General features: G+C 44.3%; 2 protein-coding genes across 3 annotated transcripts; both read right to left on the bottom strand.

Moving 5' to 3' along the window:
• Nucleotides 1–6,560: 6,560 nt before the first annotated feature.
• VAMP4 (vesicle associated membrane protein 4) lies at nt 6,561–28,569 on the bottom strand. Its single transcript, XM_059412460.1, has 7 exons — nt 28,480–28,569; nt 23,535–23,581; nt 20,358–20,408; nt 13,489–13,589; nt 11,942–12,021; nt 9,313–9,364; nt 6,561–6,904 (listed from the first exon to the last, which is right to left on the bottom strand). The coding sequence occupies exons 1-7, from the start codon at nt 28,543–28,545 to the stop codon at nt 6,876–6,878; spliced, it is 426 nt and encodes a 141-aa protein (XP_059268443.1). The 5' UTR covers nt 28,546–28,569; the 3' UTR covers nt 6,561–6,875.
• LOC132025351 (eEF1A lysine and N-terminal methyltransferase) lies at nt 28,514–59,202 on the bottom strand. Of its 2 annotated transcripts, none has more exons than XM_059412457.1 (8): nt 59,047–59,202; nt 56,900–57,659; nt 55,414–55,613; nt 53,478–53,673; nt 52,507–52,674; nt 50,816–51,031; nt 48,317–48,448; nt 28,514–28,599 (listed from the first exon to the last, which is right to left on the bottom strand). In XM_059412457.1, exons 1-8 carry the CDS (start codon nt 59,197–59,199, stop codon nt 28,514–28,516), a joined length of 1,911 nt encoding a protein of 636 aa, XP_059268440.1. In that variant the 5' UTR covers nt 59,200–59,202. The 2 variants fall into 2 exon arrangements, with proteins under 2 accessions (XP_059268440.1, XP_059268441.1); XM_059412458.1 differs by lacking the exon at nt 28,514–28,599 and adding an exon at nt 42,817–43,380.
• Between the last annotated feature and the right edge of the window lie 12,395 nt (nt 59,203–71,597).

Raw genomic sequence — 71,597 nt, forward strand, 5'->3', positions numbered from 1 at the left:
GACTCATCTATTCAACAACTATGTGAACACTCCGTGTGATGCGTGCTGTCCTAGTGAGTCGTGTGGGATCAACTGGAGAACAGCCGAGACCAAAACGTCTCTCCTCACGAAGCTTATGTTTGGAAAGATTGAGGAAGACCATAAACTATGGAGTGTTAGAAGGGTTAATTGTTCCGGAGGAACAGAGGGGGATTGGATGGTGACTCAAGGAGACTTCACTGAGATGTTGGAGCGAGCAAGGACTTGGAACCTGGGAATCAGCCACGCAGCTGTCTGAGGGGGTACAATTCAGGCAGGGACATGGCAGGCACAAGACCCTGCGGCAGGACCATGCTTGGTGTGTTTAAGGAATGGTGGAGTCTGGTGAGGCTGCAGCAAAGGGAATAAGGGGACAGACGAAGAGCTCAGAAAGGAACTTGGGATAAATTGTGAGAGAACTTGTAGGCTCCCAAAAGGATTTTGGCTTTTATTCTGAAGGAGATGGAAAGTCATTGGAGAGTTTTGAGCAAAGACATGGTCTGATGACACTTTGAAAGAATCCTGTCCACATTCTGTTGAGAACAAGCTATGGGGAGGGGCAATGGAGCGTGGAAACCAGTTGCAAAGCAGTGGCGGTATGAGAGAGGCTTTAAGCTAAGGACCAGGTGGTCACAGCAGACGCATGAGAACTGGCCAGTCTTGCTATATATAAATATACTTTTTAAGATTTATTTATATTTATTTTACGGAGAGCAAATGAGCAGGAGGGCCGGAGGGAAAGAGAATCCCAAGCAGACTCCCTGCTGAGTTTGAAGGTAGACCCAGAAGGATTTCCTGACTAATTCGATGTGGGTTGTGAGAGAAATGGAGTCCAAGTGACTCTATGGTTTTTGGCATAGGCAAGTGGAAGGGTTCAGTTGTCATCAACTAAGATGGGAAGGAATGAATGCTTGTGGGTGGGTCTGGGGGAGCAGACTGGAATTTTGATTTGCACTTGTTAAATCTGAAATGAGTAATCATGAAGATGTCAAATAGAGGGGTGCCTCAGTGGTTCAGTTGTTAAGCATCTGTCTTCCGCTCAGGTGGTGATCCCAAGGTCTTGGGATCGAGCCCCGCATTGGGCTTCCTGTTCAGTTGAGACCCTTCTTCTCCCTCTCCCTCTCCCTCTGCTGCTCCCTCTTATGCTCTCTTTTGCTGTCTCTGGTTGTGCTCTCTTGCTGTCTCTGTCAAATAAAATCTTTAAAAAAAAAAAAAAAGATGTCAAATAGAGTATTAGAGAAGTCTAAATTCAGAAGTCAAATGGGAGACATACGTTTGGGGTGTCAGCACATAAATGCCATTTTGAAGTCTAAGATGAGGTAAGGTTTCCAGGGAGTGCGGTGCGTGTGGAGAGTGGACCCAGAGCGGCCTCCTGGAATAGTGCATGGTTAAGACTTGGGGAGAAGAAGAGCAACAAGGGAAGCAGGAAGACATGGAGCCCAGGAAGCTGTATTAGGAGAAGAGCACCATTAATCACATCAAAGGTTGCTGTGGTGGGACGAGGAGGGCTGAGAGTGGACTCCTGGATCTCACAATGCAGAGGTCATGGCCACTCTGACAAGAGTAAGTTTGATGCAGCGTATGAGCAAAGGCTCAGCTGACCTGTTTAAGGGAATGGGTGAGAAAGAACCTGAAACAGCAGAGATAGACAATGTCTTCCGAAGACCATTGCAGAGATGATGTGGAAGCTGAGGTCTGAGTGGGGAGAAGAGCTGGTTGAGTTATCAGGAAGGAAGAAACAGTGTAATTGCATGCCGCTGGGGATGATCCAGGAGGGCAGTCTCTTTCCCTTGGTACACAGGCCCCACTTGTGTCATCCTAGAAGATTCCTCGGAGGAGAGGGTGTCATTACTCAAGATGTAGAGTAAGTACTCGGCCCTTGGCCCTGCTCAGTGGGGACTAGTTAGAACCCTTCCTATGCCTGCAGCCGAAAAGCAGATTGATGCTCACACGCCAGACAGTAGTTCCTAGTGTTGAGTAGGCATTCACCAAGTGCGACTCTGGGGGACTCAGGGACCATCCTCACTGGTTCTCTCAAGCACCAAATGACTGGATTATATTCAACACTGTTGTTTTCAGAACGCAGTTGCCATGGTGCTTCCCATGTCCATTCCTAGCTACAGCACTTGACTTGTGGAGACTCTACATCTCAGGGCACAGTCTATCCCCAATATCCTCTCCTGGCCATACCTTCATGGGGTATTAAGATTAAATTTAGTGTGTAGGTAGGTGGAGGGAGGTTGATGCCATGACCATCACTCTGGGTGTCTCCAAGGGCAGCGCCCAGCAGCCAAGGGCTCCACCAGATTTTCTCACTGGGACATCTAAGAGAATGTGTCTTCCTTCCTCTCTTCAGGCAGACATGACTGAGGGAAAGCCATAGTATCCCACCAGTTTTTCCACAGTTGAGACTCAATGATTTTACAGGGAAATTCCACCTTGATTCCATCAAAAGGCTGTGCAATGGTCATGGTTTTTGGTGACAGTATTTTATCTCTCTTCTTCCCCCCGCCATGTACTCTGTTGGAAAGCTGGGATGGGTTAAATCAGCGCAATCAGCCAGATGTTGTGAGCTACGCTTTGAAGGTAAGACAACAAGTAACATATTGAATAAGCCAAAGTGCTTAATTTTGTTTTCTATGAAAGTTTATTTTACTGTTTAGTATGGAGGGGCTACAGACACATAGCTGACACGAACACAAGGTTCTAAACTTTGCAACACTGGTAGGGGTGGTTATGAAGAGTGGAGAAGCTGGAGACCAGGGCACAGGACCATCGCATTTGCTCATCTCCACCATACATCTTATAACAGCAAAGGCACTTTTCAAAAGATTAAATAGAAGAGCATGGAATTTCAAAAAACATATACCCAAAGCATAAAAAAAAGTGGTTGAATTTTCTTATACTTTTTTAACATTTTACTAAAATCTCTGAAATATGCAATGTGCTTTTTAGCCTTGAAATCAAATCATTGAGACTTCCTCAAATGAAAAGAACCTGATGGAATACTATAAAATCAGGATTTCTCTATACCCACTTATTGTTAAAGAGCCCTACTATCACCTGGCAAAGTCCAAAGGCCACTATCATGTGCTTACCTCTGCAGGCAGGACTTGGAAGCGGACTCTCACATACTAGCACACTGGTGTCTTTGTGGTTTCCTAGGTACTTATCTAGAAAGTACCGGGTCCACAGCATTATGCTGGGTGCTGTGGAGACACACAAATATGGTATCATCTGTGCCTTCACAAGCTTACACTTACCCACTCTAACTAGGTTAGTCATGCTTTCCTTTCAATTCCTACTGACCTGTTCCAAGCAGTTTTTCCACCCCCACGTGCCCCCCCCAACCCTGTGCTGCCCAAGCAGTTTTATAAAACAGGAGCCAGATTAAAAGTTTGTGTCCCCTTCCCTTATTTCTACTTGATTTTCAGAAAAAGAGTAAGACCAAATCAAACTTACAAAGACAGCCCGAGTCCCACGTCCTTCTGACCCATGGTTCTGTTTGTCTACATCATGGACAGAGCAGGGGGTGGACTGAGAAGGGCAACTCTCGGCTCCTTTGGACTCAGCACCTTTACAATGCTCTGTGAAAATTTCCTGCACACATGTAAGCACTACCACGCATTCTCAAACAAATGTAGAAATGCCTTCGGACTGATGCATGCCCTTACTCCACACTCGGAAAGATAAAATTGACTTCAGTCACATTCCCATTGTGAAAACACAAGGTCAGACTCATGAAACAGAACAGTTAGCTATCCTGGACTTGGTAAGACTCGCTACAATTAAGGACCTTCCGTAGCAGCATCCCGTCCCCCTAGCATGAACACACAGTATCTTGCATGTGTTCTCGTCCGTGTACAGACACACAGGTGTAGACAGGAGTAGGTGTGGGCGACAGAGCACACAGGGCAGCAAGCATGTTGAAGACTGGATTGACCATGGGAGATTTCAATTTCTTTTTATTCTTGCTACACAGAATGGAGCGACGTCTAATTTTGCTGTAGAAGTGCCGGACGTTCTCTTCTAACGCGGAGCGCTCGGATGGTAAGTGATCTGCAGGGCATTAACCCGTGTATTTCTCTCTCTGCTGTGAACTAATTAGTCCTCCTCCATTTTAGATGTTCCATTTTCAATACTGAGCTTTCTTTGAATCAAGAAACCCCCAAGTTCATAAAACCGGAGTGCAATTTTCAGTGAGCTTTATCAGGATGGAGAAGCCAAAAGACCACTAGTGACACTGGGTTCTAGTCAGAAGGAGTCAGTCAGTCAGTTTTATAATCATGAAACTACTACAGGGCATAGGCTTCAGTAATTAAACACAAATCATAAGGGTATGTTTCAAGCATTATAAAAATAGTGACCTGCTTTCACTGGATACCAACTAGTATTTACAAAGCTACTTGAATTTTTCTGTTGATCTTCGTTGCTGTTAAATAATGATAGTTTTGATAGTGGTAAAACTTCATTTTTCAAGTGCAGGATGATCTGAGCTGAATGAGAAAAAGAATGATTAAGGGAAGGAAGGTAGGTAGGCCTGACATCAATTTGAACATTTTTTGATTGTAAGAAGCTCGTGTCTCTAAGATTACCATGGTAAAGTCATAAGCATGCCATCCGTTTTAAGAATGTCAGGGCTCGTGAAGACCAAGAAACACAAAAGGGTAAACTGTGTACCAAGCCACCACTAGAACACAGAGTGACATGCTTGCCACCAGTATTTCTGGCAGTCACATATTTAAATACAAGGAAAATAACATATATATGGTATTGTAATTTTTTATGGTTAAAACAAATAATTTTAATACTTTATTAAAAGAAACATTGGAAACATGGATTCTTTTTGAGAAATAATCTTCTTCACTGCTATCATGGAAAAACCAGATTTCTCCCCTAACTAATGGAAAATTAGCCACTGATAAGTCTAGTGCCAATCCCGAATAAAAGATATACATACATAGGTTAGGACTGATTCTGTCCATCCCGTTAAAATATTTCCATTCCTGAACTGTATTAGGTACTAAGATTCTAAAAATGCTCATTTTCCTGGGCATCCTATTTAGTCAAAGGATTTAATATTTCTTTCGTTATTTACATTGATATTTATGAAGAGTAGAGAGACCAGTGACCACACCCCCTGGGATGTAAAACATTTATCTTCTTCAAAGTGTATCAGACTATCAAACTTAGCGTAACCTGTAGATGTCTTGAGTAGCTACTGATGTGCTTTTTCCCTTCATATTTCTTTCCATTTAAACAGAACATTTTTGCCTCTTAGTACTTAAAAATTGACCTTCTAGCACACAAATTTGCTGGACTCTTCATAGCTATAGCACTTATTTGTGGACTCTTTAAGGTTTTCTACATTCTTTGCTTGTTATTTATTTTCCATTATGGATAGCTTTTATTTCTGTCTCTTGCTTAATTCTTTTGGCTAAAAACTCCAGTACAATTTTGAATAAAAGTGGCAAGCATGGAAAAAAAAAATTCCTGTAGTACTTAGTACTTAAAAATTCCTGTAGAATTTTTAAAAAAACAAAAACAGATTCTATGTTTCATACATTCTGAATTAAAATGACCAAAGAAATAAACCTATACAGGATCATTTGTCTTTCCCATTTCAATACTGTGTCTTCTATTAACCGCATTTCAAATTTAGTTACATACGCATATATAGTCACCATATCTATGTGCAAAAGTTCCTGCAGGACCTCCAATTTTATTATAAAGCCTCCTCCTCGAACACATTTGAGGACTATGTCTTTTCACTTTGACTTGTTTAAACAACACAAGGAGGTTGGCACATTTTAACGTTAACATTACATTTTATTGCTGTAAAAACAAATTTAAATTAATGGTGACTCTAGCTATTTGGTTACTGATGATGATTACCTCCTGACTTTCTAGACGCATCACTATTGGCTAATTTGACATCTGACTATACAACATGCATCTCTTGGGGGATGATTAGGAAATGCAAAAGTAACAAATTCTAAGCAGATGATTTTGCTACTTTGAGCACTTCTGGCAGAGGGACTAGTTGAAGTTAAAGAGGGAAGCTATCAAAATAAGATTAGAGAATAAGTTACCTGTGGATTTCATTTACTCACATTAGGTGTGGTTCCTCCTTATTGGAGGCTAACTGGAAACAGACCGGACCATGCTGTTCACTTTCAAACACTCCAATGATGTTCTCCAATAATTTTATCTCCAGTTTTATGGTGCCATACTACGCTTTTTGTATTTAAGTTTTCCATTTCCATAATCCATATGCCAAAAAATTACTACACATTCCCTTTTACAGTCAAAAATAGGTTTACTGGAATGTTTTAGTTATAGCTGAAGGCAGCAACATTTACATTTAGCTTTTGTTACACCCATAAACATGTGGAAATTGCTTGCAAAGCAATCATAATGTGAGAAGAATCTTGCAAATATTGATGGAATGGCTATGCATGTTTTAGTACTCTACATAGGCTTCTGGACTCCCAGTCTGACCCCATGTCAATGCAATAATGCAAGTCCTTATAGTAACAGTATGAAATATTATGATCACTGTTTAATTCCATGTACAAATAATGAACTGGCAAGTATCTAGTTTCAAATTAGATCCTTGGAATATGGCAAAAGAGAGGCTGGTTATCTCTGCCTTAAACATAATTTTTAAAAACACATTTTGCTCGCAGGGAAGAAGAAAACTGGACATTCTCAATGCTCCAATTTGAAGTGATACTTGCCTCTTAGTTTCTTGAAAAAGAAGTTTTGAAAGTTATATACATAAGTTTCATTTAAATTATGCAGCAATCTTTTATTATTGTCCCAGATTTTGTGTAATGAAGATCTTTGTCACCAAATCAAGCACGGTATTTCAAGACTGTAAGAACTGCAAGAGAAAAAAGTGAAAAAGGAACACATCAAAATCAGATTCAGATGGTACGTTAAAAACAGTCTTCCTAAATGTAGCAGTCTACTTTTGGAAATAGGTAATGAGGAAGGAGCTTTTTATTTATTCGTTTGAGAGAGAGAATGTGTGTACATGGGGCAGGCAGGCAGGAAGGGGAAGAGGGAGAATCTCAAGCAGACCCCCTGCTGAGCACTGAGCTCGGAGCCCACTGCAAGGCTCCATCTCACAACTGAGATCATGACCTGAGCTGAAATCAGGAGTCAGACACTTAACTGACTGAGCCACCCAGGAGCCGCAGGAAGGAGCTTTTATCTGAGATGAAAGATGACAAATGGGAATGAAAAGCAAAAAGATCATAAAACAAACTAAATGTCTAACATTAGCATTTTTTTCTTTAAAGATTTTTTTTTTTTTAAAGATTTTATTTATTTAGTTGGCAGGCAGAGAGAGAGAGGGAAGCAGGCTCCCCGCTGAGCAGAGAGCCCGATGTGGGACTCCATCCCAGGACCCTGAGATCATGACCTGAGCCGAAGGCAGCGGCTTAACCCACTGAGCCACCCAGGCATCCCTATCTTTAAAGATTTTAAATGATTTCCACACCCAACATGGGTTGCAGCCCCAAGACCAAGAATCACATGCTCTACAGCTGAGCCAGCCAGGGGCCACTAAATTGGCATTTTGATCAAACAGATTATGGTATTACCATAGCATACAGTTGCTACAATATTTTTAAAATGTTAAAGATTTTAAACACATTTTCACAGGTTATTAAATAATATTAAAGTATATTAGTTTTTGAAAAACATGCTGAATATCTTAATAGGAAAAAACTTGATGTATACATGATACTTATATTAACAGTGGCTATCTCTGTATGGTAGAATTACAGCTGAATTTTATTTTTCTTTATGCTTTATTCCACATTTTCCAAATTATCTATCATAAATATATGGTTGATTCTAGGTATGTATAGTAGTTATAAAGTCACCACAAATACTCAATTAGTGAATAATAAACCCCGTTCCTACAGAAAATACAGGGTTAAATTCCTGCAAGCCTCTGGTTACATTTTTGTCAACCAAGTCCATATATAACCTTGTGTTTCTGTTCAAAGATAACCTTTATATATGTTGATTCATGAACATTGAACTTCTGGCCAACAGCACTATAACTTGTGCCCAAATGAAGCTTATCGAACACGGGTGTTTTCTGGAAGGCCCATTGCTGCTGCCTTGAGCTTAGCAATGCTAGCCATCACTTTAACACGAGCTTGGGGACCACTTTCAACAGAGAACTCATACAATAAAATGCACAAAAATGTGAGAAATGGGGCACTAAATAGACTTAGAAAGACATGTTTATGAGAGCCAAAACAGAAAGGCAGAGCACGGCCTGCTTAGACATCAGCTGGGAACATACACTGCAGGAGGCTGGTTTTTCACTGCTCTGAACACAGCTGTCAACAATCGGGGAAGGACCTCCAGGACTGATTTCTGACTTACACATCAGTGTTTTAGGTGAAGCCACAAACACAGTATCCACGAACAAACTCTTCCTGTTTAAAAGGAGTCTCAGGCTCAGTCGGTTAAGTGTCTGCCTTCGGCTCAGGTCATGATCCCAGAAGTCTGGGATGGAGCCCCACACTGGGTTTCCTGCTCAGCAGGAAGCCTGCTTCTCCCTCTCCTGCTTCCCCTGCTTGTGCTCTCTCTGTCAAATAAATAAAATCTTTAAAAAAGAAAGAAGTATCAACATGGAGTTTTTCAAATGGTTATTTTGAGACACTTTATATTAATCTTTATAAAATCCCTATAAGCACAGGTGAAGAGGCAAAAGGAGGTAATAAAAATGATCTAACTTTAATAATATTATGGGGGAAAAAGAGAAGACAAGAGTCAAGTTTTAATGACTGAAATCAATTCAAATCTAAAACCAAACCAAAACAACACAACAAAAAACCCTCATATAGAAAAACTCTATTTGGACTTGTCCTCCAAACACAGTATTATGAAATTAAAAACTTCCATACCTTAAGTTAATAGAAGATGGATGTAACAGTTGCCACCTTTGGCCTAGAACAAAGAGCTCAGCCCTGTATTTGTGGGTGTGTGTGCTAGGGGAGTAGGCAAAATTCTCTGAGAATCCGGTAAAAGACACAGACTCTCTCCATAAAAATGTGCATATCCATATTCACGGTACAATTTTTCATACAATTTAAGGACATTTTCAGAGATCCACAGACCCTAGTAGGTTAAGAGGTCCTGATCTGGGTCAAAAGTCTTTACTCAGTCCTGACATAATCAAACTAGGTCAACTGAAAATAAGAGAAATTAGAATGAACTCTAAAACAAATGATACTGCCCCCAATTACTAATATAGTAAATACTTACTGATAATCACTAGCAAAAGGATAACAGCAACCAAAGCCATGATGGCTTTTATCTACAAGACACAAAAAGAAATTAAGATAGGTATTAATGTTTGACTTGTTAATAAAGTCAAAAATATTTGTTCTTTATTATACTAACTCATCAATGAATAGGCTTATCCCCTGAAAGCTTGTCCAATTTCTTCTCATGTGAACTGGCTGACTTATTTGCATCTTTTTATAAATAATCAGAGTTCCCAGATTCAGGAGTTTTTGCCTGGATTTTATATTCAAGGCTGTACTGCACAGTAAACAGTAAGAATCAAAGCTTTCATTGGCTTGAACACTGTCTATGATTTCTCATGGTTATTTCTAATATGAGGCCAAGAAAAGTATGAAATTTTAGCAACTCTGTTCACAAGTGTCAGGATACGAGGAGTAACACAGGCATCTAATGTAACTCATTCTCTCCACATAAGGCGGCATTTTAAATAGCACTTCGTCTCAAAGTATATGAGAATTCTATTAGTTTTTGTGCCCCTTACTCTCTTTCTTGGCATTTTTGTCTCCATTTTGAGGATATAATCCTCATTTAATAACCTGATTTAATAAATAACTTGCCTAAGAGCACTCTTGGCCAGTTTCACAGTTGAGAGGAGAAACCTTAAGATAGTACTTAGCTGCTTAATATTTTCAGCTCACAGCTCTCTGTAAAATTGTTACATTCCTCATTTAATCCTAAAATGCATAAACTATAAATTGGTTTGGTTTTCCTGATGAATTCAAATGCAAGTCTGATTTTATCAAACATTTCACAATTGATTAAAGACAGTTCATTAATTAAAAAAAAGATACCCACTACTATAAACACATGAGCATCAGAAACAGCAACTAGGAGCAGCTTTAATGCTTCTAAACTAGAGCTACTGGTAACATTTTAGTGGCATCACATTTATGACAAGAACAAAGTGCCTAAGAGAGAACACATGGAAGCTTTGCAATTTGGACACCAGGTGCCTATTAAAATTATTAATTATGATAACAAAACAATGTTGAAATTCTCCCACCTCACCTATTGGATAATTTTGTTCACTTACTTTAAAAGTCAGGTTTATTGAAATATACCTTATCTAGAGTAAAATCCACGCTTTTAAAGTTCACTTTGGTGGGTTTTGACAAATGTATAGACCTCAAACACCACCATTAGTCAAACATAAGGCATTTCCATCACTCCCAAAAAGTTCCCTCATGACCTGTTCTAGTCAGTATCCACCTCCCTACTCTTAGCCATTGGCAGCCTCTGACCTGATTTCTGTCCTTATATCCCGGTCCTTATCCTCTCCTAACTCCTCTAAGTCAATCCAGAAAACGGCAGTGATATAAGGACTATTCAGAAATATAATTCAAATGTAATTTAAAAATATAATTCAATTTTTCTCCTTAAAAACACAGTTTAAAAAAAAAGCATACTGTTCCTCTGATTTAGATATGGCTAAGAAAAGCGAGGCAAAATGCACATTATGGTCATCTTTTTGTGACTACATGAATGGGTCACATGTGTGTACGGGGAAAGGAAGTGAGAGGCTTGGACCCTTTGGTCTTCTAAATCAGACTACAGAGTACAGAACATCTATAAAAATGGAAAACTTAGGGGAAATTTATTTTTTAAAGAATAAAAATTTAAGCCAAAATTAAAATTCCTACAAGGGGAACAAGGAAACCGGATTCTTTCCTCTGTTCTACTTCTGAAAGTAAGCTGATTCAACAGGTCAACAAAAACAAGTAAATCCAAGGAAATTCTCGGAAGAAATCCTTAGCATAAGGCAATATCAAGTTTATAAAGTTATCACTAAGCTTGAAAATGAGAGATTAAAAACAATGAGTTTATGTCTAAGGTTTTCAACAAACTCAAAAATTGGGAGGAAAAAAATTGCTCACGTGACACAAAATTCACAATAAAAATCTTAAGACATTTGCTGTTTCCCATCCAAGTACTAACCAGGCCCAACCCTGCTTAGCTTCCGAGATCAGACGAGATCAGACGCATTCAGGGTGGTATGGCCATAGACAAAACATTTGCTGTTTAATGCTTAGACGTATTTAAGAGGCAAATTCATTTCTATAAAATGTTTTTGCAAAAATGTATTAATGTATATATTGATTCTCATGTATTTCCTAGTTAAACATTTCTCTTATTTCTCCGGAATAATAAAGGACAGTGAAACTTTCTTAAAGCTTCATTTGTCATAATGGATTCTGACATATAAACTGGTTTTATTTTTTTCCCTTCCAACAGAAAACTATTTTTCTCTAGCTTCCATTACATCTTTTTAATATCTCTGTAACACTTTAAGTTGCTCCAAAAAGGTACTAATAATAACATGAAAAATTTGTATTTCTTACAAAGTAGTAAGAGTATAAGTAGCTAAATTATTTAAAAAGGTGGGACTGCTTGATTCTTTTAGTTATTCGTGTGCCCAAAACTATTAATTCAACAAATATTTGCTGAGTCCCAGCATGCCCCAAGTTCGGCAGCTATTATAAACAAGGCAATGGTAGTCCCCGTCCTCACAGAGCTTCAGATCCAGAGGCCCTCTGGCCTTTGAAGAGCCCCTGAGACGCTGGGCAACTTACCCAGTGTTCTGACTTACTTTGCATCCACGCCACCACATTTGCCTTCGAAGTTGTTTGGATCTGTTGCTAAACGCAGTTGCGTTATCCGATAAGCTTTCTATATCACATAGAGGATGGAGAGAAGGATTAAACGACATAACAGGATTCGTTTATCTAGTCACACAAAGACAAGAAAATATTAATTTCTACTCCTGCAAATGTAGTCCCTTCTAAGCATGAAAACAACATCCTCCCTTTCCTCCACCCACAGACTCTGGCATCTGTACTGGGGCGTGGGGCATGGAGGCAAAAAATGACTGTAGGTTATTTTTCCCAGGGTCTCCATGCTTTCACATAAACTTTTGAATTCTGGTAAGAAAATACTCTTTAAAACTTAAAATACTTGACACACCTATGAAAAAAATTGGCATGTAGAAAAGGTCAGATTCTTAGAAGATATAAAAAGTGACTGATTTTGAAGTAAAATAATGAAATTTATTTATTTTTGCTGGGACAGTATCAGTTGTATTGAGGATGTGGAACAGTAGAAACTCTCACATACAGCAAGTAAGGATAAAAGCCGGCAGAGATCTGAGGACTTCGAATAATCTGACAGTATCTAGTGAGGCTGAAAATATCTGTCCCCTACTAAACAGCAATTTAGGGGAGCCTGGGTGGCTCAGTGGGTTAAGCCGCTGCCTTCGGCTCAGGTCATGATCCCAGGGTCCTGGGATGAGTACCGCATCGGACTCCTTGCTTGGTGGGGAGCCTGCTTCTCTCTGCCTGCCTCTCTGCCTGCTTGTACGCTAGCTCGCTCGCTCTCTCTGACAAATAAATAAACAAATAAAATCTTTAAAAATAAATAAACAAACAGCCATGTATTACTAGTTACATACCCTAGAGAAAACTTTCATACACGCATACAAGGAGACATGTGCAAGCATGCCCACTACAAACCTGTCTCATAGCGAAAAAGATCTGAACAACCCATTTACCAGGACAATTTAACAGGATAAATAAACTGTGAAACAGCCTGAAGTAAAACAATGAATTTTAAAAGTGGTTAAATAAGTTTTGTGGTTCGGTAAGCCTTTCAAGGAGGAGTGAGGTATTTAGTCCTTCATCACTGAAACAATATTTGAGAAGCAAACATGTGCCAGTAACATTAAAAGTACGGAGACTAACATTTGTCAGTAAAGAAATGTTACTAAGTCATCAGCAAAAGCCCAAGATAAAAATATCAGATTAAGTCTGACAAAAGTGTTGAGAAGAAGTGATCAGACTTTTCCTTCTTGAGATCATAAGAAATACAGTGCTCATGAACATAATAAGGCAAAAAAAAAAAATTTCTACTCTAACTGTTCAACAATAAATTTTAAAATTTTCCATTCTCAACCCAACAATTAATGCAATAAGGTGATTCAAGTAAAGGGAGCTAAAGTTAAAATACTAAAATCACAAACTTAAGAACCAAGTATCATTTTCCTAAAGCACGATTCCTAAACTCTGGCTAGAGAAATGGAAGGAGAAATAAACTATCACAACACAGATTAATAATATCAAGAAATATATGAAGTATCTGTACCTGATTTGTCCTGTAGTTCATCTAGTCTCTCCCCTCTTTCAATTACCTTTGTAATATTTTCTTGCATGACATCAATAACTTCATCCACCTGATTCTGAACACTAGTTTAAAAGAAAGATTTAAAAATTATTTTGTCTTTTGAGCATTTTATAATTTTTGAAATGTTCATCAGAAAAATTCCATGGTAGAAAATAGCAAGTTTTCAGAAAAACACTCAACTGTAAAATGTTTAAGTGAAGGCTGGGTAGCACGGCCCTTCCATTTGTGGCCTTGAGTACTCAAGAAATTAAAGATACCATAAGTGAAAGTCATATTTAACTTGAAGATAGGTTAGTCCTGTCCCTACAAATTCCCAGTGTTCAGTTACTGCAGATCTTAGTCAAATAGCTTAACTCTAAGTAATGACTTTCATCTTCTTTTCCTCAGGCTACCGAGCCGTCCCACAGATGCAGCAATAAACTACTTCTGCTGCAGTTTACACACTAAGGCTAACAAAGGGTTTGCCCTGGTGTGCGATTAGCTTATGACAGTCCTCACTTTCCAGGCTGGAAACGTACGCTGAGGGTCCAGGTATTAACTCTTCTCTGCTCATCAGTTTTCTCTTAAACAGGTTTAAGACGGGCACAGCCGGGAAGGTTCTGAAGCACCCAAGAGGGAGGAGAGAGGAAACATTTTTTGCTCTTTTTCAAAAAGAAAATATAATTTCCTCCTTTATGTTAGGTGATGAGGACCTGTTCTAACCGAATTTCGGACGGTTTACTAAAGACTTAATCTTCATTCATTCATTCATCTAATTGGTTCTGAGCTGCCTTCTTTCGCTCAGGACTTACCTTGAGTACACAAACACGGAAATGTTTAATAATTTACTATTTAGTTTTCCTCTGTTCTCTTAGACAAAAATTATTTTAAATTACCTCATAAAATGGCCATGCCAGTGAAATATTTAAAAGGAGAAATAAAGTGAACTCATGGTTCTTACTACTCAAATAATATTTAAAATGTACTGGATTGCAGGCTAGCAACTATATAAAATATACTTTACATAAACACACACATATATAAGGATATGCAATTGTTTCTAATTGGGGAAAGAGAATTGCATCAATTACCACCTACACGTTTTAGATAAAACTTCACAATATACACCTGGTCTCTGCCCTCTATTCCCCAGTGAGTCAGGGGTGAGGTATGGATGCATAATTTTATGAGTTTTTCCTCTTCCCTTTGGAGACGTGTATCTTCAAAGTTTGCTTTAAAATCAAAATGAAGATCCGTTTAGACACAGGCGGGTCCAGAGCAGTGGCAGATTCAAGTAGCAGTGACTATGTTTGATGACAGCCCCTTCTTAAGTGAAAAGTACTATGTGAACCCTCTGATTATCCAACATGGACTTCAGGGCTCATCACAGCTCCCCAGAATTGTGTTTCCCACATAGATCTACAGAAGGACATAGGACTGAAGTACAACCAAGCTACAACACGCAGAACTCTCTTTTCTGCCCAAAAAGATCTGAAAAAGCCTCTAAATCCCTAAGATGGCTTGTTGCAATTTCTAATCACCTAAACAAAGAGCTAAAGATGTTCATCCTATGTAAGAATAACGGCACAAACACTTAAGCAATTCATGTGTTCAGTAACAACGAGAGCCCACTATGTGTTGTTTTACGGCAGGAATGAACAAAGCAGACAATCCCAGCTCTCATGGAACTTACGTTCAAAAGTGGAGTGAGTGCATTGAATGAACCTTGAGAGCTGTGACAGCCTGTCTCTCTGTCCCACTTCTCTAATGAATGCATCTAACACTAAGTGAGAGTACGTACCTGTTTCTTGCCTTTCCCCCACCAGAAGCTAAGCTTGATGAACACTCAAGCCTTGCCCACTATGTTCACTTTCACAGCCCCCAAATCAGCAACAGTGCCTGGGGCAGAGCACCTGTTTGATAGACATTTGTTGAATAAGCCAGCAATTTGGGTGTAAGTCCTGCAAAGCATACCCAGTTACTTGAGAAGATAAAAGGCAGGGAACGTAGAGGCCTCCACTGAACTCTGAGAATTGTAACAGAGATACATCTATGGAATTCCCAAGGTGGTTACTTTTTGTCATTTACAAGAGATGACAAGAGCCTACAGTTAAGGCAGTACCGGGGTGGGTGTGGGCAACACAGACCACACCCCTCCACGTGATCAGATCATGGCTATTTGGATACTGATGCCCTATACATTTTAAAACAAAAACAAAAATAACTGAAGAAGTAACTATGGTCCTAGAATCCCCATAAGCAAAAGACCTCATGGATAAGGGCAGATTAACTGGGACAGAACCCATAGAATTCCAGATTAATTTTTACTAGATTATCAGAAACCTAAGGGTATTACCTCAACAACATGGCACGCATGTAATAAATCTCTCACTAAGAGAAATCAACATTTTATTTTTTCTGCTAAGGATTAACTAACAAATTGCTACTTTCTCTTTCACATATTACTGTCTGCTGGTATAACACTCTTAAGCCCTCTATTGTAAAACCTATATTGAATGGGAAATCTCATAATTGTGTTTCTGTATTTCAAGATGTTCTCATGCCCAGAATGTAACTTCTATAAAAAATTATCTACTTATTTTAATATAAAGAATAATTCTTTAAAAACAAATGGTAACACATATCCCATGATATTACACATTTTCATAGCAGTTACAATACTGATCTCCACTTGTATTTTATGCTGATCTTATCCTTATTACACTTTAAATGCCTTAAAAGCAGAGACTGTCCCACTCATCCTTTTATTTCCTAGGTCATGTGAAATATGCCTGGTAGAAATAGGCATTCATTCATTCAAAAAAACATTTACTGGGGCACCTGGGTGGCTCAGTGGGTTAAGCCTCTGCCTTCGGCTCCGGTCATGATCTCAGGGTCCTGGGATCGAGTCCCGCATCGGGCTCTCTGCTCGGCGGGGAGCCTGCTTCCCCCTCTCTCTCTGCCTGCCTCTCTGCCTACTTGTGACCTCTGTCAAATAAATAAATAAAATCTTTAAAAAAAAATTTACTAAGGAGTTATTATTATACTATTTATTGAGGACTCCAATGTGAAGGGTTTAAGTCCGATCTTCGGGAAGATTAGAGTCTCCCGGGGAAAACCAGGATCCGTGATTCTACCGCCGCGCAGTGCGTAATGGAAGGAAACTGTAGCATCAGCTGTGCAGCCTGGACTAGAAAGAGATGGCAGCAAGGTCCTGGCAAGGAGTTTTAAGGGGTAAGTGTGAACTGGGCAGAGTAACAAAGGAGGCGGACAGTGGGGAAGTTCTGGGCTAAGGGATCATATATAAGAGGAGGAGATATTTTTGGGGCCAGGTGATGAACTGGACACTAGTGAAGAAGTTGGGGCAAGAAAGGGTAAAAGCAGGAAAAGGGTAGAAGCAGGAAAAGGGTAGAGAGATTTGTAATTTGAGCAACTGAGTGTCAGGAGATGATGCTATAAACTAGAACAGACAATTAAGAACTCAAAGGAAAAACAAGTCTGTAAAGGAGGGTGTAGAGAATTATATCATTTCCGGTTAAAGGAGAGTCACATGGTAGAAGGGCACAAGAGAGAACATAACCAGGAAAAGATAAAGATACACAGAAAGGAAAAGATACTCCCATGTTGATTTATATCATCCTTAGGGCCTGATAGCACCTGCATTCCTGAAATGCCTCTATTCCAATTATCAACAAGGAAACTGCATGGGGTAGTAGTGTCCATGGCAAGCCTCCTTGAGTCATACTTTCTCACCTTTCGATGAAAATGATCATCTCTAACTTGTGAGAATTAGATTTAACAATGTTTTTTAAAAACGTAGCACCAACACCTAACACTTAGCAATGTGCTTAATGTCAGTGATCTTCTATCAGGAAAGGAAAAATTATGCTCTGCAAAAAATACTCTAAAGAAAAAACAACTTATTTTCATAGTTAACACCCCCATCTTGTGGCTTTTTAAGGTATTGTTGACTAAAGAAGGTTTTAAAGTTATGTGGTATTTTTGCAACTATATATGTATTTCTGTTGCATCATGGAATGTTCCTTGGGGACCTTTTTTTTTTTTTTTTTTTTTTTTAAAGATTTTATTTATTTATTTGACAGAGAGAGATCACAAGTAGGCAGAGAGGAAGGCAGAGAGAGAGGAGGAAGCAGGCTCCCAGCTGAGCAGAGAGCCTGATGTGGGGCTCGATCCCAGGACCCTGGGATCATGACCTGAGCCGAAGGCTTTAACCCACTGAGCCACCCAGGCGCCCCCCTTGGGGACCTTTTTTATAAAGTTAAACTGACTGGACCAAAACTATAGTTTGGAAATTCCCTACCCCAACAGAGGATGCCTATAATTCACTAGAAGTGCATTTATAAAGCTATAATTTAACTGAAAAGCAAAGAAAACGTTCCAAAGAGAATCTTACATTTTATATAGGCATGTGAATATTTTAAATCCTTCACCAAAAATTCTTCCATAAAAAGTGATGTTGAGTACTTTTGTGGGAATCTGGTGTCAACATGCCAATCAGGCTCAAATAAAGCCACAATGTTGCTGACCCCGCAGCAGGACATACCCTGTATTAAATGTCACAAACTAAGTAGTGACAGCGCAATTTAAGAAACTCACCGGTGCTAACAATTTTGGTTACTCAACTAATACCAAGTATTCGTCCAGGGGCAAGCTGTGTGGCAGGCTGTGCTCGGCCATCTTAGGCCATTTAGGGCGCACACACTGAGTCATGCCCTGATGAAATCCGCATTCATGAGTTTGGGCCCACGAGGCTGAATACGTATGTTCTGGAGACTGATCACCTTCTCAGTCTGGCAAACCTTTGGCTCTAGAGTGAAAACCGTTATACTTACTCAATAATCCCTACTGTTCTAAAATTTTGTGATCACCAAAGATATTGTGCTCCTTAGTTTGTACATAAACACTCATGGGTGTATTTGCTCGGCACGTGCTAACACACTTTGTTTCGATGCCCAGGAGTGGTTTGGGTTCATCTGGAAAACCATTTTCAAAAGACTCAATAAGCCACACTAGGTCCTAGGCTCACTCTGCAGGAGGATATCAGACAGGAACGAAGGACACTGACAGGACAAAAACCAAGTGTGTCATCAGTGGAATCCTCTTCGCCGGGCAGTTTAGGTACATGAACTACGTGGGTGGGTACGGAAGTCACTCCGCCTCAGTGCAGAGAACAGCTTCTGCCATGGCATCCCCATGGCCCTGAAAGCTTCACAATCCTCTCAGAACACAAGATGAATGGCCTATTAGGCCATCTCCCACTCATTTCCCTAGAAAACTGTCACAAGACAATTTCTTACCACCTCCCAGGTTCTGATGATGTACGGAAGCTTCTTCCGCAGGCCCTATGTGTGGACCACAAAGCACGGAGCTACAGGGCCAAACTGGCTCCTTTGTCACAGGGCATCCTACAACTCCCATCACAGCCGTGTAGCCCTTTTTGTTTTGGAGTGATCATTTTTGGTGTGTAGGACAAGACCCCAGAGAGTCTGGTTACTCTACATACATAATGAACTGCCTGAATGTAAGTAGCTCATTGTATCTTTACTGGCCAGATCAGAGCCTTGGAGCAGCTGGGACTTTCTTCTGCTGGCCTTGAAGAAGCAAGTACCACGAGTTCTACTTCTGCAAGAAGAGTAATTCTGGCAACAACTACCTGAACTTGGTCAGGAGCTTTGAGGGAGATCCCAGCCCTAGCAACACCTTGATTTCTGGCTTGTGAGACCCCGTGCAGAGGGCCCACCTAAGCAGTGACTGAACTCCTAGACCCATGGAAAATGTGAGATGATAATGTGTGCTGTTTTAGGCTGCTAAGTTCAGGGCAATCTGTTACATAGCAAAAGAAAATGAAAATATCCTGTCTAGCAGTCAAATCAGTTTTCTGGAACCTTGGTTCTGTATTACAGAATCCATTAGCTAGGATTAGATCAAGTGTGGACTTTTTTTTTCCCACACCAACAGCTACCTGACTAAAGCCTGAGTATCTGACCAATAGCTTGATTCCTTGTTACAGCACCCTTACCACTGGGTGCCAGCCGTATCCTTAACGACAGCAGGGACTATCCCTCCTCGGATCCAAATCCAGGCCATTTAGTTTATTGTCCGTGACTAGTCCTCAAAACTCAGTCAGTTTCCAGGGCTATTTCACTGTTCCCTCTAACATCAGGTACATTTACGATAGTATTACCCACCAACCTACCACCACCAACATACACAGAAAAAACTTTACACTGAAAACTACTTAGCTATCTATAAATCTTAGATCAACATTGGAATTAGGATAAGAAGCAGATATGAAAAAATTCTGAAGGAATATAAAAAATATTGTGCTTTGAAAAACTAAATCTATTACACTACTTCTATTAATTTTGAAAACGGGAATCAAGCAATAGATTTAAAACCAAAAAGGACATTGAGATTATGCTAAATAAATGGATCTGACAGAAAATAATCGAGTTAGGAAAACCAACACAGGAATTGGATTTCATTAGCCATTATTCAGAGGTAATTTTGCAAAAATAAAAAGAATTATTGGGTTTTTACAATCCAGTAGTTATAGTTAGTCTATCTTAGGGCTCAGCAAATCTTTTCTGTAAAGGGCCAGATAGATAACAGATATTCAGATTTTGTGGGCCGGAAGGTCTCTGTCACAAGTACTCAAATCTGCCACTATAGTTTGCTTTCAAACAAACAGGCATGGCTGTGTTCCAATAAAACGTTATTCACAAAAATAGGCAGCAACCAGGTTTGGCTCACAGGCTGTAGACTGCCAACCTTCGGTCCACACAGAAATAGGATAATCACTTAAGCCAATGAGTATCTCAGAAACTTACTGCTTAATTTTATCATTTCTAGGTCCAAATCTTGGTCCAGATGGTCCCCTTCTGAAAACAAAATACCAAGTACATATTTAAAATGAGAGCATTAAAAAATATATAGAGAGAAAACACACACACACACACACACACACACACATACACACACAAAATCAAGCTCAACTCTAAACATGGATCAGTCATTTATGATAAGAAACCACATCTTACTGGTATTGCTGCAACTGAATGATATTTAATCACATCTGTACTTTACTGGTATTTGGTACTGGCAACAACTAATCTAATTCTTCTGAATGTTAAAATTTTCAGAGAAAATAGGGTTTATATAACTTTTGTTTATACATGGGTTGTTCTAATCACTAACCTCTGAAACATCCTAACAGCTCCAGTGCCAGTGACTATGAATAACTTTATGGTCAATTATAGAACACTAAAAGTAAATTCACCTTCAAATTAGGTTATCATAAAATGCTGATTATCAGGAACAGATATAAAGAGAAATCCATTCAAAACACTAGTATTTTTCTTCTCATCCCTCATTTTAAATTTATCAACAAAGCTAAAGGAAAATCCAAGAGTCTACGAAAATACCAACATTTCTCAAATCAGTTCTTAGTCAAGTGTTGTATCATTTCAACCATTTTAATATTCTGGAAATAAGACTTGGATGTTTTAAGTAATTATTATTTCTATGAGATAGAGAATAAGGTATAAACCACAAAAATCTTAAGAAGTAGATCTGGTGCCTGGCTCAGCTGGTAGAGCATGTCACTCCTGCTCTCAGGGTGTGAATTTGAGCCCCATGGTGGGTGCAGCGCTTACTTTAAAAAAAAAAAATTAGAAAAGAAAAAAAAAGTATCTGTATCAATTAAACACTAACTCCCCATTCCTCCTCGTCCTAGCCCCGCAACCTCCACTCTACCTCTGTGTCTCCGTAAATGCATCTCCTCTACATATTTCACGTGAGTGGAATCATGTAAAAATTTATCCTTTCATGACCAGCTTCTTCCACTCAGCATAACGTCTTTGAGGTTCATCCATGTTGTAACATGTGTGAGAATTTCCTTCCTGAGACCGAGTAATAAAGGCCAAGTCGTAGTCTACTGCGGCGATACACCCTCTGTCTATCCATCACCTGCTGATGGACAGTTAGGTTCCATCTTTTGACTATCGTGAATAATGCTGCTATAAACTTGGGTGTTGATTAATTTTTAAAAAAACGTATTTGTTTCGTCTTCCTTTCAACACCCACACAGCAGCACAGGGTATGGAAGCTACATTCTGAGCAAGTGTGCCCACCGGCTGTCAGGCCCCCTGAAAGATGCACGTTATTCGGGAGTGGACTTTCAGCAGTCCGCTGCCGGCCTGAAGACTGAGTGTTTCTCACAAGGGTATCCAGCTTCCAAGGAGGGAATCAATTATTTAACCTTCTGCCCTTCTGTTCGACCCTAAGTTCCATTCTGACAGGCAGCTACTGCTCTAGTTCTAAGGCTTTTCACCATAACTGGCACCGTGCAATTAGGTTTGTGACTCTTTGGAAATCTTGTCACATGTAGGAAATTATCTTCCCGCTTCCTCTGACCTTGTCAAAGCGATACAATTTCCTGTTCATGGATCTGCTTCCTGTCCTGCAGGCTCCTTTTGCTCACTGCTCCACAGCTGTCAATGACTTTTTATAAAATGTTTTTATTTGGGGAGGGGGGAGCCTCTGCAAAAATTCTGCAACATTTTAACAAAGAGAGAGGCAAATGTTTCTCCTAAGGCACACTCTACATCAATCTCCAGAGAAAACTCCCCACAACAATATCCCGCCTTCCTGACTCTGCAAATACAAAATCTAGGTCTGTACGGACACAGCCCTTTCTAATCGTAACTGTGAAGAACTGATCACATCATTAACTGACATAGTATCACGGCAATTCAATGGGAAAAGGATAATCTTTTCCTCAGGTGGTGGGGGAACAAGTGGATAGCCAAATGCCAGAAAGAAAAAAAAAATTCACTCTTCACCGTTACCTCAACCATATATAAAAATTTACTTCAAATAGATTATAGACCTAAATGTAAAAGCCAAAACTATAAAACTCCTAGAAAAAAATATAGGAAAGGATCTTATTGAACTTGGGTTTTACACATATTTTGAAATAAGTAAAAACAAGAAAAAAATGTAATAAATGGATTTCCTCAAAGTCAACAGTTTGATCTTCAAAAGATACTGCTATGAAGAGGAAAAGATTAAGCTACAGACTGAAAGTACATATCTGTGAAACGTATCTGACAAAAAGCCTCATCTTAAATACATAAACAACTGAATAAGAAGACACATTTAGAATTGGGCAAAAGATTTTAACATGTACTTTATCAAAGAAGATTCAAACAACAAAATAAATACACACAAAATACACACAAAAAAAGATGTCCAACATGATTTGTCATTAGGGAAATCCAAATTAAAACTATAGTAAGATACCGCTACATACCTGTAAGAATGGCTAAAATTAAAACACTGACCACATATACTATTAATGAGGATTTAGAGCAACTACAACTCTTGTACAATGCTGGTGGGAATATAAAATGGTACACCACTTTGGAAAATAGCCAGCCATAAAAATACTCTAGCCATTCAACTAACTCCTAAGTATTTTCCCAAGAGAAATGAAAGCTTAAGTTGACACAAAACTTGTATGTAGTTGTTTATAGTAGCTTTACTCATGATAGCAAGAACTATAAACGCTCCAAACGTCTATGGATAAGTGAATGGATGAATGAGCTGTAGTACATTCATATAAGGGAATACATCTCAGAAATAAAAAGGAACCACTGGTACGTGTGACAGCATGGATGAATCTCAAAATAATTACGGAAGTGAATGAAGCCAGTACCAAAAAAATAAAGGCCTACTGCATGATAACATTGATTTTACAAATTCTAGAAAATATAAACTATAGTGCTAGGAAGGAAGCAGATCAGTGGGTGCCTTAAGATTAGGGGAGTGACAGATTCCCAAGTGGTATAAGGAAACTTCTGAGGTGATGGTTATGTTTATTACTTGATTTTGGTGATGATTTTACAGGTGTACAGTACATGTATCAAAACTGATATACTCTTTATGCATTTTAGCAGATGTTAGTTATACCCCAATAAAGCTGTTAAACAAACAAAAAAACTTACAGAAAAAAGTCTTCTTCTTCATCCGAATCATCTTCCAGAAGATTTCTCTGTCAAAAAAAAAAGAAAAGAAAAGAAAAGAAAAAGAAAAAGACTTGAGTTTTCGGATTCAGAAGGCTTGCAAACTGTCAGGGAGGAGTAATGAAAGGAGTTCTATCCTAGTGAAATTTCTTTTTTTTTTATTTTTTTTTTAAAGATTTTATTTATTTATTTGACAGACAGAGATCACAAGTAGGCAGAGAGGCAGGCAGAGAGAGAGAGAAGGAAGCAGGCTCCCCGCTGAGCAGAGAGCCCGACGTGGGACTCGATCCCAGGACCCTGAGATCATGACCTGAGCCGAAGGCAGCGGCCCAACCCACTGAGCCACCCAGGCGCCCCTTAAAGATTTTATTTATTTATTTGATGGACAGAGATCACAAGTAGGCAGAGAGGCAGGCAGAGAGAGAGAGAGAGAGAGGGAAGCAGGTTTCCTACGGAGCAGAGAGCCCGATGCGGGGCTTGATCCCAGGACCCTGAGATCATGACCTGAGCCGAAGGCAGCAGCCCAAACCACTAAGCCACCCAGGCACCCCTAGTGAAATTTCTTAACTCCAAGGTTCCAGTCAGAGGCAAGAGTGATTTACCTGTGCTTTACTGAAAGCTAAAAGACAGAACCAAATAAGCCAACCCTCCAACAAAAATGCTTCTAATAGCGAGATCCTATGATGGACTACAAGGCAGAAAGGTCGCTGGAGCCAGGGTGGGAATAAGGAACTGGCAGCGAGCAGGAAGAGGTTAAGTTCCTTGTTCTCCTCTCTCTTGCTTTCCAGTCTCTCCACAGGCAGAACCTAACAGGGAGCCAGAGGGCAGAGGAGAAATGTAGTTGCAAAGCCAATTCCAGCATCAGAGAGGAGTACAGAAGACAGGTTCAGAACCGGGAAACAAGGGTTTGATGGCTGGCACAGTCCCTCTACTACCTTCACAGCTCACAAATAACCCTCCAGACATATCAGACCTGCCAAACAACAACTTCATACCTTTCTTTTGTAAGATGGAACTATTTTCCTCAAGATGAAGATGATCACACCCTCTCGCAACAACCAGACCTTTTCAGAATATAAGAATTTAGACAGTATATAACTTGTAGGTAGAATAATAACTCCCCAAGATATCCCCATCCTAATCCTTGAAACCTGTAAAACTGTTTCCTTGCGTGCTAAAAGGGACTCCACAGATGTGATTAAGTTAAAAATCTTGAGATGGGAAGATCAATAGGGATTATTCATGTGGACCCAACACAATCACAAGAGTTCTTAAAAGAGGAAGGCAGAAGTGCCCGAGAGAGAGAGAAAAAGGACAGAGAGAGAAGACAGGGAGAGAAAGAGCAGGGGGGAGGGGAGGACTTGGAAGATCTTATACTGCTGAGTTTAAAGACAGTATAAGGAGCATGGGCCAAATACCCGGGATGGCTTCTAGAACCTGGGAAAGGCAAGGAATTCTCTCCTAGAGCCTCCAGAAGAAACACATCCTGCCAGAGCCTGGGTTTTAGCCCAGGAAGACCCACTTCGGACTTCTGGTCACCAGAACTACAAGATGGTAAATCTATGTTGTTTTGAGTTTGTGGTAATTTGTTACAACATCAATAGGAAACAAACACACCAAATGTGCCTTTCCTGAGAAAATTACTCAAGGAATTTCACCAGCCAAAAAACCCAATTATATCAGAAAAAACATTCTAAGACAGAGATTGATACAACTGATGATCTAATAAAATGTATGGTCAAATCTGAATAAATGATAATATGACTGTGCACTGTATCTTACAGCTACTGAAAAAGTATAAGGAAAAACTTTAAAAGGGCCCAAAATCGTTATAATAAAACCGAGAACTGGGAGTGGAAGGGTGAAGTGCAGGAGTAAAAGTGAGAGGCACGCCTCACTGGGACAGGAGTAGGGGAGGCGGGAAGCTGGCTAGAATGAGAAAGTAAAATAATGGAGGGGGCATTGTTTTTGGTATGTTGAGAGAGAACACAGCTTTAAACATAACTATTTTGTTTTGTTTTTAAGATTTTTATTTATTTATTTGAGAGAAACAGAGAGCAAGCTAGAGAGAGCACATTCGTGAGTGGGGTAAGGGGCAGAGCTGAGCAGGGAGCCCAGTGTGCTGCTCGATCCAGAACCCTGGGATCTGACTTGAGCCGAAGGCAGACACTTAATGACTGAGTCACCCAGACACCCCGAAACATGACCGAAACATGAAATATGAAGTTAACAATAAAAAAGAGAGAAGGAGAAAGGAAGGACATTTTTTAACTAGTGATACTGGGGCTGGGGAGATGAGAAAAAACAATCTGCCAAAGTAGTCAGGGAAAGGAGGGAAAACATATGAAATATAATGAACTGTATCTATGTATAATATATAACATATCACAGAAAGTGAGGAAATGAAAACAGAATGTATTAACATTCATTTAATAAACATGTTTGCACACTTTCTATGTGCTACGCACTGTTCTAGGCAAAGACCAGCTTTGAACAAGATAGGTAACGTCTGAACTCTTATAGAAAAAAATCTGATGGTGACAAATGCTACACCAAGAACTGAAACAGTGACAGGATAGGAAGTGACAGGGTGACTAAACGAGATTAGGTTTTCATGGAAAATCACTCTGAAGACGTGAAATTCAAGCTGCAATCCAAACGATAGCAAAGGGCCAACCAAAGATGAGGGGGAAGGGCATTCACGGCCAGCAGAGGGACTGGCTAAGGCAGAAAAATCCCAAGTATATTAGTTATCATAACAAACATCAATGTTTGAACACTCCTATTAGAAGTAAAAACTACATGATTAGAGTCCAAAAATTTCAGCCAATATGTTTACAAAAAAAAAAAATCACCTAAAATGAATGTCAAATAAAGGATGAAAAAAAGAGGTGAAAAAAAATCAGCAAAAGAATGTTAGGGTTAGCAATATTAATACGAAGATGAATTTTAGGACAAAAGCACTAAACAATCAAACCGATGAGGAGAAATGAGTGATGAGGAGAAACTGGCTGGTAGGAGAAGTGGGGAGAAAGTGGAATCCGCATACACTGCTGACTGCAATGCAAAAATTGTGCAACCACTTTGGAAAACAATTTGGCAATTCTCCTAAAGGTTAGACATAATAACTAAGCCAGCAATTCCAGTCCTAGGTATTCACACAAGAAATGAAAACGTTCAGGGCGCCTGGGTGGCTCAGTGGGTTAGGGCCTCTGCCTTCGGCTCAGGTCGTGATCCCAGGGTTCTGGGATTGAGCCCTGCATAGGGCTCTCTGCTCAGCGGGGAGCCTGCTTCCCCCTCTGTCTCTGCCTGCCTCTCTGCCCACTTGTGATCTGTCAAATAAATTTAAAAAAAAAAAAAAAAGAAAACGTTCATGCAAAAATTGGTATGTAAAAATTCATAACACTGCTATTTTTTAAAGATTTGATTATAATTTTAAGTATATACATAAAGCTTATTTTAAAAAGCTTCCTAGCAAATAGTCTATTGTCTATTGGTGGATTCTACCCCCTTCAAGTAAAAAACAAACTAGAGAGAGTTAGAATAAGGAAAAGACAAATGTTTCCCGTATTGTACTAAAAGATACTTTTAAATCGTAAGTGTTGGAAAAAGTGAGTGAGGTTCAGAATTGTACAAAAAAGGAAAGCGTAAAATGAAATTAAGTAGACTATAAACTCTATGTGGGCAGAGACTGTGCCCTCCAAATTTTAGCACAATAGAGGCGGTCAATTAATGCATCAATAAATGAAGGAGTAGTAATGAGACAGGAAGTGAGTGAGGGCTTCAGGTTGCTAAATAAAAAAGAAAAACACTAATTCCTTTCCTCAATAAATATCTGAGGACTTATTCTAAAAGTAATCTATCTACAACATTGCTATCAAATGTTGTCTTCCAAAATTCTGCATAACTTCTAGATTTACACATATCTGCATAGAATGTTCTGGGATAGGGCCATGAGGGTGGCTCCGTCTGGTTAAGTGTCAGCCTTTGGCACAGGTTGTGATCCCAGGGTCCTGGGACTGAGCCCACAATGGGCTCTCCACCTGGTGTCAGCCTGCTTCTCCCTCTGCCTCTCTCCCCGCCTGCATGCTCTCTTTCTCTAAAATAAATAAATAAAATCTTAAAAAAAAAAAAAAGATTGTTCTGGAATAAAATAGAAATTGAATAGAAATTGAGTGTTATATAAAAACTACTCTGGACTCTGAGACAATTATAGAACTAATATTCTTTATCTGTAGTTCCAAAAATCTGAAAGTTCTGAAAACCAAGAGGTTTTGTAAGTTTCTTCCAAAACTTATTTGGAGGAAAACCTGACCTGAACTGATGTTAGCTAACTTATTTATATGCTTACTTATATACTTAGAGTAACCAGACACGTCTTTTCTCATTTTTATTTTAACGAGGGAGAAGGAAACAATCTTAAGCAGGCTCCATGCCCAGCAGCTGAGCCCAACTTAGGGCTCTATCTCACAACCCTGAGATCATGACCTCAGCTGAAATGAAGAGTCAGACAAGTTAAAACCAACTTGGCCACCCACGTCCCCAGTAATCAGACATTTCTCTGAGAAATATTAATATACTTGGAGGTGCCGCTCCAAAGGCCAAAAAGGCTGTTATATAATATGCACTTAACTACCTTTAAAAATCTGAAAAACTCTGAATTCCAATCATATTTGGTTCCAGAATAAGATGCTGTGTATTTGTATAAAATTCACTTTGAAAGACTAGAAAGCAGCTGTGAGTACAGTTTTATCAATAATGGAGTAGAATTCAACCGAGTCACCAATCTAAGTAACACACGCTTTAAAATATTTACTATGAAGAAGAAACAGAATTAGAATATTTAGATTTTTCTAAAACAAATTATTTACAAAAGGAATGAAAATGTATTTTGAATCTGTTTGAAAAATTAAGATTCTAAACTCACCCTTTCGCTTTTCACAGAACCAGTGACATCATCATCATTTAGGTGGCGCTTGAACTTGGGAGGCATACTTTTTACTCAAGAAGCACTCTTCTGTTTCCCAACAGAAAAAGTATTCACCACCTTGAAAAGAAAATAAATTTCATCTGACTGAGACTTTGGGGTAGAAGCTAAATCACTTCACTAATGTTCAAGGCCTTGCACAAAAGAGCCTCCTTCGTTTCTTGGACTTTACGGCCTTTCCATTTGGTTCATTCCAGGTGATCCTGTCCTCCACGCAAGGCTCCAATACATAAAAAATAGATCTAACTATGAGGAAGTGGATGTAACTTCTTAAAGAGAACATGTGGGGAAAATTAGTGCAGGTTTTTATAAAATTCAAGAGCAGATTGGTTAGGAGAGGAGTAAATTAGGAGAAAATGAGACATTAAATGCTTTAAGATTTTAACCTGGAATTAGAAGACAGCAGAACACTCCCAGTTTTCACATTTTCAGTTAGCTGATTAAATAATCCAGTTTCTTCATCTGTAAAATAGTGATTTCTAGGCTTCTGCATGGTGTTGGGATGGTCAAATCAGGTAATACATGCAAAAACATTCTGTAAGTTATAACATCATATTTTAAAGCACAGCACTAGGCTCCAAGAAAAGGGATTAAGTTTAGTAAGTAGTGGGTTCAACAGAGCCAGGTTTCTTGGTTTTGTTTTTATTTTATTGCTAGAGAAAGTCTCACAGCTTTTTACATGTTAATACGCATTGTGATTTTCCAGGAAAATGTTTGAGTATGCAGTTTACTAAATTTTGAGAAAAAGCTGACATGCAAATTTGAGTTTTCAGTATCTTGGATTAGAAGATAGATGAAAAATGAGACTAGCTAAGGTACTGTATCTTTTAGTATGTGGCAGACACTGTGCTCAGTGATTTACATGTATTTTCTGAAGGACACTCCTTCAAAGTAGGCACTAAGAAACTAAGAACTAAGGACTCATAATGAAAAGTAACGAATAGTCACTCTACTGATTAAAATAGCAGAAACATGGGATCAAATTAATCAATGGCTATGCATGATCAATTTTAACATTTATTAACAGAACCTGTTCTGTTTTAGAAAGACCACGTTGCTGTAACAACCCAGCAGCCCTCTTCCCTTTTTCCCAAGAAGAAACAACTCTAAGATCTTTAAGTATAATTAGGCAACAGTTTGCTGGCGAATATTATATACAAGCCCAGAGTCCAGTTTCATAAACTGAATAAAAAGAGTATTTTAAGTTGGCCTATCAAAATAAATTGACAGTTTTCCCTGACAAGAAATGCTTCCAAAACAGAGACTTAGCCATTTGTAACAAAAACCGAATTCTTGCTACGTAAGTAGCAACTCTAGAGTTCTTTACACAATATTTGTCATGTAAATCTGGCCCATTTTATTCCTCATACTTTGATTTAAGAATAATTCATTCATGCAAAAATGTTATAGCACGCAGGAAAAAAAAAAAAAACAGATGACAAAGGAAGCAAATGAAAAATCTGGGCTTTTCTTTTAATTATACCCACATGTTACTATTTATATTTTAAACCCAACAAAGGGGTTGCTTTAATATCCTATGGCAAAAACCAGGCAGACTCATAGCTTTACGAAATACACAGTAAAGCTACAAGTTTAATGATGAGCAAACCCCATCATCAGGTCCTGTATTCCAGGATCAGCCTCATGAAGGCAAGAAACCAGTGTCTGACAAACAGAAAAGACATCAGCAAGGTATCAAGCAAGATTAACTATGCTCGATGAACCACAGGGAAACTGATGATTTGTGCCAAACAACTAGAAAAAAATAAAGAATGCTCAGAACTGAGGCATATAGTTCTACCTAAAATTTCTCCTGCAAAAAATACACCTGAATTCGGGGATTTGGGTGTGGGTACGTATACAGATAAGAGAGCGTTCATGATGTATTTCAGCAGAGTGTCGAACGGCAATATATAGAATTCATTTAAAAAACGTCACATCACCATATGCTGCTTATGTCATCATCATACGTTTACAATTTCGTGTGTATCTTTTGAAGAGCCAGGAAGTCCGCTAAGTGCTTACATGTAACACACTTTAGCCTACTGTTTAATAATGTTGGCTTCCTTTTTGCTTTACAGAGAAAACTAAACCCCCCAAATATTTCGCTTCACAAAAAGCTCGAATCTGGGCAGAGCTTTCCGTCTTCCCGCTCCCGACTCCTCTTCCCTGTCCAGCACGTCCGGCTGGTGCGCGTCCACGGAAATACGTGACTTGCACGGACACGGCCTGGAGAGGCGGTGCACAAAAACTGTCCACCTGCAAGGACCCCTCACCTCGGGTCGCCGTCGCGCAGCGGGGCTGGCGCTCCTTCGGCCGAGACTCGACCGAGAGACGAACCCATCGCCTCCAGCACGGAGCTCGGTGCCCGCCCCGCCCGCGTCGGTCGCAGCAGGCCACGTCCCCCGCATCCTCCTAACTCCGGTCCGTCCGCCCCAGGGCCCACTCCCCATCCAGGCCGCCTCCCAGTCGCCTGCAGCCCGCCCCGCGCCCTCCACTGCTCCCTTCCCTCTGCCCCGAGCACCCCTCAATCGCCTCTCCTTGCCCTCAGCCGCCCCCTCCGGACACCCAGTCCTGGTGGCCCCCCACGGCTCCCGGCCCGAATCCGGCCTTTCCCCAGCCGGGGGTCGCTCCCCGCCCCGCCCCGCCCCCCCGAGCCCCGGGCCGGTCCCGCAGCTCCGGGCGGACGTTGGGAGGCGGCGGACCCGGGGCGTCGTCTCCGTTTCCTCCTCACAGCAGCCCCTCCCGTCCGCACGGCCGGCGCCGGTACCTGAGTCTCCCGGGGCGCTCCGGGCCGCTCTCCGGGGCGGGCAGCGCGGGCAGGGCGGGGGGCGGAGCGGGAGGCGCAGGGAGAAAGCGGGGAGGGGGAGACAGTGGGCGCGGACCCGCGTCGGCCGCTCCGCCGCAGCAGCGCCCCCGCTCATCGAGCCGATCGGCGCTCCGCGGCCGGCGCCAGGCGGAGGGGGCGGGCCCAGGCCGCGGAGATGGTCGAGGGAGTCGAGCGAGCGGCGCGTGCGGGCGCCCGGGGGAGGAGCCGGAGCTCGGGGGAGGAGCCGGAGCTCGGGGGAGGAGCCGGAGCTCGGGGGAGGAGCCGGAGCTCGGGGCCTGGTGCGCAGCCGGGGCCCCGGGGCTGAAGAGGCGGAGTGGGACACCAGGAGGGTGGCTCGCAGCTGCAGCACCGCTTCAGTCGGCTGGGGCCTTTTCGGGCGACGTGTGACCCTGGTTTACCGGTGCAGCCGGACCAGCAGGGAGACTGGGGGTGCCAACCCCGCTAACCCCGACTCCTCACTCCGGGCGCTCGGAACGCCTGCTCCGGAGGGAGACGGGCGCGAGGTTGCACAGCTGCTTGGGACAGACTTGGGACGAGGACTCGGTGTTCTTCCCCCTGCATCCTTACTTGAACCGGAAATAACTAGGTCACTAGGTCCGGACACCCTAGCCTTCAGGTCTCCGCTGGGAAGTCACCCTGTGTGGCCACTCCGGCGCTCCTTCACCGCCCAGCGCCCGGGCCAGGACAGCGACGTCTGGGCGCGGCAATCCAGAACCACGCCAGATCGGTTTTCCTTTCTCGTGTTCCACTTGTCCATGCCTCCCACACACACCGCAGCCGCACTGTTTACTCATTTCTCCCCTTTGTCGTCTGGACTACGCATCTTCCTCAATACCAGTAGGTCCCTGCTGATGGTGTATTTTTAAGTCAAAACATTGTAACTAGTTAAAAGAGGCCTTGCGAGGACAATGACTCTCAACACAGTTACCTAAAGTTGAAATCACCTGTAAAGCTTTAAAAATGACGATGCCCAGGCACTACTTTGAGATTCTCACCCAGCTGGCCGGCGAAGCTGAGAAACCTGAACCCTGGGTTCTCCAACTGAAGCTCCTGAAAGCCTGGTGTTAGACTCCGCTATCTGTGAGGACGGTCCTCAGACCCAGGCTGACTTGGACCTAGAAGGGAAGCTCCTTAAAGTTTGTTTCCTGCCGAGGCATGACGGTGAGACTACTCCAGACTCCAGAGGCCGCCAAAGTTATTTTTTTCTTCCACAATTTATTTTGTATCTGTAACTCTGCTTGTTATGAAGTGCTTCCCTGCTTTGGTGCCTTACCAATTCGAGCCTGAGGCAGTTACAGAATTAGCCCTTCTTAAACCACAATTTGACATGATTTTCAGTTGTAGGGGCACCTCATTTCATAGCTTCTACGAATAATTCCTTTTTTAAAAAAATTTTATTTTACATATATATTTCTATGTTATATATATAACATACACATATTTATAAGTATATGGAGCATTTGAGAGTGAGTCCCCGGAATGGGGGTAGAGCCAGAGGGAGAGGGAGTGAATCTCAACCGATGAGCGAGGCAGGGCTCAATCTCAGGCCTCAGAGATCAAGACCCAAGCAAAAATCAAGAGCCCCACACTTAACAGCCGGAACCACCCAGGTGTCCCTTCTTGGTTTTGTTTTAACTTGTAATTCTTCAGTTCTGCCAACCATTTTGGTATGATTGCTTAGGGGAGGGGTAACACTAGCCCCACCCCTCAGTCACCCAAACAAAGTCCCTTTGACTATCCCCAACATATCTGAAAGCTCAGAAAAATGTCATTTTACAGTTACTATGAATCAGATATATCAGTAAGTGAAAGCATATAAACAGCACGGGATATAGGGTTCCAGTCTCACCAGCCTGAAGTATTTGTTTTTATACCCTATTTTCTCTTCCTTGAGTTTCAATTACTCACATGTTGGTCCTCGGAATTTTCTTATCATTTCTCTTTCAACATGAGACCTTCCGCCTTAACTGGGCCTGGTGTCCTCTGAGCCAGAGATCTTTTGTTTTACCCTAATACTAAATCTCTAGGCTTCTACTGGATTGGAGAAGGGATTCTGAGGATTTGATTCTTGAACAACTTTTCTATCATTCCTTCTGTTTTTAGCTCACATCAGGCTCAGAGCTACCTAGCCCTTCCAATTCCTGAGCCTTGAACAGGGTTTAGCGTGTAAATCGCGTTGCTTCATGGTCAGTTTAGGGTTCCTGTATCAAGTCTGCTAAGGTAATTGTCACTGATTCACCTACTTTTCAGATTTCAGTATTTTGCTGCTATCGTCTCTGTTCCCACACGGCAGGAAAAAAATGCAAATCAATTACAAGCATGTTAACAACTGTCAACATCAGTCAAATACCATTTTTCATCTATCAGTGACTGGGAAGGAAAGAGTTAATAAGCAGCAGCTCTGCAATCTCTTCCCTCCCATTATGGAGGAATGCTTCCTAGGAAAGCAAGCAAGCACGGGATTCTTAGAATATGGTAATAACAGACTTCCTGGTAAACAAACTAGTATCTCCCAGTAGGAGAGTTTGTATCTATAGAGTTCTTTTAGCAGGACAGCCTTGGGCTGGACTGTTTATGGTAAACACAGCAGGAATCTGTGGATCTGAGGTGCATGACTGGAAAATATCACGTAAGTTGCAGAACTTAGCATGTAATGGAGCTGTGTTTCATAACTGAGTTGGTTCCTCCTGTAAGTGAGGTGACTGCATACCTTACTCAGAAACCACCTCCGTTATTTTGGGCAGAGGTGCATCCAAAGCAGGAAGAAAGGACCCAAGGAACAGCACCAAGAGTCCTGGATCTCATCCTATTTTGTCTGTGCCTCTTGGTTACTGGTGCCTTGGAAATTAGTGAAGCTTGAAATTAGGTAAGATCTGTGATTTCCGAGTTGTGAGTCTAATTTGAAATGTTGATCCTTGTGTTAGCTCAGTGGCAGAGATTAAATAGTTTGACAATATGGTGTTGAAGGTATGCACCTGTGGTATTACGGGGTAAGAGGCTAACGAGGTGGGAAGAAGGAGCTTTCTTAAAAACACTGTTGGTGGAAGTATAAATTGGTACAATTTTTTGAAGTTCAGGGTGACAATACATGTCAAAAATGTACACAAAGTTCCTTTTGACCTAACAATTCCACTTCTAAAACTTATCCCATATATAAACTTACACAAATTGTATGAAGGCATTTTCTAAGAATATTCTTTAAAGGATTTTTGGAACAAGACTGGAAAAAAAAAAAAAAAAACCACGAAAAGAAACTTAACTGTCCCACAGAAGGAAATGTTTGGTATATCCATTCTGTTGAACAGTATACAGCCATTAAAATGAAGTAGATCTACGTGTATTGACTTGGAATATCTATATGTTACTGTAAGGTGAGAAAAGCAGGTGCAGAACAACATGGAGACTCCGCTTCCATGTGGGCATCACAAACAAACAAAAACACACAAGGGCTGGGAATCTAATAGAGAAGATGTTTTGAACTGAACTGTGTCCTCCCCACCCCCTCCTAATCCATATGTTGAAGCCCTAATTCATAAAGTGACTGTATGTAGAAACCGGGCCTTTAGGTAATGAAGCTTAAATGTGGCTGGTCATAAGAGTGAGGCCCTAATCTGATAGGGCTGGTGTCCATATGGGTGGGCACAGAGATGATGCCATGTGAGGACACCTTGAGAAAGTGGCCTTCCACAAGCTAGGAAGAAAGGTTTCACCAGAAACCAATCCTGATGCCACCTTCATCTTGGACTGCTAGCCCCTACAACTGTGAGAAAATTTCTGTTGTTTAAGCCATCTGGTCTATGGTATTTTGTTATAAAAACCCCAGCAGACTAATACAGAAAGGAAACCTTTCCTAATTGTGTGGTATTTTGTACCATGAGAATATTTTGGGTGGCTCAGTCATTACTGCCTTCAGCTCGGGTCATGATTTTAGGGTCCTGGGATCGAGCCCTGTATTGGGCTCCCTGCTCAGTGGGAAGTTGGCTTCTCCCTCTCCCACTCTCCCTGCTTGTGTTCCCTCTCTCACTGTGTGTGTGTGTGTGTGTCTCTATCAAATAAACAAATAAATAAAACCTTAACAAAACAAAACAAAAACTACAGATTTTCTTTCTCATTGAAATTTGGACTAGTTGTTGACTGGTTAATTTAAGAAATTGGCTAAAGTGGTAAGGATCATTTAAAAAGGCAGATATAGGGGCACCTGGGTGGCTCAGTGGGTTAAAGCCTCTGCCTTCAGCTCAGGTCATGATCCCAGGGTTCTGGGATCGAGCCCCACGTCGGGCTCTTTGCTCAGCAGGGAGCCTGCTTCCCCCTCTCTCTCTGCCTGCCTCTCTGCCTACTTGTGATCTCTGTCAAATAAATAAATAAAATCTTTAAAAAAAAAAAAAGACAGATATACTTTAACCTTTTTATTTTGACTCAAATGTATCATTATACATTTACTCACTAATCTTTGAAACCGGGCCAAGACCTTTTATCTGAAAATGAATCTGTTGGTTGGAGCACCCCAGTGTCCTTATTATGAATTGCACTGTTTTAATTGTTCACAATTGTCAGTTTCTTTTTATTCCCAAGTATAGCAAGAATTTAAAAAAGACAAGATCGGGGCGCCTGGGTGGCTCAGTGGGTTAAGCCTCTGCCTTCGGCTCAGGTCATGATCTCAGAGTCCTGGGATCGAGCTCTGCATCGGGCTCTCTGCTCAGCAGAGAGCCTGCTTCCTCCCCTCTCTCTGCCTGCCTCTCTGCCTACTTGTGATCTCTCTCTCTGTCAAATAAATAAATAAAATATTTTTTTTAAAAAAGACAAGATCTTTTGATCTTGAGATGAACTGTGTAACTTATGGAAGGCAAGAGAATTGTGAAGCTGGGCACACTAGTGCTATATGTTTAAGGTGAGATCAATATTTTATCAAAATGGGCTGCATAATTTTGCCCTTATAATAGAAATTAGGGAGTTGATTCTTTTTAAGATTTTATTTATTTATTTGTCAGAGAGAGCGAGCGAGAGTGAGCACAGGCAGACACTGGAAGGCAGAGTCAGAGGGAGAAGCAGGCTCCCTGCGGAGCAAGGAGCCCGATGTGGGACTCCATCCCAGGATGCTGGGATCATGACCTGAGCCGAAGGCAGCTGCTTAACCAACTGAGCCACCCAGGTGTCCCTAGGGAGTTGATTCTTAAAGCATTCTATAGATGAAATCTGTCAGGTCTAATGTCTTGTGATAATCTTATCTGATTTAGGAGGCTTTCGTCTGTTGATGGTCAACTACAAATTTAATTTCTTGCTCAAGATGGTAATATTAGTCTTGGGTGCTGTATCAAGGAAGATAAATTCACCCATCAGATAAGTGACAGGCATTCTGTAAAAGTCTGGGATATAAAGATGGTGAACAGTGTTAGCTGTTCCAAGACCTTACAAACTTACATAGAAACACAAGACTAAGCAACTATTAAAAACTGAGTATATTATAGGGGCTCCTGGTTGGCTCAGTTGGTAGAACTTGTGAATCTTGATATTGGGGTTGAGTTTAAGCCCCATGTTGGGTGCAGAGATTACTTAAAATCTTTTAAAAAACTTGAGTGAAGTTACAGATTCAAATGAACAATGGAGCGTGTATGGGTGTGTATACACATACACACCCATACTTTAGCAGACAGATTTGCCTAAGGTGATCTATTAGTATCAATCATGATTTACTTTATTAGAGTTTAACAATAAATTAAAACCACAAGGGCAATCAAGCAGAGATGCCGATATACCTCAGGAAGAGAAGCCGCCATTACCATTTCTAGGTATGAAGAGGCAAGGGAAAAGTCAACAGAACAAGGCAAGAGCCACAGTTGTAGAGGAGGGGCTGTCTCACACGATGGTCATAGATAGAGGAATGCTGCCATTGCCAAGACAGCTCAGACCCATTTCTCTTTCCACTCTCGTCAACCAAGTGAGCCCCATGCAAAAAGAGAAGCAAGGTGGTCAAGTCTGCCCTTGTGTTTATACACACTTTTCTTTGGAGAGAGTATTTTAGCATTCACAGAGCACGGGAATCCTCAGCTTCAACTATCATCTCTACGAAGAATCTGAGGAAGCACCAATGCAAGGAAAAGGGCACTTAGGAGAGCGAGGGGATTAGAGGATAAGGACAGCGGCCAATAAGAAGTGGTCAGAGTGGGGTACCTGGCTGCCTCAGTCAGTAGAGCATGCGATTCTTGATCCTGAGGTCATGAGTTCAAGCCCCACATTGGGGGTAGGGTTTACTTAATAAAATAAATTTTTTAAAAAAGTGGTCAGAGCAGTAGACATAACAATGAAGATAGGGCAGTGTAAAACAAAGAGGAATGGTTATTAACATCAAAAACTTCAGGGGTGCTTGGCTGGCTCTGTCAGAAAAGCATACAACTCTTGATCTTGGGGTTGTGAATTTGAGCCCCATACTGAGTACAGAGATTACTAAAAGAAAATATAAACTTTTAAAAAGCCTGTTAAAATTATTTTTAAAAAGCTTCAGAGAAATTGGTGGGGGTGGAGGAAGGTGGGAATGAAGGCTAGAAAAAGCCATTAAATTTGTTGACTCATAGACCATTATTGATCTTCAAGAAGTATTTTAGTAACATTATGGATGTGGAATCCATATTGTAAGAGTTATGTTTTAGTGGAATTGCAGATTATAGATTCCACTTTCAAGAAATTTAATGGTAGGGGCGCCTGGGTGGCTCAGTGGGTTGGGCCTCTGCCTTTGGCTCAGGTCATGATCCCAGAGTTCTGGGATTGAGTCCCACATCGGGCCCTCTGCTCGGCAGGGAGCCTGCTTCCCCACTCCCTCTCTGCCGGCCTCTCTCTCTACTTGTGATCTCTGTCTGTTAAATAAATAAATGACATCTTTCAAAAAAAAAAAAAAAAGAAAAGAAAAGAAATTCAATGGTAAAGGGAAATGACACATGAAGTTGCAGTTCAAGCAGCAGTAAGATCAAGGTACAATCAGAAATAACCAAATTTAGGAATGAGGAGTGAGGAGCCAGGATGAGCGTGAGATTAAAATGCAAATCAAAAAGGAAACACGGATGGGTGATGTCCCTGCAGAGGTCTAAGGACCAGGGTCGGAAGAGCACCAGAGGTGAGCTTGGGGCACGACAGAGACATAATCCTTTCTTGGAGGCCAGAGGAAAGGAAGTGACTAACAATAAAGCTGTAGACTGATTTCGAAAAGGAAAAGAGAGAAGTTAAGGGAAATTCACAAGATAACCTCAAAATGGTCAGTAAAACTCAAGCAAGGTCTTATATGAAGGGTCAAGGAAGCAATGCTGGAGTTGGCAGTGTAAAGAAAATGGAGAAGGTTTGGAACTTGGCAACATAGTGAACAAAAGATTGGATACCAGCTGAGAAGACCCAGGCTAGAATCGTGATTTTAACTGCTCCTTTAAATCAAGGACGTGGTCTTAGATTCCCTTTTTTTTTTTTTTTTTTTTTAAGATTTTATTTATTTATTTGAGCCGAAGGCAGAGGCTTTAACCCACTGAGTCTCACCCAGGCGTCCCTTAGATTCCTTTTAATTCTCCACTGTACCTTGCACAGGGCAAGCACACAATAAATTTATTGACTGGACTGACTGTGCTTTTTAAAGCTTGCTTTTGAATGAGCAGAGAAGACAAAAGAAAGAAAATAAGGGAAGTGACAATAAAAGAAAATGTTTTAGCCTTCCCAGAGCATGGGAATCCTGGAAGCACTCTGCTTGCCTAATGACCTTCAAGTCACTTACTTTCAAAACTGGTTTCATTTCCCAGGCAGCAAAAGAGGAGGAATAATCTCTGCTTCCTTGAGGTCTTCTAAGAATATCATAAACTCCTCATGAAATAATATTTATACAATCTTTTGGTCACCTTATAAACAATAAAGACATTTTCCATTTTTATAGATTTGCTTTTCTCTGAACTGTTTCCCTATTATTGTAGATTGACTCGCAAGAGTTTGGCCTATTGGCATTGATTTTCACCTGGTATTTCAAGATAACAGGAGGGGAAAAAAGAATATGAGCAGTGGAAATTTGTGACTTAAAAAAATAAAATGAAGAAACAAAAAGAAACAGAGGCAGCTTGATTACTTTAAACCTCAGTCAATATCACTGCCCTTAAATATTTAAATAAATTTTATTTTGGGATTCCGCAGTCATTTCAGCTCACCAGTGTATCTGAAGTTGCATTTGAATTTCCTAATGCATTTCTTAGAGGCACTTTATCTTTGTACCTTTACTTACAAAGTGTAAACAAGCAAAGTAATTTAAACAAGTGTTACCAGCAAACAACTCTGAATCATCCATGGCTTGCCATGTCATATCAGATTTTTCCCTATGTTGTGGTAGAATGCATGTCTATTTTTTTTTAAAAAGATTTTATTTATTTATTTGACAGAGAGAGAGCACAAGTAGGCAGAGCACCAGGCAGAGGGAGAGGGAGAAGCAGGCTCTCCGCTGAGCAGGAAGCCCAATGCAGGACTCAGTCCCAGGACCCTGGGATCATGACCTGATCTGAAGGCAGCCATTTAACCTACTGAGCCACCCAGGCACTCTGCATGTCTATTTTTAACATTAATAATAAATGAGTTTTCCTTCTGGCCCTGGTTATGTTGTTGTTTTGAATTTATTAAGCATCGAACTCTACCTGTTTTAAAAGGAAAATAAAATTAACCAGAAATATTCACAGCATATTTTCTGTGACTCTGAAATCATCTTTATCAGCTTAGAAGATCTACTTTAGTATTAAGCAGGCCCAGGTCTGAAACATGGCATATGAAACTAACTATAGGATATCTGTCTGGCATCAAACTCAATGATAACCATCTGCATGGAATGATTTTAAGAAAACTCTCTGGTAATCGCAGAATCACCCTCTCCCATCCTTTATAGAAAGAGCAATAACAAGTTTTCCAATCATTTTCTAAATAGTAAACTTAAAAACACACCTGTGCTTAGAATTATTTTGGAGAATTCCTGAGAAATTATTCTCAAAAAAAAAGAACTCATCTGTATGTTCTAGAGCCTGTTTACTGCAACACAGTACTTAAAAGTATACTCTTTTTTTTTTTTTTTTTTTTTTAAGTTTTATTTAAGCAATCTCTACACCCAACATGGGGCTCGAACTTATGACCCTGAGAGTCACACACTCTTCCAGCTGAGCCAGCCAGGCATCCCAAGAGTATACTCTTGAAGACAAACGTATGAAACATTATAAAAGTTTGCTTTTTTAAAATGTGCACACACATCCTTTGAGTCTGTACTGGATCTCAGGATTCTGGCACTGACCACATGCTCCAGAGATGCAACTGTGGCATGGCTGAGTCAATGTCAGCGATCGTGTGCACAGACACACTTCCCCATTTGCTTCCTGATTCCCCCCAGACCACTTTGAACTTGAAGTTACTGTATTTTTGGTTCCAGAATTTCCAATTTAAAATAGATTCTAATTCTCTTGTCAAATTATCCATGTTTCCTCTATTTTTTTGAACATTTTATTCAGAGTCCTTGTCTGCTTATCTAATCCTGGATTAGGATTAGGTAATCCAGGATTACCTATGGGATGGCTTCTATTGTATTTTTTCTCGGTTTTTAGTCATAAAGCTCCTAACTCTTGGTATACCTAATAGTTTCAAATATTCAATATTGATTATTGAGTATAATTGTGTATTAAAAATTAAGTATCAATTATTAAGTGTAAGAAATACTGAATGTACTTATGTGATATCATCCTTCTCCAAAAACGATTCACTCTTATCTCTGCTAATAAAGTATGCTAAATAAAAAAAAGCCTCTGAAAAACAGTGATTTTATCATCTCAGCCTCCTACCCCAAAATAGTTTTGGAATTCAGCAAAATTTTGAGAAGAAAACTATCTGAGTCTCCCAAGTCCCCACTATTCCCTTATTGCTGAGATCCTGGCTAAGACTACAGTTTTGTCTTTCCAGTCCTGTGAGACCCCAGAGCATAACTGGTTTGCTTGTGTTGTTCCCCAACAATGGTCCTTAGCCTAGGCAAAGCCCAGATGTTCAGTATCTTTCCTCTCACCCAGGATCCATACACACCTTCGGGGAAAGAACAGCTGGAAGAGGTCAGCTCACTTTTTTGCAGTCCTTTCTCTAAAATCTTGGCCCTTCCAGTCTTACTGCTTTGCTTACACAGTTCTCTGATTGATTTATAGAGATGTTTCTGCTGTTTATTTGGTTTTTTCATTTTTAGAGGGAACAATGGTCTGCCTCAATTTACTCCATCATACTTGAAAGTGCAACTATATCTAAATCACTCTTAAAAGTACTGTAAAGAGGGGCGCCTGGGTGGCTCAGTCGTTAAGCATCTGCCTTCAACTCAGGTCATAACTGCAGGGTCCTGGGATCAAGCCCCTCACCTGGCTCCCTGTTCAGCGGGAAGCCTGCTTCTCCCTCTCCTACCCCTCTGTTTGTGTTCCCTCTCTCACTGCGTCTCTGTCAAATCAATAAAATCCTAAAAAAAAAAAAAAAAAAAGTACTGTAAAAAGATTAGCTCATTTGCCAGTGACTATGCAAGAACATAGAGGGTTTTCTAAAAGGAAGAGTTTCTTAGGTCCTTTCAGATACACCTCAGTAGTCAGAACTCACTACTCTTCACAGGTGCTGAGCAAGGGTGAGCAAGCGGAGGAGGATCCTGGTTTCTTCTTACTGACGGCACATTTATTCAGATGCTCGAACCAGCTCCCCTCCCGCCATATAGCACAGATTTAGTGGGAACATAAGAAGAATCTACTTATATTCTATATTTGTATATGTACATATGCTGCATCTAAACTTTTATATGTATGATATATACACATTCATCATTCCTCTTTCCCCTTATTAGAGTTGCAAAAATATTTTTGTTTTTCATTTTTAAAGCGAAGAAGATTCTGCATCACGGCTCAAACTCATTTCAAAGCTGAAGGCGTGATCCGTGAAAAGCTGGGTCTTAGAATCACAGTCACACATCACTGAGTTAAAGTGACATTACAAATCATCGTTCCCTGCTTTACATGCTATGGTCACAAGTATACAGGAGCAGGTATTTAGAAGGAATGGAATGATGTCAAAATACCTTCAAGAGATAAATTTCAAACTTTCTTCAGAGAATGAAAAGTTAAAGGGAAATAATAAATCATTTTATAATAAGTTGTTTTTTTTTTAAAGAATATAGTCAGGTTTCCCCTAAGGATGTAGCCAGACTTTCCAGTTCATTCTTTACATAATTATAGACTCAAGACAGTACCAAAAGTATAGGAAAATTGTCAGGACTATGAAGAGACATTTAGAACACTCCTGTTAAGTGACAGGCATTGTGTAGAACTTTTGCCAATCTGGTGAAGTCTAGGGACTGTCCTCTTATTAGAATAACATTTCGAAATGCATCAAAATAAAATATATAGAATTACAAAGGAAGGCAATTTATAATGTTATAAAATATATTTTTTTAAAGATTTTATTTATTTATTTGACAGAGAGATCACAAGTAGGCAGAGAGGCAGGCAGAGAGAGAGAGAGGAGGAAGCAGGCTCCCCGCCGAGCAGAGAGCCCCATGCGGGACTCGATCCCAGGACTCTGAGATCACGACCCGAGCCAAAGGCAGCGGCTTAACCCACTGAGCCACCCAGGCGCCCCTGTTATAAAATATTTTTAAAGATTTCTGATACACTAAGGTATATGCTTTATTAATTCATTACACAACAAAATCTAGTGCCAGACCCAACATCTACCATGATTTTGAATTAATAAGGCGCAAAAACAATATTTTAAAACATTATTATAATGTGATACAAAAATCTTAGTGATTCCAGTTGGTAATAAAATCACAGGTCCAGGGGCGCCTGGGCAGCTCAGTGGGTTAAAGCCTCTGCCTTCGCCTCCGGTCTCGATAACTGAGTCCTGAGATCGAGTCCTGGGATGGAGCCCTGCATCCGTCTCTCTGCTTGGCTGGGAGCCTGCTTCCTCCTCTCTCTCTGCCTTCCTCTCTGCCTACTTGTGATCTCTGTCTGTCAGATAAAATAAAATAAAATCTTAAAAAAAAAAAAATCACAGGTACAGCTACTACTACTGATGGTTATCTTGTGGAGATTGGTCTCCATTTATAGTTGAAGGAAATGCTAAATTTCGGTTCGAAGTTAGTGAAATTAAAGATGTGATCTTTTTCCCATCCAAGTGCACACATCCTCTGAATTCTATCCACAGGTCCTCAATGGTCCCCAGCTCCCCGACTCCAGGTACCTGTAATAGCCCCTCTGTGAGCCAGCCTTGCCTGACATTGTCCTGGTCCAGGTCCCCAGCTCCCCGACCTATGCCACCTGTGCGTGCACAGCCTCACTCTGTCAGCAGGTGTTTGTCTGCAGGACTCTGGAGCTCAGACTGGATGGAAAACACCTCAGAAGCTCCAAGGTGGATGAAGGCCACAGCCTCAAAATCTTTATGAGGTGGCAGCTGTAAAGTTGACAGTAAGTCCCCATTTGGATTGGTTGCTTGGTGGAGTCCCAGGCTTCTCCACGATTCAAGTCTCCCAAGTTGTCTCTCTTTTTTTTTAAAAGATTTTATTTATTTTATTTGACAGAGAGAAATCACAAGTAGGCAGAGAGGCAGGCAGAGACAGAGGGGGAAGCAGGCTCCCCGGCTGAGCAGAGCCCGATGCGGGGCTCGATCCCAGGACACTGAGATCATGACCTGAGCCGAAGGCAGCGGCTCAATCCACTGAGCCACCCAGGTGCCCCCCCCCCAAGTTGTCTCTTATTGGGGTATCCTGGCTCTCTCTCCAGCCTTGATCTGGCAACACCATCAAGACTCCTCTAGTTCTGCCTTTTTGTGGAATATGGACATTTGTGTAGGTTAGGTCTTGGAATGAGGCAGATGACATTGTATCCCCAAGAGCCTACTTCTGTGAACCAGACTCAGGGTGGGGGGAGCCCAGCCCCCTAAAATCACTCTGAAGCAGTCACTGGGCACAGACCTGGAGAGGCTGGCCCACAGGAAGACTCTTGGGGTACAGGCCTAGGCTCGTAGCTAGCCCTTCCTGTTCGTATTCCGCAGGTGCCCACATCCCCCCGTAAGCAGAATGAGAGTATATTAGACTGCCTTGTCAGACCGGGCTGGGCTGTTGTCTGGTGAATCCTCCAATAAGAAACCCAGGGGGCACGTCTGGTTATGCTTAGAGCAAGGTCTTGAAGATCAAAGCTTATGCCTAATGACAAGCCCTACTCAGTGAGGAATTTCCACTGTTAGAGCTCAAGGTCATTCACTGACTTGCTAGGGTGGGGCCATTAAGAAGAGACACCTGGGGGGCGCCTGGGGGGCTCAGTGGGTTAAAGCCTCTGCCTTCGGCTCAGGTCATGATTCCACGGTCCTGAGATCGAGCCCCGCATCGGGCTCTCTGCTCAGCGGGGAGCCTGCTTCCTCCTCTCTCTCTCTTCCTCCTCTCTGTCTAGTTGTGAATAAATAAATAAGATCTTTAAAAAAAAAAAAAAAAAAAAAAAAGGAAGAGACACCTGGAAGCCCTGACAACGGCTAGAGAAGCCCAGCCCGGAGCAGGCAGCAAGTCAAATGAGGACTAAATGTTGCCTATTTGCAGCTGCTACTTCAGAGTCCTTTTTCTCAGGAGGCAGGCTCTCTTTATTTGGGTAGCTACGCAGTTGGTTTGGGCTTGGGCCTAGCTTCCCCAGTGTGCAGAGTACTAGTTGTCCAAGGCTGGTTGAGAGGTATGTACTGCACATACAGGCACAGTGCATTCAAGGGTTGCAGAGATCTTGAGCAGGGTAAGGGTCTGGAAGGGCAAGATCACAGGATCAAGCTCTTGTTGAACAAGGTGTGGGCATAACTGGGAGCCCTAGCCTACACAAACACTCCTGTTCCTCATGAAGACAGAGCAAGATACTGGACTCCCGTGCCAGGGCAGAACAGACAGCTGGCTCACATAGCCTCCAATAAGAGACACCTGGAAGCTCTGGTTGCAAAAGCAGCCCAGGATGGGATCAAGATGGAAGTCTAAGTGGGGACTGACTGTTGCCAATTTGCAGCTGCCTCAGAATGATTTCTGGGGGTGGGATCCCTCCAGCTGGAGGCATGCAGGTGGTTGGGGGAGGGCAGTTTCCCAGGTCAGGGTGGGCTACCCACAGCCTGCTCTGGGGGAGTATACTGTGTATGCACGTGCCAAGGAGTTCAGGGTTGCCAGGTACCCGCAATGTAGCAAGGTCAAGAGGCCGACACAAGTGCAGATGTGTGAAGAACAAGGAATGGGCTTAATTTTAAGTCTTAGGCTATACAAATACACGCACTCTCCCTGAAGACAGAGCTGGAGCATACCGCATTCCTTCCATCAGCGCGGGCTGAGCGTCTGGCAGGTGACCCTCCCGTAGAGACGCCGGTGAGTCCCGCTTGCTAAAGAACCAGAGCCTGATCAAGTAGCAAGTGCGAATGGGGATGGTCAGCAATCTGCTGCCTCGGTGTCATTACTGGGGGTAGACTCAGTCCTTCCTGGAGGCTATTACGCCACTCGCTGGGTCCAGTCCTAGTCCCTGTGACTCTAGGGCCCTGCTGTCCAAAGTCTGCTGAATGTGTGCATCTGGCATATGCGTGCTGTTCAGGGAAGCCAGGATCTAGTATGGGACAGGGGTCGGGAGACACCAGAGCACAGGAGCGAACTCTTAGGGGATAGGGTTTATGCCCAACAGAAAGCCCTACAAGCCCAATAGGGAATACCCCCTGAAGGAAGACCCAAAGGTTATTCAACTGGCCTGCCAGAGAGCATCCAAGCAGTCTGGCCAGGATATCCTCCAATAAAAGATACCTGGGAGCCCTGATCACTGGAGAAACCTGGGATCCCAGTAGGGCAGCCCGTCAAAATGGGAACTGTTGTCCCTTTGCAGCTACCCCCTTGGAAGGATTTGGTGGGGCTGGGCTTCCTCCACGCAAGAGGCTATGTTGTGGCTGAGCTTGGCTCATACCTCCTAATGGTTTCTGGGGTGTGAGATCCTACCACCTTGGAGTCTGAGCACGTGGTTCTTCACTAAGATGCCCACAGTCCCATAAAGTTACAGCTGCAGCCCCTGGGATGACAAAGTGCATACTGGGCCCTCGGCAAGCACCCCGCACAGGGAAAGTGCCTGCTTTCAGATGTGCGAAACTCTGCCTAATTCCAAGCACAAGCATTCAAAAATATGAAAGGTCCCAATGAAGCAGAGCTAGAAAACTCTGGACTGTCTTGCAAGGGCAGAAATGAGTAAGTCACTGTATGAGGACAGCCTCCAACAGAGACACATGAAAGCCTGACTGTTGGAGGAGCCCAGGACACAAGCAGTTGGTCCAAACGGGGACTGAAAGTTCCCAGTATCAAAAGGAGCCTCAGAAATATTTTTCAGGGTATAAACTCTTCACACCCTGAGTCCATTGAATTGCCAGAGATCATCCAGAACTTTAGGGGCCTGGGCTGTTCCCTGAAGACCAAGGCTTGCTAACTGGCTGCCCACTGCCCAGGCATAGGAGGTGGCAGCTGAGAGGAGCAAAATGACAGGACAGGCTTGGCCCAGAAAAGGGGGCTATCTGGGATCCCTGCATCTGCCTCATTCTAACCTCATGCTCATAGTTCCCTAAAAGGCAGAGTTGGAGAAAATGGCCTGCCCGCTAGGCTGGGGCTAGAGCCTGAACCCCAGGCCCCACCAAGCAGTAAGATGCCCCTGGCACTGCTTAGTGGTGGAAAAGCCAGCAACCCTATCAGGCAGCCAGTCCCAAATTGGACTGGGTGCCTTCAGTTTCCAGCTGCTGCCTCAGAAGGCCTTTTGGGGCTGGGATCCCTTTGTCCACAAGGATCAGCATGTAACGGCATAGGCAGGAGCTCCACAAGCCTGGAGGGGCCGCAGTGCGCATGTACAAGCTGCCCAAGTCAGGGCAGTCAGAGCCGGGAGGAGGGCAAGTGTCTGGAAAAGTAGCCAGAGAATGGGCTGTCTCAGCTACAAGGCATGTGTATAAATCCCACGTGCAAGCTAGTCCGGCACGCACCGTCGCCCTGAAGGGAAAGCTGGAGGGTGTCTGGACTGTCAGGTGGCCACCTGGGGTGGTGCTCAACAAGACATACTGGAGCCCTCGTTACTGGTAAGCTCACGCCCGCTGGCAGCCGGTCTGAAAGGGGACTGACTGCTGTCCAAAGAAAGTAGCACCCTGAAAGAGGTTTGCTAGGGGCTGGTGGGCTCCATAGGACTGGAGGCTTAGCAGGTACACTGGGACCAACCAGAACTCCCCAGGCCTGGAGGGCCCCAGGTGCAGGCTACCTGGAAGCAGACTGTACCTGGGCCACCTGAGGAAGTTAGAGGAGAAGGGACCTGTATCAAGGCCAGTGTCTGGTGACACCAGGTCACTGGTGCAGGCTCTTGGTGGCTGGGAGGCACGTCTCATGCTTATGGCAAGCACCGATCTTTACAAATGCACAGGTTCCTTTTGGGGGCAGAGATGGAGGAGTCTGGACTTTATCACCAGGGCAGGGACTACGTATAAAAGTCCAAATAGGAAACAATCCAAATACCAACAACAGAATGGGGAAATGAATACGGTATAGTCACACAGTGCATACTAAACCACAGTATAAAGGAACAATGTACACACTATGGATGAAACAAAGATCATGTTAATGAAAGAGAAAAACACAAAAGGAATATATTCTGTAAGATTCCATTTACACAAAGAACAAAAATGGGCAAAACTAAGCAGTACCGACTGAAGTTAGGATGGGGTTCCCCTGGAGAGGAGGAGTTATAGGAGGAGGTGAGGGGTGGACCCTCTGGTGGGCTGCAAGTGTTCTGTGTTTTCAGAGTACACGGATGTGTTCACTTCGGGGAAATTCATCGAGCTACACACTTATGCACACTTTTCGTTAAAAAGAAAACAATTTTTAAAGGCTCCATCCCACCTCCCACCGCAACCTTTTGTACTTCCTACCTTCAGGAGTCAAGATGCTTTTGACCTTTTGCAGGAAAGGCTGGTCCACAAAAGCTGGTGGTGGGCAACTCATTCCCAGTGTTGGGTCCTTGCTGTCGACATCAAACATGACGACATTGTAGTGGGGCCGAGCTGGGAAAAGAGAAGCAATCAAGTCTTTGTCTAACACCATATACGTTCCTACACCACACGTGCCCTGTGACCTGTGGTGGCCACAGGCGGCTACATCAGAAGGATGACACGGCGCCATGGCTTGTCTGTAAGGACACTGAGTGACTGTCCAGGGGAGTCACTGTCACTCAGCGTTCTGCTGTGAGCTCCCCACATGACAGCCAGGGCTTTGACCTGATCTTTTCCTCCACATTTAAAAAGCACCTTCCAGAGATGCCTCGGTGGCTCAGTGGGTTAGGCCTCTGTCTTCAGCTCAGGTCGTGATCTCAGGGTCCTGGGATTGATCCCCGAACTGGGTTTAGGGATCTCTGCTCGGTGGAAAGCCTGCTTCCCCCCTCTCTCTGCCTGCCTCTCTGCCAACCTGTGATCTGTCAAATAAATAAACAAAATCTTTAAAAAATAAAAAAAATAAAAGCCCCTCCCATAAGCACACATATTCATCGGGTCCACACTAGCACCACTGCTACTTGGTTAAGAGTCTATCTGTACCAGTGATTTTCAATCCCAGCAGAACCTTAGGGTCACCTCAGAGTATCTGAAATACTTGGGAGAATCTGGGCTCCATTTCTGACCACCCGAGTCAAAAACCCTGGTGTGGGAAGGAACAGGTAGGTGGAGAGACAGGAAGCCTCAAGTATTTTTCTTTAACTCCCAGGTAATTCAAAATATAGGCACAGTTAAGAACTATTGATTTACACAAAGCAGCTGCCTAAGCCTTTAAGGACTGACCTAGCAAGTGGTTGCAGGGGAAAATGTTATCAAATTAAAGTTAGTGTATTTTTTCTAGTACCTGAATAACTACGGGCTCAAGAAAAAAGATCTAGCTACCTGGGTGAGAAAGAACGGGTGATGCGGGAGATGCTTCCCTTGCTCTAACGGAAACCGTTTTTACAGGGGTAACCTGCAATGCTACTGACTTGCAGCGAACTTTGAGACCACGATAATGGTTATTCAATAATTAATAAATATTGACTTAGGACTACTGCATGCCCATTACCGGGCATGGCACAGATCTCGTTTTGGTTTCTTAGAGAGCAGCAAAGTCCAAGGACAACCACTGCTCACATCTGTAGCACTGAGCCCTCTAACAACCTGGAAGGTGCTTGTTAGAGACGATTGCCGGGCTCTTCGGAACTGACTGACAGGCAGTAATGATGGCAACACATCACAGACTGAGCGTCTGCCATGAGCTTTGAGCAGTGTCAAAGATTTCCCACGTACTAGCTACGTTGGGCCTGAGTCCCCACATGGGCCCCAGCCTCAGAGAGGTAACTTGTAAAGCTCTGATAGACTTAGACACACTTCATAGAAAGTTCAGCTTGCAATTAAAATTCCTGCACCAAAATACTCACCCCAGGCACCCTGCTCTACCACACCCTAACTGGGAGATGCTCTGATCCAGTGAGAACCAGAGGGTGAGGTATGGAACAGACAGACCAGGAAGGGTGTGTGGCTCAAGCTCCCAGGTTCACTTAAGACAGAACCGACCTGGCTGACTTCTCCCTGAGGGACCCATGCTCCGGAGAGCCTACATAGAACGTGGCAAAAGGAGCACAGGAGCTATTGCAGAACATTAATATGCCTTTGTCCTAAGTCTGAGATAGGAAACATTAGAGCAAAATGGAGCCTTAACTCCAGCACAGCAGGGCCGCCACCACCCCACTGAGCAGCCTCTGCTTCAGCGTTTCTCAACCTCAGCACCACTGACACTGGGAACAGGTAATTCTCTGTCAAGGGTGGCTGTCCCGTGCACGGCAGGATGTTAAGCAGGATCTCTGGTCTCTACTCACTTGCTGCCGGAAGCGCCCTCACCCTGTGCTTACGAGGGCCAACGACACGTCTGTACACACAGCCCGGCGCCTCCAGGGGTACAAGCACTGATCTACATGAACGCTGGCTGGCTCTCTCTCTGCTTCACCCCCAGCTGAAAGACTGAATAAACAACCCCCCACACACCCCCCAACTTTTCTTCCCCTTTTCCTCACCCAGCTACACACCTTAGGGGTTCCTTGGGAGATTGAGGAAGTGGCAAGGACACAGAGTCAGAAGAGAACCGGGAGAAAAACCCACTGATCCGTTAGCACCCCAAGGGCCGAGATGGTCGATTTTCCTTGTTGCTGTATCCCGACCGCCCAGCTCAGTGCCGAGGACGTGGCCAGCACTCCAGACTTACTGAACCAGTACATCACCAATGAATGAACAGATCAACGGGCGAAAGACTGGGACAACGTTAATTGTCATAGATGAAGCCTAGAGGCCCGTGCAGGTCTGCTGACTTTGAGGACTCTTCTCCCAACACCCTTCCAAATTCTCCGAAAGCTGTAGTACCTTCTCTTCCCGCCAGGCTGGTAATGTAGTCCAGGCCGTCTGCAATATGGACCTTCATCCGATCGCTCTGGGAGAAGCCAAACCACTGGGTGGCCACTTCCAACATGCAGGGGTCGATCTCCACAGCATCAATACAGGACTTCGGGAAATGATCGTGAACAAACAGAGGGAGGCTGCCCCCACCCAGGCCTACTACCAACAACGCCAGTGGGGTCTCTGCAATAAAGGAATAAAGAATCATTTGACAATCTGCCCACTGAAAGCTTTGTACTAGCCTTGGGGAGGGCTAAGGAGGGAGCTGGATTATTTGCTCTGCCCAGGGGATACAAGATTTAGGGGCCCAGCCTCTCTGTCTCATCCCAGAAATTTAGGGGCCAATCTGACATCTGAAAACTCAACCCTGGCCTCACAATCCTTTCTCTACTACATCCAGAAGCTGAACCAGTGTGTTATTATTACAGAGCCTTAAAGATCCCAAAGCTCTCAGCTGATATCATACCAAGAATCCCCACCATAAGCATGATCAGACTTCCCCTAGGAACTGGCAGGAACTATGGCCAAAATCTCGCTCTCAAGGCAGTGTAGATGCAATGCCCTCTGCCCAGCTTTCAACTCAAAGGCCACAGTTGCCCTCTCAGACACATCAGCCAAGTCATTCCACCCAAGTTCCAGAAATCATGGGAAAACAAAGGCCCAAATCCTAGTCCTAAGTACAGAGAAACCTCAGCAACCATAGGCAGAGAGAAGAAGACAAGAAACAAAAGTCACCAGAAGGAGACATTAAATTAGGATTGGTATCCGAGGATTAAACCTAAGAACTGAGCCTCTAGGGACATACAGCAACACCAAGATAAGCCAAGATCACAGGGTGTTTCATAAGACATCCTCAGGCCTTTAGATGAACAGTTAAAAGCCTAGACAGAAAAATGAACATTTTTGCTACTGTGGTCAGATCCAAATTAATTAATTATTAGTAATAAGTCTATGATTATTCTACCAATAATAATAGATTTCTTAATGTAAGTAGAAATTCGAGAAAGAATTGCATCTGGTGCTCAAATAATGCAGGACTGAAAGCCAGAAATTCTGCCCAAGTGCACAGGAATTTCTGGAGTCATGATTTTTAAATGTTCCATCTGGTTACACGGGTAGACATAGGCAAACACTCAATAAACTGAACAGCTTAAAATCTGTGTACTTTCTGTAGCTCACTGCATACACTTTATCAACATTATATTAATTGTCAATATTATTGATAATTACATTATCAATATTAATAATTATACTATTTATATTAACATGTTAACAGTAATATATTGATTTTATTATTAACATACAAAGTATTATTTGTTTCAAGGGTGTAGGTCTGTGAATCATCAGTCTTAATTCAGAGCACTCACCATAGCACATATCCTCCCCAACATCCATCACCCAGTCACCCTCCCCCCCACTTTAATATTTTAAATAAATGAATTTTTTAAAAAAGTTAGACACCCACACATGCAGTCATTTTGCGATTACAATCGGAGTCTGAGGGAAGAGCTACTGGCCATTTATTAACTTAGAAGAACACTGGGAAGGAGAAAACTACGGATCTATGTGGATTTGTTGGTCTGTCAACGCTGTGCTCCCACAAGACAGCTGTAATCGTCCACACCCCCGCCTGTGGAGGGCACCGGAGTCCCCCTCACCTAGGAGCAGCTCCGGGTTTCTGAGCAGGGCAAGGCCAGCAATCATTGCTTTGTGGTGCTCACAGCACAGGTAAGTCTTGTCAACGGGCCGCCCTGGGGCTGCAGGCAGGTCCTCTGGAGTGTCATCAGCCCGCGGCTTCTTCCTGTCCTTCTTCCGTTTCTTCTGGGCTAAATGAGAAACAGAGATGACGAGGTCCTATGCTGAGCACGCTAGTCCAGGGAAGGCAAGCCGTACCAGCAGCACTGTGCTGCAGCGAGGCCGACCCGACTCAAGAACCCACGCCCCCGGAGCCTACTTTAAGGAAATGGAAAGGATCCTAGAGGACATGGCCTAGATCTACACTGTCCAATACCATAGCCACTAGCCACCTGTGGCCACTGAACATAATTTACAATTTGAAAACGTTAACGTTTCAGCGCCTTCCTTGCAGCAGCCACATTCCATGTGCTCAGGAGGCCAATGGTTACCGTATTGGGCGACTAAGCAGACATTAAACATTCCCTCCAATGCAGAGAGTTCTACTAAACAGCACCAGACTAGGTGACCTGTGAGGTACCCGCCAACTCCAAAGCCCTTCTGAAACCTATCGCAGAGGCCGGCAGTATGGAGGAGGTGGGGGGTCACCTGCACCTGAACTTTTCCGGCTCACCTCACAGAAGTTTACTGAATTAATATAATACAGACGCATATGGAGCCCCGTACAAAACAGATGGCCTCCAAACTGAAGGCATTAAAGTGATAACCACATCTGTGTGGTAAAGCACCACCCCAGCCCCTTATCATCTGAGACCCGGACTTCGCTCAAGAACATTCTATTTACTGCCGTTTACAGCAGAGCCCAGATGGTAACAGGAAAACTCACAGAGCTGTGTCCCTCTGATCACAGGTACCCAGGTCGGTCTGACCACCCTGAACGGAAAGTCCAGGCCATGTCCACTTGGGTTCCACCAGTGTGCGGATGACACCTCACCTCTGTGAGACACATCCTTCAGCAACCTGGCTTCAGACTGCACCACATTCCTGTTGCTGAGAAAGATGAGCCGCCGGAAGTAGTGCTTGTCATCCCCCTGCACATCCTCGACCACGTAGCTGCCACTCAAGGGACTGCAGCCTTGGTGCTGAATGGTCCGGACCCCGATGTCCCCACCCACAGACAGAAAGGGCACCTGAAGATATAACAGAGATGTGGTCAAATACCAGCTCAATTAAGAAACATGAGAAATGATCATCTTTTCCCTTTGTTTGTGTATGAGGAATCCCCATACCAAGGTTCAGGACACCAAGAACTTCCAAGATTTGCCATTCTAATAAGAAACTTTCCTGAGGGGCGCCCGGGTGGCTCAGTGGGTTAAGCCTCTGCCTTCAGCTCAGGTCACGATCCCGGAGTCCTGGGATCGAGCCCCACATCGGGTTCTCTGCTCAGTGGGGAGCCTGCTTCCTCCTCCTCTCTCTCTCTCTCTCTCTGCCTGCCTCCTCTCCGCCTACTTGTGATCTCTATCAAATAAATAAATAAAATCTTAAAAAAAAACTAAGTAAGCTGCATTTAAAAAAAAAGAAAAAAGAAAGGAACTTTCCTGGGGCCTTTCAAGAGATCACAAAAGGTTTAATTCACTCTTTGGAAACCCCTAAACCCTCATTAAAATGCAAGGTTTCTCCCTCAGAAAAGCATGAGTTTCTCCTTAGGAATGTTCAAAGGACTTTCCATAAAACCTAGAGGGAACCTTCCGCAGGGAACTATAACTATGAGAGAAGGAAATCTGAGAACAAATCCAGAGAGAGACCAAGCATTCTAAGTTTGGCGAACTCTCTCCCTGCAATTATTCTCATCTTTTCCCTCATTTTTCTTTTCTTTTTTTTTTTTAAGATTTTATTTATTTATTTGACAGAGGTCACAAGTAGGCAGAGAGGCAGACAGAGAGGGGGGGGGGGGAAGCAGGCCCCCTGCTGAGCAGAGAGCCCAATGCGGGGCTCGATCCCAGGACTCCGGGATCATGACCTGAGCCGAAGGCAGAGGCTTTAACCCACTGAGCCACCCAGGCACCCCTTTCCCCATTTTTCTTAACAAGAGAAAAATTTAGGAGAAAAATACATTTTCCCTCTAGACTTTTCCATTTCCCTTCTCAATCTTTACTTCCATTTCTTTTAAAGACCTCCAAGAGTATTAATAATCACCAGGGACCCCTGGCTTTGCAGAGACACCGGCACTCCCCACAAGATCTCCATCTCTTTGAGGGACACCAACCCCAATCAAACACACATTCATCTGCAAACACAAGACAGTGTAGTGGGCAGAACCACAGGCTAGAACTAGGGAGTCTAGGTTTATCTTTCCACATCTGCTACCACAGCAACATGCCCCTAAGGAACTTGGCTTTCCTACCTGCCATGGCTAAAGCACCTGTAAGGTACTCAGCTATCAATGACCCTGTCCGAGCAGGATGGGGTAAGACAGACAATATCAGCAAAAACCCTGTTTCCTTCCCAGGAAAATGCCAGGCCAGCAATGCTAATATCCTGAAAACTAATCTGAGCTGTTTTGCCTCTTTTTCACTCTACACTCAAGATAATGATAGTTCCAAGAAGCAAAAGACACAAAAGGGGGTAAGGAGAAACAGAGTCTGAACAACCCACAGTATAAAGAGCTAGAGCCTGGAAGGTGGAGAGCATTTCGTTTCTGTGTGGAGTCGCAGAGGCCCCACATAGCAACCCTTCTCCCTCCTCTCACTGCCTGGAGTCAAGAGAACTGAAGTACTGCCCACTTAGTTCTGAGCTGTTGACATGCCCACCAGGAATATGCCAGGGGCACGGACCCTCGTCCTAGCTCCTTCCGAGTCACCCTATGCCTATGTGGCTGCTAATATGACTTCTCTAGAGATCCGTGAAAGCTGCTGCCAGAGCTCTATTACCTGCTGCTGGGCGGGCATCCCAGCAGGAGCCAACTCCATGACTCTGGCTGACAGCTCGGCCTGGATGCTGTCCATGCCTTCGTACCGCTGGCCCCGGTGGAGGGCCACTGTGATCAGCCTCCTGAAGCCTGCACTGGCCGCCAGCTGCTTCCGACCCTCTTCCATGCCAAAGAGCCACTCGGTCTCGCGACCCTGGGGGACTGGAAAGAGCACTTGGTGACACAGAGTCCAGGGAAGAGTGTTCAAGACCCAACCAATATAACCTACATGGCACAGAGTCAGCCCCAGTGAAGTCCTAGCATCCCTTCCAACTATGACCCACTGAGGGCTGTCAATTCCCTAGTGCACAATGCCCAGAGCAAAGCAGCCATCAGACACATGGTAGGACCCACGTGACCATGTGAGGGAGAGAGGAGGGTACCTAGTCCAAGAAAAATAACAATAATACTAACACTTATTACACGCTAAGCATTATTCCAAGAAGTGTACAAACAGAAACTAATTGAATCTTCACAACAGGCTAAGATACAGGTGGTATTATTATTCCCATTTCATAAATGAGGACATTGAGACACAGAAGTAGAATTATTTGCCCAAATTCACACAATTCATAAATGGGGAAGCTGGGGTTCAAACCCAGGCAGTCAAGCCCCAGACCCCATGCTTGTGTCCACTACACTCTTTGTTCCCATAGGTGGACAGGCAGGATTATGGAATACTTGGGAAAATAGCTGACTTGTCAGCAAATTACCAGGGTGATAATTTCAACAACTTGCCTTTGTCTAGAATTTCCTACTTTTGAAAGCACTTCGTCATCCTATTTCTTTTCACCATTACGGAGGTAAATCTGGTATTATTTACACCCTTCACTAATACCACTTCTGTTTTCCAAGCACTTACCATGTGCGAGCACCACTCGAAGAGATTTTACACCTCTCACACCTACACGACAGTTAACAACCTCACTTTATAGATGAGGAAACTCAGGCACAGAAAGAAAGGGAATGTCCAGGGTCACACCACCAGGAAGGGACTGAGCTAGAACTGGAACCCAACAGTGGTTTGTTTAGCTACTACTCTGTACTATCTCCGAGTTTGGCAGAGAAGTACAGCAGTTCTCCCCAAGTCATGCAGCTCACAGGCTATGGAGCTGACTCTGCTGCTTCCAGGACTCTGTGGTACAAAGTAACTCGCTACACTGTGAGGCTTACCTAAATTTATCCCTGTTGCCTCTCCCTCTCCTCCCTACCAAACCCTTTCTCACACTCTACCAAGCCTTTGCAATGGAAGGTGTGAAGAAATAAGCCTCAAATCTTAAGCAGGTAGCTGGACAGCTGCTACTCCCCCTCCCTCATGCCTGGGAGAGTCTAACTTCTTGAAGTGCCACCCCCTGCAAGATAAACCAGCCACGGCGTACCCATCCACCAAAGCCCCAGCCCCTGTAAGCCAGCCCCTCCAGGGAAGAGAGGGAGCAATCCCAACTCACTGATGAAAATGGCAAAATGATTGTCCCGCGATGGTTTCACAGTGGGGTTGTCCACCACGTGGAGGGTGTAGCGTGGCTCCCCCGTGTCCCCATCGCACAAGTCCAGAGATACATTCCCCAGCCCGGCCTTGCGGTACAGCTGGCTGCACAGCCAGGCATACTGCTGCCGCTCACGCACCGCCTCAGCCAGCCGCTCGGCACTCTCCAGCCGCACAGGCTTGCCCTGCTCCTGAGCACACAGCTCAAAGATCTGAAGGGCAGAGCCAGGGACTGGCCTGAACTTGGTCATGATGAAGGCAAAGACAGGTAGAGAGAACCGAGGCTCTGCATCCAGTACCCGGTCCTGGCTGCTGGACACCTGGTGTACCCTCACCATCCACCCCTCCCGAGAGAAGTGACCCACTGCTTTCTTCAGGATGTGAGCCTGAGCCAGGGAGATGCAGAGGTAGCGACCGCCCACCTGCAGGACACGGCCAACCTCAGCCAGCATCCTGTCCACTTGGTGCAGGGTCTTCTCCTCCTCGTCTGTCAGGACAGCGTCCAGGGTGCCCTTGTCCAACACCACCTGGAACGAAGCATCAGGAAACTCCATCTGTGTCATGTCCATCTTCAAGAAGCTCATCTGGGGCCGTCGGCTGGCATTGCGTTCCTTCATTTGCTTGATGACCACCTCACTGATGTCAATGTTCACTATATCCAAATAGCCCACATCATACAGCTGCTCACTTAGCTCCGAGTTCCCGCACCCAATCACCAGCACCTGAGGGGAAAAACCAACAAGATGAAGGTGGTCAAGGCAGAGGAATGACAGGCAGATACGTTCAGGAATCAGATCTCCCCGTGGCTGGTAAGTTTCCAGGGGTGCACATGCTACTGTTAGGAGACAGCACCATTTCCCAGGCGATTCCAGGTTCCATCTTAGGGAAACTCATCGGTGGAAACCACATTCAGCCACACGAAGGAGGGTATGGGAAAATGGGCTTTCTACACAAACAAGCTAATCCTGGTTGTCCGCCCTGAAGCAACCATCAGTTACTCAAGAAGTGATAGGAAGGCACAGAATCCAAACACGGACAGGTCACACCTCTTCTTTGGCTATTCAAACCCAGTTGTGGAAGAACCATATTCAATCACTCATGCCTTCGGGTCCACCTCACGGTATTCTTTACTCCTTCGGTTTAAGGTGGCTCCAGCCCCAGCTCGGAGGCCAAGGCCGGACTTGAAATCACAACCCAGAGACCAAGACCTGAGCTGAACTCAAGAATCCAGCACCGAGTCCACGGAGCCACCCACGGGCCTGTATTCCGCTATGTCCCAAAGCCAAACCTGAAACACAAGCTGCTGCCCGCTCTCTGCGCAGCAGTCGTGCACCCAGCCCTCCAAATGCGGCCCCAGGGTCCCCTCCCTGGAAAAGCCTGGTGGGAAGAGCCCAAGTCTTGCCCTGATGGGGCTGAGTCTCAGCTCCCACGGGAGCGCTCCCTGCACACGACCTGCGGCGAGACACCGGCGCTCGGGGCCGCCGCTGCCCCGACAGCCCGTGCAGGAGCCCCGCGGAGTCGTGACGAGATCCCAGCCGCGGGAGGAGCGCACGCGGCACCCGCACAGCCCCGCACTCCGCACGCGCCCCACCAGTCACCTTCCCGCCCTTCTTTCGCTGCCCCCCCCCCCCCCCCCCCACCCAGCACACCTCGTCGACCCCGAGCCCCCGGCGCTCAGCTTGGCCCCGGGCACCCCGGGACGTGCCTTCCGGCTCCAGGTCGCCGGCGCAGCGCAGGCCGGAAGCGCCGCACCGGCCACAGCCCCCGCCGGCGGACTCGGCGTCAGGAAAGCCACGGCGACCGCCGGCTCCACACCGGTGCGCCGTGACGGAAACGGCCCCGGGAGGCGACAGCCAGGGTCACTACTGCGGTCCCTCTTCCCGGGCGATGACTAAGTCAGGGAGGGGCTGGGGCAGCAGGTCGCCCCCCACCCCGAAGCCTTGCACAGGACGTTTCAGAGCTGCCTCTGAGCCGCGGGACGCGCCGAGTCCGGAGACGCGGGCCCAGGCGGCCGCCGTGAACCGCGGCCCGTCGCCTCCCGCCACCGGCTGCGGGACGGAGCTCGGCGCCCACGCTCCGAGCGCACGCCGGGCGCGCGGCCGCGCTCACCTTCTCCCGGGGCTTCATGTACTTGTGCAGCACCCCGCACAGCTCCAGGTAGCTTCCGTACCACTCGAAAGCCCGCTTCCCCCGCTGCTGGAAGAACTTCTCCCAGTACTCCGCGGAGCCGAACTCCCGGGAGCTCTTGGGTAGGAGGTTCATGCTGTCACCGTCCGCGCCGCGTCTCCGCCACGCTCCGGCTCGCCCGCTGAGGGACCATGGGCTGCGCCTGCACACGCGCCCGCGCCGCCGCCCGGCGTCGGAATTCGGCCCGCACGGGCTGAGCCGCCGCTCGACCCCAGAGGGGTGACGCGGACACGCAGGCCCCACGCGCGGGACACGGAACCCGAACCACGGTCACCCGCGCTCCCGGCTCCCGGCTCCCGGCTCCCAGCACCAGCCCCAGCCCCACGTGCCGAGCCCCTCACACTCGCTCACCGCGGGCCTTCAGAACCCGCAATCATATCCGGGTGCCAGGCGTCGCGATTGGCCGGCCGCCCGACGCTCCCAGCGTCTCATTGGCCAGTCTTTCGCTTCTGGCGCCTCATTGGCCGACACACGCTCGCCACCTACCGCGCCGGCTCCGAGCGTGGATACGCGCGCGGCAGCAGGGGGCGGGGCCACGGGCCCGAGTCCGGGCGGAAGACACCCCGCGGCCGCGTCGGCGGGATTGCGTCCGAGCGCCGCGAGAGGGCAGCCTTCCCGGCTCTGAGCGTCTCCTCCGCCGAGGACCCCGCCCGGGCTTCCCGCCAGCGGTGCTCGCGCTCTGTCCCAGCGGGCCTCCTGGCCGCTTCCATCGCGAAGGGCGGCGCGCGGGCCGCGGAGGCCGCGGGCAGGAGGCGGCCCCAGAGCAGAAAAGCCAGCGGACGGACGTGCGGCCAGGGCTGAGGAGAGCCCGTGCTTAGCAGAAGAGCCGTCCTGGCCGCGTTACCTTCGGCCTCGCCCCCGCCGTCGCTTAGTGTCGCCCCTCGACGTGCGTGGTGGATGTTTATTCTGGAGAAAGCCGGCCCTGAGCGTGCTCGTCCTGCTCTAGAATGCGGGATCCCGCCGTTAGTGTGCTGACGGGAACGCTCAGCAGAGGAACAGCAGCTGCGAATTCCGAGGGGCCTCCTCGGCCGCCGCTCCCCCGCAGCGCTGCACGCACGTGCCAGACTCTTCGGACACTCGGCCTCCTCAGGCTGTCCTGCGGCTGGCACCGCGCAGCGGCCGCTCCCGCGCACCTGACTTGTGAGGTGAACGGTCGCTGCTTCCGGTGCTCGTCTTCCCCTCCCGCGCTGACGCCGCTCCCGGCCCGGCCCGCGTGCCCACGGGCGCCTCGCGGGCTCTTCGGGGCGCTCGGCGGCTGAGGGACGCGCAGACCCCGCCGGACACCCGTGCGGGAATGAGCGTCTCTGGTCCCGGCTGCTCGGACCTCGGCAGCGGAGGGAGCCCAGAGGGCTCATCCTCGACGGGGACGCGCACTCGGCTTTCGGGGAGCAGGTCTCACTCAGACGTGCGTCTGCAGGGCCTGGAAGACTTTCTCTTTCTTGAGGGCGTATGTGTTTGAGAGCGAGACCGTGGCTGGGGAGAGACGCAGCGGAGGGAGAAAGAATCTGAAACCCACTCGGACCCTGAACGTGCGATCACGGTCCCATGTGGGGGGCAGGATCCCACCCGCAGATCCAGAGTCGGATGCTGAAGCCGCTGAGCCCCCCCGGGCGCCCCTCCCCTGGAACCTAGTCCAGCGGGTCGCCGAGCCCCACCGCCAGAGTTTCTGAAGGATCGGGTCTCTACTGCGGTCTAAGGATGTGCGTGTCTAGCAACCTTCTGCGTGATGCCGGGGCTGGGCCCAGGACCCCACGTGGAGAACTGCTCTTCCAAAATACAAGGGAAAAGTCACAAAGAATTTAGTTCCCCCTGCACAACTTTAAGAGGTCTGTACACGTGACATCGAAGAAGCTCTACTTTCCTCTCCCACCTGCTGAGCTCCTGTTGTGTCCTTTCTGGGAAGGAACTGGAGGAGCCTCTGAGGTGGCTTCTGCTACGTCATCATGTAGAGTTCCTCATGAGTGAGACATGGGTCCTTCCAGAGAATGCTGATGGAGAGCTGAGGACACTCTTTGCTCCAAGTGCTCCACAACACCAAGGTTAAAACATTTAAACGACCAACACAAAAACGCAGCCTCTGCCCTCTCCGCTGAGGATTTACTCAAGTCCTCAAACATGTAAATGGCCCAAGATGAACCCATCTTTGTGATAAAGCTAAGGGTACAGCGGTAAGCAAGGCAGTCCCGTGGAAGACACCCATCCAACAATCACAAAAACAATCTGTATGAGGTTGTGGCAAAGGATGTGAAGGAGAAGTGTAAGGTTCTGTAAGGGCGGCATACCTCCCAGACCTCGTCTGCTCTGGAGGTGTCCAGAGAAGGCTTTCCTGAGGAGGGACAGGAAGTGTCTATAATCTGTCTGTTTTGGTAAATGCCACACACCTGAACTTGTCCTAGTAGTAACAGCATGACCTACGTAAGAACCAAGAACTCCACCCTCTGAAGCTGTCTTCAGGACCCATTGGCGCCTGCTTTTCCCTCTGTCCCTATGGTCCTTTCTGTTAATGGCTGGTATTGGGAAGACCGTAAGAAGTGATTTCTGCCATACCAGGCACCGGCCCCTTATTTAACACCCTCAAACATGCAGTTATAATTTGCACTATGTTTCTGACTAAGAGAATGTGTAACTTACCCATTGTCGCCTGTGTCTGCTCCCTTCTTAGAGCCCAAGGAAGCAGTAACAACCATAGAAGTTTAAGCCAAAGTTGCTGCAGGTTTCCTAAAATGTGTGGCTCACTGATGCAGAAATACTTTACATATGCGTTAGATGCTGGCTTTTGAAATACATTTGAAACGTAGTGCTCTCGGGGTTTGACTGCCAAACATAATTAAGCAGTATCATTCGTATCGTTAGCTTCTGCTAATTCGATGTTAAATGGTGTGTGTTTTATTAGGATCTTCAGAGTGGGCACTGGTGTGCTTTATAATACAAAGTGAGTGTAAATACGAGCATTCGATGTCTTGGGTTTTTTCCCTAAAAATATAAATCCAGACCTCTAAATCTATAATTTGCAATTACTCTCCTTACTTAATTTAAACATGAGGTGTTGGGGCGCCTGGGTGGCTCAGCTGGTTAAGCGACTGCCTTCAGCTCAGGTCATGATCCTGGAGTCCTGGGATCCAGTCTCACATCGGGCTTCCTGCTCAGCGGGAAGTCTGCTTCTCCCACTGACCTCTGTCCTCTCACGCTCTCTCTCTTTCATTGTCTCTCTCTACCTCTCAAATAAATAAATAAATAAATTTTAAAAACACAAACATGTGGTTTTAGCAACAATCATCAATGATTGATTGATGCTGAAATAATTGCAAAATGGGGCATAGATAATGAAAGCATTTCTTGAATGTGGGCAACAGAGGATAGGATAGAGCTTGTGACGAGCAGAGTAACATTACCCCATGGACGTGTATGTGCTAATTCCCACAACCTGAGAATGAATTAGGCTACGTGGAAAGGGAAATTAAGTTTGCTCAGCGACTGACATTAAAATAGGGAGACTAGTCTGGATGATGCAGGCAGGCCCAATGTAATCACAAGAGTCCTTAAAAGCAGAAGAGGGAGAACCAGAGAGGTGGTAGCAGGAGAAGGCTCAGGGCAGCATCGCTGCCTTTGAAGATGGTGGAGGGGGCTGGGAGCCAAGGAGAGGGCCTTCCAGCCTATGACAGCAGGAAGGCCAAAGAAAGGTGTTCTCCCTTTGGGCCTCCAGAAGGAACTCAGCCCTGTAGACACCTTGATTTTAGTCCAATAAGACTCCATCAGGCTTCTGACCTCCAGACCTGGAAGACAATTAAGTTCCTAAGGTTCTGGGAACTCACGACAGTAGCAGGAGGCTTCCCCAGAGGGCAACCAGGAGAGAGATGTGTGGCTGGGCAGGAGGCTACACTGGGAAGAAGGCTGCCGATGATAAAACTGGCAATTGGGGTGAACAGCACCTCAGTTCAGAGAAGTCTCCCATTGTGAGCATTTGGATGAAAGCTGCCGGGCCTTAAGAAGCCAATGAACGAGCAATGAGGGTCAGGGCAGCTAGAAAGGATTCATGAGAGATGTTTTCAGGAAGAGCAGAAGCGTCGGCTCTCGGAGCCTACGTAGGGAATAAAGGATCCGAGGACTCAGAATGGCAGTCAAATTGCAAAGGAATCCAAAGGAACAGGGCAGGGGATAGGTGGTCGCTTGTAGAACTGCTGCTTGAGAGGAATTTAGAGACCACGATGCTAGCCACGACTGGCTACAAGCCAGTCTCCCCGCCCTGCAGGCCTGTCCCAGGGCTCATACCCTTCTCACATTCTGTCAGTGGCGTCCAAGTGGACTTCGTGGGCCAGGCCATGAAAACACTTCATGCGTGGGGTGTGAAAGTGTTCAAAAGGAATCTCTCCTTGGTGTCCAGGGAGTGGCTCAGGCAGTGCTGGAAATAATTTCTGCCGGGAAGTCTTTGCAAATGACTTTGTTTTCCACATTGAGAAGTTAAGAAATGGATGGTCTCCCGTGTCTTAGAAGAATGAAAGGCAGGCGTGACATTCTGGGATAATGCACCATTTTATTAGCTGGCATCGGCACTCTCTCAAAGCTGTACTGACCTGAGAAATAATGCTCTGGCTGACCCTGGATTCCTAAGATGGGGTAATCATAACAGTATTGTTTAGTTTGCGTGGCACTTGCGCTTTCACAGGAATGTCCTTATATTTCCATTCCCAGCCTTGCAGGATGGACACACACAGGGATATACACACGTCACTGAGGCGAAACCATGTTGATTAAAAATTTACAGGCACCTGGGTGGCTGGGGGGGTTAAGCATCTGCCTTCCGCTCAGGTCATGCTCTCAGGGTCCGGGGATGGAACCCCGCATCGGACTCTCTGCCAAGTCGAGAGACTGCCTACCCCTCTCTCTCTGCCTACTTGTGATCTAGCTCTCTCTGTCAAATAAGTAAATAAATAAAATCTTTAAAAAAAAATTTATGAAGTGGGGCGCCTGGGTGGCTCAGTGGGTTAAAGCCTCTGCCTTTAGCTCAGGTCATGATCCAGGGTCCTGGGATCCAGCCCCGAATCGGGCTCTCTGCTCAGCAGGGAGCCTGCTTCCCCCTCTCTCCCTACCTGCCTCTCTGCCTACTTGTGATCTCTGTCTCTCAAATAAATAAATAAAATCTCAGAAAAAAAAAAAAAAAAAAATTTACAAAGTTACGTATGATGGAGGGAATTGAGCCAGCCTGCCTCTGGGTGTTACGTTTGATTCCCAGGATTCTCTTTGTTCAATAGTTTCTTGTGTCCGTGTGGTCATCTGTAGGTGCACCGGTTTCCTGATAATGAGTGGACTGCATATCCACCTTTATGGGGGAAAGCAAAGGGCCCGGCACAGCGGGCAAGTTGTTTGCCTTTGGGGCCAGTGGACAATAACATTTTGAAAACTAGAAAAGGCGAGAGAATGGGGCCAAGGGTGAGGGCCTGTGCCTGGTGTGTCAGACCCCCACTGAGGAGGCTCCCGAGGCCTCTTTTTGCTTCTCCTCTTTGTTTTTTGCAGCCTGGTATCGGGAGAGAGTACACCGTCACAATGTTTTCTTCCTGATTCTATTCTAAACTTCACTTCCTTTGCAGAAAAAGTAAAAACAGACCTTGGAAACCAAGCTGTTGTTTTCTAAATTCTAGCACGCGTCCCATCTACCATGAGCATCTCAAGTATCCTATTTTTATTGGATAGTCTCTGTCCTCCACCCATAACAAAGTATTTTTCTACCACCAAAGAGAAGGACTTTAAAATAGCACTTAATGGGGGCACCTCGTGGCTCAGTGGAGTAAGCCTCTGCCTTTGGCTCAGGTCATGATCCCGGGGTCCTTGTATTGAGGCCTGCATCGGGCTCTCTGCTCAGCAGGGAGGCTGCTTCCTCCTGTCTCTCTGCTTGCCTCTCTGCCTACTTGTGATCTCTGTCTGTCAAATAGATAAATAAAATCTTAAGAAAAAATAAAATAAAATAGCACTAATGAACAGAAATCCTTAAGTGCTCGACCCAAGGTAGCCTTTTTTTAACCTTCAGGTTGAGATCCTTGAAAGAAACCAGGAGCACAAAATTCCCGGAAGTCTAGCAAAGAAGCCGTATGTGATCCTTCTGCAAAACTAAAATACTTCTCATGCCCTGAGAGTGCAAGAGAGGTTTTCTCCTAAGAAGAATCTCCAATTCTGGGGCCAGAACTCTTCAGGACCCTTAATCCATCTCCTCTTTCAATAGTAGATCTTTATGCTGATTGTTCTGATACAGAAGGAATGAGTTTTCCTCAAAAATGGGGCATGAGCATCCAAACAGCAACTCTAGTGTTTGAAGACTCAACAGAGAACTGGCCCCAGAAAACATTGCCTGAGTATTTCTGGAGCTAGATGGCAGGAAAGGGCACCCGAATGGCTAAATGTAAGCCCCTTTCATTGTGGCAAACCATACAGCATAGAGCTAAGAACGTGAGATGTCAAATATCTAAAGGTTTCTCTGTGTGTGAATTTGGTCAATGGCCTCCACTGTCTCTGCCCAACACAATCCATGTACTACTTAGCAGCTACAGTGGATTTTCAAGTATTTATATAACAGCACTTCTTCCTTGAGCTATACTTCACAAAACAAAATTCACCATTAGAAATCTGCAGTTCAGTGGTTTCTAGTACATTTCCAGTGCTGTGTAACCATCACCACCACCTCATTCCAGAACTTCTTCATCACCCCAAAAAGAAATCCCCTACCTATTAGCATTTAGTTATATTTTCCCCTCCCTGTACCCTCTCTCTACCACTAATCTACTTTCTGACTCCATAGATTTTCCTATTCAGGAGATTTCATGAAAAAGTGATTATATAGTATGTGGTCTCTTGTGGCTGGCTTCCTTCAATTAACAGAGTGTTTCCAAAGTTCATCCATGTTGGAATGTGTAACAGTAGCTCTTTCCACTTCTTGGCTGATAATAAATATTTCATTGAATGGATAAACAATGTGTGGTGTATCTATTCATCAAACCATGTGCATTTGGGTTGTTGACCTATTTGGCTACAATAGGTTTTCTCTAACAATCATGTGCACAAGTTTTTGTATGAATGTGCAATTGCAGTTACCTAGCATTCTTAGTGGAATTGCTAAGTCATATGATAATGTTGTGTTTGACTCTTTGAGGAAATCAGTGATCATTTCAAAGTGTAAATCTGTTTTTTTCACTCTCCAGTGGCTTCCCAAAGCACTGAGAATGAAACTAATATTCTTTGCATGTACTACCAAGATCTTTTATGATCCAGGCCCTGCCTGCATCTCTGATCTCCCCTTCCACTGCTCACCCCATTTGCCAAATCACAGACACAATGACTTGCTCCCTCAACCTCAAAAATGCCAAACTCCGCAGTGCTAGGAAAAATAGATGTCTACATGCAAAAGAGTGAGTTTGGACCCTTATCTTCACATTTAAAAAGTTAACTCTAAATGCATTAAAGACTTAAGTGTAAGATCTGAAATTATCAAACTAGAAGACAACATGGGGAAAGACTTCATTACATGGGATTTGGCAATGACTTCTTGGATATGGCACCAAAAGCATAGCAACATAAGCAAATATACACAAATGGGATTTATTCAAATGTTGGTACATCAAAGAAATACTAAACAGTGTAAAAAGACCACCGGGGAGATGGGACACAGTTTTGGCAATTATGTGTCTGGTAATTGGTGGGGGATAATATCCAGAATGTGTAAAGAACTATGGCTTAACAACAACCATAAAAACCCAAGTAAACATGGGAAAAGGACTGGGATAGACATTTCTCCTACGAAGGTACTCAAATGGCCAAGAAGCATATGACCAAGATGTCCATTCATCCCTGATCACTAAAGAAATGCAACTTAAAACCACAGTGAGACATGTTACCTAATACCCATTAGGAAGACTGCCTTAAAAAATGAAATAACAAGAAACAACCTTTGACCACCAGCAAGCCTTGAGAGTGGAGTGAGCCCACATCCTCTCTGAAAATCGCCCTGAGGCGGTGCTTCCAATTGGCAACACTCAATCCCCATTTGGCCTATACTTTATCAGACCTTGCATGTCTACAGTACTCTGGAGGTCCCAAGGGGTTTTTCATTGAAAACTTCAGCTTGCTCCTGCCCCACCGCCAGTAAAACAGTCTAGTATCCTCCAGTTTTCTGTGTCTGGAAATAGCCACATGTACATAGTTTGTGATGAGATGTAGGTCTTGTCCACCAAAGCTTGCTCCCATGCCAAACCTCACAGACCCTTGCTCTGTGCCAGATCTCTGGCAATCCTGAACTACCACACTGCAGGCATAGTAAACATTGCTTCAGCAAGTCATGGGCAGTCAGGCCCCTTCAGGGTGGAGAGACCCCACTCCCACTAAAAGTCACTCTTTGCGCAGCACCTACAAATTGGCCACAGTCAGTCACCACTTGGATTCCACCACTTGATGGAGTCCTAGGCATCTCCCCTTGCCAGGACTCCCAAGTCTCTTACTGCAGAATCCACCAGCCAGCCAACTGGCTAGCAGGAACATATCCTCCAGCCCAGCCTTCAAGGGGAACATGCACATGTGTGTACCTTGCTGCTTGCTAGTAGGCATAGGCCTTGTCCCCCAAGAGCTTGCTCCTATGACCTGACCTCTCCACACCCTCGCCCTCTTCCAGATGTGTGGCGGCCCCAAACTGTTCCACCAAGCGTGTGCACACTTACGTTCTTGTCGCAAGCCGTGGCCAGCTCCGGCCCTCCAGATCTGTGGAGCTAAGGCCCCTCAGCACCACCTACAGAGGCTCAAGCATGGAGGGAACCCATTCCCGAAGTCACTCTGAGGCAGCCAGTGAGATGGGTGAAAGCCAGGCTGCACGTAGCCTTACTGTCTGCTCAAGTCCCTGCCTTCGAGTGTAGGCCAAGAAAAGAGGCAGAGCTAAAATAAAACAAACTACATTTATTTGGGGGGGGGGGGGCGTTCTGGAGTGTAATTCAAGGAACACAAATTACGGTAGCCACCCAAATTGTTTCTCCACCAGGGAATGAACATTAGGGTTTTTTAAGACAAAGGGAATGCTTTATATGTGTTGTTTACCAGAATTCTGATTAATGCTGGCAGCAGAAAACTAATCTTGGCCCAATAATTGGTTGCTAAGGCCGTCACTAAGCAGCAGCTCTTAGTAGCAGCGAACTGCAGGTGTTGGGCCTGAGTCCTTGGAATATTTGCCGTCTGGCCCAGTTCAAGATTTATGGTTTTGTTCCATGAAGATGTGTAGAAGGCCCATTTCTTTAATGGCCTCCCATTTCCATTTTAAAACCCCTTGACACTGAGGCTCCATTTCACTTCACCTTTCACATTTCTCCTTCTGATCAAGTCCTTGCTCTGAGGGCATTGCTGACCAACTAGATTTGCTCAGGCCCACGTCACTGAGCTGGACCAGACCCAGAAGGTCATGACCCATGTCAGAGGGTATTTGAAGTCTCTGATAGTTATTTCAAGGTGTCACCGTCGCAAGGGTGAGGCCACATTTAGGCAACAAGGCAGCAGTCGGAAAACGGTTCTTCAGCAGTTTTCTCACCTGCAGCCTTATTAAGCCATCTGGGGGTTCAGATGAATCAACCTGTTGAGAGGTCATAATCCTGGTGGTTTTAGAGGTTGTGGATTCCAAAAGCACCAACCTATTAAATGGACCCATCTGACCAAGGCGAGGAGCATAAGAGCAATTAACAAAAATAATGTTCTAAAGCCTCATCGATCTCATGCATATTAATCTACATAATGAGTAAATTGTTAAGAATGTTGAATTAGGGGGACGCCTGGGTGGCTCAGTTGGTTAAGCAGCTGCCTTCAGCTCAGGTCATGATCCCGGCGTCCTGGGATCGAGTCCCATATCGGGCTCCTTGCTCGGCGGGGAGCCTGCTTCTCCCTCTGCCTCTGCTGCCATTCTGTCTGCCTGTGCTTGCGCTCTCCCCCCTCTCTCTCTCTGATAAATAAAAAAAAAAAAAGAATGTTGAATTAGGTATCTAAGGGGCTTAAGAAATTTATCAGTGCAACAGAGCTGATATAAGGAATAAAAAGAAAACTTAAATCAGTTTATCAAGAATTGAGATTGGAAAAAAAAGATTAGAGGGTGCATTTCTCTGTTATAGTTCATTGGTTGAGCAAGGACATTTCATTCACTACTAGGAAAAGCATAGCTTGTATAGTCCTCAGAAAGTCCTTTTTCAACAAATAACTTTTTGTTGTTGTTGTTATTCAGCAAGGTCAATACCATTCAATATATATTTTTTAAAGATTTTATTTATTTATTTGACAGAAAGAGATCACAAGTAGACAGAGAGGCAGGCAGAGAGAGGGGGGGGGGTCCCTGCTGAGCAGAGAACCCAGTGTGGGGCTCGATCCCAGGACCCTGGGATCATGACCTGAGCCAAAGGCAGAGGCTTTAACCCACTGAGCCACCCAGGCACCCACCATTCCATATTTTTAACAAGATGGAGTCCAAAGTACAAAATAGGAGTCATTGCTGACAACTCTTTTCACACACTGTGTGCTGGAGCCTGTATGGCTATCTGCGAAAGGTTGAAACAAGCTCTGGGATCAGCTGGTCCTAACAAGCCCACAGGCAAGCTGTGGGGCTAATCAGCAGAGATCCTGGAGTTTAGAGAGAAATTTGTTACAGGGAAGACAAAAGGGTTTCCAATACCAGAATAAGTTGGAGTTTCTGGTGACGGGTATCTAACATAGAGGTCTCCCTTTGTAATCTACTGAGAAGTGCAGATAAGAGTGTCATCTCTACCAAAGAAAGAGGAAAAACAACAACAATAGCAAGGTAAGCAGCAGCAGCAAGAGAAGGGTTCTATGGACCTGGTCCAGTCATCTTGGGAACATTGTCTCCTCCATCTGTTGTCTGCTTCAATTCCAGAAACCTACTTTCAGGTCAGTTGTTGTTGGGCAGGGGCAGTCAGGCCTGGTGCTTCTATTGATGGGATGTATGAATCCCATGGGCTATTCCTTGGAGGTTGGTAGCACAAGGATTGGTTAACAGCTTGATGGGGGAGGGGCTTTCCAATAGTGTTGGAGATATTCTTCCTGAAGATCCCTTTTCCAGTAGGTGAAGTCCCCAGGTTATAAGGTGTGGTTTAAGGTCTTTCTCTCCTGGAGGTACACTATGGAAAAATGGAAAGACTGCTCCACTAAAGTATGGTTATTTTGAGTAGAAGCAATTAGAAGCAGTAAAAGCCTTCATAATGTCGGAATATTTCTCCTTTGATCAACTGTGGATCAAAGAAGCAGGGATTGGGGGTATTGGGCATCCAACAGATACATATTGGACTTATGCAAATACATACATTGTTATGAAAAATAAGAACACTTAATAAGAGTTTCAGAATTCTGGAGGAATCAGTCAGGGAGAAAAAGATAAGTGTTTCAAACTGTGTTGTAAAGAAACACTTTACCAAATTGATGTAGGTTATAGGTAACTTAATGGAGGAGAGAATAGGGGTCCCCTCAGTCTAGAGAAGAAAACAAAGCAATTATTTTTCCATTAGTGTTTTAGAAATTTTGAGTTATGCATTCATAACTAAGTTTAATGTTATGATCGTAAATTTAATAAAATCTGTGTTTAAGCATATTTATCTAAGTCTTTCTCATGAATCACTTTGAAGATGAAGTATTTAGAGTAATAGCTACCTATAAAAGACTTAAAATAGCAATGGTTAGAGATCTCATGAGAATTCATTATGATGTACTCGATGAAGAAATTTGGTTATTTCTGTGACATAACATTCTAAGATAATAATGAAAATTGACATAACATTATACCAGCACATATCAGAATTTTAGGAATTTTTTACATAAATTCCTAGATCACTTATAATATATACTTATAGAAATATATTATTAGGTGGGATGCCAGGTTGGCTTAGTCAGTTAATCGTCTGCCTTTGGCTCAAGTCATGATCCAAGGGTGCTGGGATTGAGCCCCACATCAGCTTCCCTGTGGATGACTTCACATCAGCTCCCTGTTCAGCTTTTCTTATTATGCAGGTAAATAAATAACTTTTAGAATTTCAAAGGATCCCCAAAGTGGTCATTGCAATTTTAAATCACTCTTAGTAATATACATCCATGGTGACCAAAGCTTTCCAGAAGAAGAGCCATAATACTGACCTGTAAAACCCACCCAGAGTCCCAGATGGGAGCTGCCCTTTAGGTAGCAATATTTGACATTGAAAGTTCCAGAGCATCCTCACTGGATAACTCCAGACCTGACAGTGTTGATCCCCTGTAGAAACTGGAGACTGGAGAGTCAGAACAGTGTCCGTCTCCTGTGAGAAGCCCTACAGGTTAGGGTCTGGACAGGGATATGTTCCTCCCCATGAGGAACTGTATGGAACAGAAACCCGACAGAGAAGTGTTACTCCTCACCTAAAGCTGGCAGTAAAAGACACACAGGGAAAGGCTAGAATCGCAATCAAGGAGGAAGGTTCAGAGCCTAC

This window comes from Mustela nigripes, chromosome 10 (assembly GCF_022355385.1).
Source record: "Mustela nigripes isolate SB6536 chromosome 10, MUSNIG.SB6536, whole genome shotgun sequence".
In the NCBI taxonomy this organism is placed as follows: Eukaryota; Metazoa; Chordata; class Mammalia; order Carnivora; family Mustelidae; genus Mustela; species Mustela nigripes.

What these genes read in the sequence shown, in the direction of transcription:
- VAMP4 (XM_059412460.1), bottom strand. Translation starts at nt 28,545, where the DNA reads ATGCCTCCCAAGTTCAAGCGCCACCTAAATGATGATGATGTCACTGGT. An exon ending in GAAGAAGAAGACTTTTTTCT is followed by an intron (nt 20,409 to 23,534) that starts GTAAGTTTTTTT and finishes TTTTGTTTTCAG; the next exon opens with AAGGGGACCATCTGGACCAA. An exon ending in AGAAATGATAAAATTAAGCA is followed by an intron (nt 13,590 to 20,357) that starts GTAAGTTTCTGA and finishes CTTTTAAACTAG; the next exon opens with TGTTCAGAATCAGGTGGATG.
- LOC132025351 (XM_059412457.1), bottom strand. Translation starts at nt 59,199, where the DNA reads ATGAACCTCCTACCCAAGAGCTCCCGGGAGTTCGGCTCCGCGGAGTAC. An exon ending in TCATTTTGCCATTTTCATCA is followed by an intron (nt 55,614 to 56,899) that starts GTGAGTTGGGAT and finishes TGCTCTTTCCAG; the next exon opens with TCCCCCAGGGTCGCGAGACC. An exon ending in CAGCCTGGCGGGAAGAGAAG is followed by an intron (nt 48,449 to 50,815) that starts GTACTACAGCTT and finishes CTCTTTTCCCAG; the next exon opens with CTCGGCCCCACTACAATGTC.